At 38.1% G+C, this 72,089-nt stretch overlaps 1 protein-coding gene across 1 annotated transcript; it reads left to right on the top strand.

Moving 5' to 3' along the window:
• The first annotated feature begins 25,270 nt into the window (after positions 1 to 25,270).
• On the top strand, positions 25,271 to 50,986 carry SEC11C (SEC11 homolog C, signal peptidase complex subunit). Its single transcript, XM_043971520.1, has 6 exons — positions 25,271 to 25,506; positions 40,214 to 40,323; positions 44,734 to 44,883; positions 47,841 to 47,960; positions 50,243 to 50,300; positions 50,787 to 50,986. The coding sequence occupies exons 1-6, from the start codon at positions 25,465 to 25,467 to the stop codon at positions 50,838 to 50,840; spliced, it is 534 nt and encodes a 177-aa protein (XP_043827455.1). The 5' UTR covers positions 25,271 to 25,464; the 3' UTR covers positions 50,841 to 50,986.
• Positions 50,987 to 72,089: the final 21,103 nt, after the last annotated feature.

The raw sequence follows: 72,089 nt of genomic DNA, 5'->3' as shown, positions 1-72,089 counted from the left end.
TTCTTTCTTGGCAACAAGGGTTAAGTGACCATTTAAGTTAAGTGACAAGGTCACACAGCTAGTAAGTGTCAAGTGTCTGAGGTCTGATTTGAACTCAGGTCCTCCTGTATGCAGGGCCAGGGCTTTATCCACTGCACCACCTACCTAGCTGTCCCAGGAATTTCCTGTAGATGGTGAATTCTCCCAAATGTTCCTGTTTATAGATGGCATTGTGTTGATTGCATCAAGGCTGGAAAAATAGATACAGAAAATGAAAAAGGTACTCAAATCGCCCACAAGCTCCCCTCAGAGGGAACTGCACTTGACATTATGGTGAGCCCCTCTTTCCCAGAGTCCTACAGAAATTCCTCAAGACTAATCATACTGCCCTGTGGTTGGACACCTACTGGAAGGCAAGCATATTTGGAGGACGCAGGAATAAGTTTTCTTCCCAACAGACTTTTAGTGTTCAAACAACTAGCTCATTGTGCATCTGTCTGTACTAGATATGCACACTGATGGCCAAACTTTACAGAGCATCCATCCAAATGCATGTTGAAATTTGGGCAAGAGACATTCCTGATCCATTTGGTCTTACCTGTTTGGAGAGACAAGCCAAACTCCTTTGGGTGATTATAGATCTTTTCCAGTGGGCTCTGCCTTGTTCTGGGGTTTCAAGCAATCAGTGCAATGTCATGCACCAATAAGAGCATCTGGTGGATGTCACCATTAGTGGGGAATCCCTCTATAACCTGGCCTTTGTACAGGATCTCCTCCCTCAAAATGGCAAATACCTTTGGTGAGTCTACATCTCCCTATTTTATGCCTCACCTGGTGTTGATTTTCAGAAGGTCATTGAACATTTATTTCTGGTATATCTTTCAAGAAATCTTGAATGACTTTGATGCATAGATATTATTATAAAAGAGTCCATAAAAATGTTATTTTGCTCTACTGAATCAAATTATTTTTAAGAAACCCTAAGCACAAGGGGATCTTATATTTCTGGATATCTTCTAGTTATGAAATAATAGACAACAATAATAATAGTAATAACAGCAAGCATTTATTTAGCATTTTAAGGTTTGTGAAGCTCCTTATAAATCTTAATTCATTTTATCCTCAAGAGAACCCTTAAAGGTAGGTACTATTTATTATATCCATTTTACAGATGAGAAAACCAAGGTAGACAGACAAGGTAGACAAGTCTGGAAAGACTTGCTTAGAGCCTTAGCAATCTGAGTCTGGATTTGAATTCAGGTCTTCCTGACTCTAGGTCCAATGCTCTCTCTACTGTGTATCACCTAGCTAACACTAAAGATGTGGCTCATTGTTGAATATTGCTTGTGAAAAACTTGCTTGTTCCTTTCTTATGCTCTTAAAGATGCTCTCTGTTGATACATAGATGACTCATAAAGATTTTGTATAGATGGGAGAATGGGCATAGATGTCAGTATTATTGAAGTTATCTTAGCTGCTATCTTTCCCTAGTATTGAGGTGCCACCATTTTAATCAGGATGATGTGACTTCCATTCCAAAGTGGTTTTCAAGTCTGAATTACTAAGCTAGCAAAGGATCTTGCATATGCTATTGCAGGCAATTAATAAATTTGTTGGACTGGATTGAATAAAATGACTTGTCTAGTTCAAAAAAATAGAATCTTAGGGGCAGCTAGGTGGTGCAGTAGATAAAGCACTGGCCCTGGAATCAGGAGGACCTGAGTTCAAATCCAGCCTCAGACACTTAACACTTACTAGCTGTGTGACCCCTGGCAAGTCACTTAACCCCAATTGTCCCACCAAAAAAAAAAAATAAAAGAAAGAAAGAAAGGAAGGAAGGAAGGAAGGAAGGAAGGAAGGAAGGAAGGAAGGAAGGAAGGAAGGAAGGAAGGAAGGAAGGAAGGAAGGAAGGAAGGAAGGAAGGAAGGAAGGAAGGAAGGAAGGAAGGAAGGAAGAAAGGAAGGAAGGAAGAAAGAAAGAATCTTACACTTGGAAGGGATTTTAGAGATCAGTTAGTTTAATCATTCACCCAGGGCAGAACGTTCTTGACAGACAGTCATCCAATCTCTTATTTACCTGAATACAAACAGTGACAAGGAGTTTACTACTTATCAAAGGAGCGCATTTCACTGTTGGACAGCTTTAGTTTTCAGAAAATTCTTATTTATATTGATCCGAAATATTCCTTCTTGTAACTTTCCACCCCATTCTGCCCTCTGGAACAATGCAGACTGAAGCTGTACAGAAAGAAGACTACTGGTGAGATTTCCCCACTAGTTGTGTGTCAGCCCCAAATTACCCTCACAAAGATTTCCGGTAGTGGAAAGCATTATTATTAGCCTTGGGTCACTATTCAAGGATCTAAGGACTATTTGTTAGTTGTGTTTGAGACAGGAATTATTCCTGTAAATGAAGAGAAAACAGGGAAGCATCTGATAAGTGACTCGAAATATGGTCGCCTGAGGCATAAAAGCCACAGACTAACTTTCAGGAAGGGAATGAGTGAGAACCCAGAGAGTTGAGTCAGAAGTACACTGCTAATGATGGCAGACATGAGCATTCTGAGTCACTCTGTTTTCTTTGTAATTTACATCTGGGGAAGAATATGCTACAAAAAGGCTACACCCTTGTGCCCAGAAATGTAAGTAGACCCTTACAAATTCACATAGCTGCACTAGGCATAGGTAGCTGTTTAGGGGTATGAGAAGCTCCTATAGCTCTGAGCTATCATTCGGGGGCTGCAGAAGCACTTAAATAGAGGGCTCTTTCTCTTCCTGAACAAATGAAGAAGTGAATGAATGAATGAAAAAAAAAGTATTATTAAGAACTTACTATGGACAAAGCACTGTGCTGTGGGCTAGGGATACATTCTCAATACTGGAGAGTCTCTGCTCTCATTGTAATGGGGGAGACAGGGGGCAGCTAGGTGGCACAGTGGATAAGGCACTGGCCCTGGATTCAGGAGTACCTGAGGTCAAATCCAGCCTCAGACACTTGGTACTTACTAGCTATGTGACCCTGGGCAAGTCACTTAACCTCCATTGCCCCACAAAAACAAAAACAAAAACAACTTAATGGAGACAACACATATGGGAGGTTCCAGCTGCAAGTCAGATGGAAGAATACTATTGGAGCAGGAGCAAAACAGATGGTATTATCACTTCTTGAATCATTTCCACTGGGGGAGAAACATATCAATTTATGATGTTGAACTATATGACAGTGCCAAGGTCTTTGGTAGCAAGAACTTTCTTTTCTGAGTCTTCCCTAGCAATGGATATAGCACCTGCAGGAGCAGTTGCTAAGTTGCATCTTCCACAGGGGTTGCTTCCCAGGATGATGGATTCAGGCTATGTCTATTGAGGTCTGAGGGGTGTGGATGGTCATGGTTGTGGTGGAGCTTTAGCTAGATGGATTTTACTGCCATGTGGGTGGCAATTTGTTGGCATCAGGAGAAAATACCACTCCCAAGGCTCCTATGCTCATTTATCCATTGAAGGCATTTAGTTAACAGTTGGTGGTACTAGTCATGAAGAAGGTAAGTCCTTTCTTCACAATGATTTTTCCCCTACATGAGGGACATGGGAGATGAGCTGGAAGCTTGTCTTGGGTTTAGGATCTTGGGTTCTCTCTATTGGAGTCTAAGGGGAGATGGTGATAAAAGTAGTGGTGAAGGTTTGACTTGCCTAGAGCATGCTGCTTCTTGTGTCGTCTTCAGGGTGCCTTATTTCCACTTAGATAAGGCTGAGAAAACATCAGGAAAGCAGAGAAAACTGTCATCTCTATTTCCAACCAGAAAGTGAAGAATGGGGTTAGGGAGGTGGCTTTATAATAATATAGGAGCTATACTGGTGAATCTTTATCTGGTTGCAGAATTTGGTAAGTTGACTATACCTATATAGTTTTTCTACCCAACTAGACTGATTATAGGTCTATAACAGTGAGGCCACTCTTTCTTATTCTACTTAATAATCCTTCATACTTCATTCTGTGTGATAGTTGTTCATATCTTTCCATAAATTCTTCCCTGAAGATCAGTAGGTTCTTAATTCATTGAACCTAGACCTAATCCTGACTGAGACTAGATAAATGAGCAAACAAAAAAGAGAAACTAAATGCTATGAAGAAAAATTATAGTCCCAGAGATACTCAGGAGACAAACCTGGAAGAAGTAATTCCACAAAAACTATAAGCCTAACCTCTGAGGAAAAAAAAATGGTTTAGCCATAAGGACTACAAGATTACCTGGAGGGATGAAGCAAGAGATAAAAATGGAATTATAAATGAAATAAGAACATCGGAAGAAAGAATTATAAAGAGAATAAGTAGCCTAGAGTAGAAAAGAGAAAACCTTACCCAAGAAAGAAACTTCATAAAAATAAGAAAGGACCAAACAGAATTTATGTACCAAGGAACCTCAGTAAGGATCAAAAAAGAATGGGAGGATAAAGGAATAAAAATTATTTTAAAGGAGAAGAAATCTTATAATGTTATGTTCCAAGAGGCAAAGATAAAAGCTTATAACCAATAATAATTTACCCTGCAAAACTGACAATAATCTATGGGGAGAAATCAACCTTTGCTAAAGTACAGTATTTTAATACATCTTTATTTTTAAAAAGAGTTAATAGAAACTTTGAAATGTAAATACCAAAATCTGGAAAAAAATATAGAAAGGTAAATACATTAGAGCATTTGTAAGGTGCCATACAATGATAAAGTGCTACATTAAAAAAGAAGTAGAAAGGTGATTTTTCAAAATTCTAATGGGTACCAGGGGAATTAAATAAACGAATCAGAGGGTTTGTGGGTGGTTTTGTTTTGTCTCGATGGTCTTAAGAGATGAACTTAAAGGGAGAGAAAAATAATACATTAGGGGAGAAATGAGGAAGAAGGGGGTGGAACTTATTATTTCTATAATCAATAGAAGTAGATTATCTTAATTACAGATTACTACTGTTGATTACCCTCTTAGACCAGTTTCTTACTCTTTGTAAAGATGGGATAGAAGACAAAGAAAGGAGGATACAATGGATAGAAATACTCAATTAACAATCATAGCTGAACATAAATGAAATTAACTTAACCACAAACTAGAAGTGGATAGTAAAATGGATTAGAAAGTGGAATCCAATGTATTATTTACAAGAAACACACTTGAAACATAAAGATTGACACAATGAAAAAATGAAGTGGTGGAGGAAGAATTTATTTTTCTTCAGACAAACTCAAAATTCAAAGGTAACATTCATGGATTAGATGAAGCAACCAGTAAAAAAAAATAGACATGATTAAAAGAGATAAACAGGGAGACTAGGTAATACTTAAAAGCAATATAGACAGTAGAGTGATATCAACACTATAGCATCTAAGTATTTAAAGGGAAAAAATAATCTAATTGCAGACAGCAAAACTATAAATATTATCTATTAGCTATACTAGTTGAGAACCTTAACAAACCCCTTTCAAATGTAACAGATCTAAGGAAAAAAAGAAAGAAACAGCAAAGAAATTAAGGAATTGCATAGAATTTTAGAAAAAGTAGTTATAATAGCTCTATGGTGATTGCTGAATAAGAATAGAAAGGAGTGTGCATATTACTCTAATGTTATAGCACCTTTTAAAAAATTGACCATGTGCAGGGGCATAAAATCTTCATAATCAAATGTAGAAAAGCAGAAATATTAAATGGATTACAATATAATAAAACTTATCATCAATAGAAAGTTTCTGAAGGAAGGATTCAAACTTAAGTTAGACCAAACAATTTAATCCTAAAGAATTGTTGAGTCAAAGAAAAAGTCATAGAAAGAGTAGATAATTTTACAAAAGGAAATGGCAACAATGAGACAATATATCAGAAATTTGGAGATGAAGCCAAAGTAGTCTGTAGGGGAAAACTTATATGTCTAAATATTTTAATAATCCAAAGGGGAAAAGAAAGTATTAATAAATTGGCCATACAAATAAAAAACAGTAAAGCAACAATTAAAAATAAAAACTAAATATCAAAATAGAAATTCTAAAAATCAAAAATGAGATTAACAAAATTGAAAGCTAGAAAGTAAATTGAAGTGATAAAACTAGGAATTTAAAAAAAGATAAATCATTAGCTCAACTGATTTTATTTTAGTTTTTTATTTTAAAATTTTGAATAAACATTTTTATTTAGTTGTGAATTCCAAATTCTATCCCTCCTTCCCTCCCTTCCCTCTCCCTTTCTTGAGGCAGTAAGCAATCAGATATAAGTTATACATATGCAATTTTGTAAAAAATTTCCATATTAGTCATTTTGTACAAACATACTTGAATAAAAGGAAAAAAATGAAAGAAAGTGAAAAATAGCATGCTTCAGTCTGTGTTCAATATCAGTCCTTTCTCTGGAAGTAAATAACATGTTTCATCATTAGTCCTTTGGGATCATCTTGAATCATTGTATTGCTGAAAATGGCTAAGTCACTAATAGTTCTTTAATAATATTGCTGTTACTGTGTATAACATTCTCTTGGTTCTGTTCACTTCACTCTACATCAGTTCATGCAAGTCTTTTCAGTTTTTCTGAAATCCACCTGAGCATCGTTTCTTATAGCACAATAATATTTCATTATGTTCATATACTACAGCTTGTTCAGCCATTCCCCAATTGATGGACATTCCCTCAATTTCCAAATCTTTGCCATGACAAGAAGAGCTGCTATCAATCTTTTTGTACATGTGGTTCTTCCCCCTGCCCCCCCTTTTTAATGATTTCTTTGGGATACAGACCTACTGATGGTATTGCTGGAACAAAGTTCCACACAGTTTTATATGCAGTTTTATAGCCCTTTGGGCATAGTTCCAAATTGCTCTTTAGAATTGTAATGATTGGAATGATGCCACCTGCTGGAGACTTACTGTAGAAAAGCTCTGCTATGAGGAGAAGGTCTTTGAGGGCAAGACCATGCATCTTTTCTTTGGTATTAGGAAGTGACGTAGGCTTGTGGGAGGAAGAAGGGGGAGCCTGGCACTCTGACTTGACTTTTTTTCCTGTGGACTCTGGCGGAGAGCGGAGCTTGAAATGAGCTCTCCCTTTAATAGATAGATGAATGTAGGCCTTTCTCTCTCTCTTTACCAAATTCTTATTCTCCTTAATAAATGCTTAAAAGTCTAATTCTTGCTAAAGCTTATAATTTATTGGTGACCACTCATTAGATATTTTAGACAGAGTAGCTAGAATTTTACCCTTAACAGAATGGTTGAATCAGTTCACAACTCCACCAACAGTCGATTAGTCCCAGTTTCCCCATATCTCCTCCAACATCCAACATTTTCTTTTTTTGTCATATTAGCCACTCTGATAGGGGGTACCTCAGAGTTGTTTTAATTTGCATTCCTCTGAACAATAGTGATTTGGAGCCTTTTTTCATTCAACTGATTTTAAAAGACAGAAAAGTCAAATTACCAATCAAGTGTCAAAAATGAAAAAGAATTGGGGCAGCTAGGTGGCACAGTGGATAGAGCACTGGCCCTGGATTCAGGAGGACCTGAGTTCAAATCTGGCATCAGACACTTGACACTTACTAGCTGTGTGACCCCAGGCAAGTCACTTAACTCCAATTGCCTCACCAAAAAAAAAAAAAAAAAAAACAAGAGAGAGAGAGAGAGAGAATTCACAACAAATTTTTTAAAAGATAGAAAATTATTAGGAATGATTTTGCCCAGTTATATGTCAACAATGCTGGTAATTTAAATGAAAGAGATGAATATTAATACAAAAAATAAAATGTCCAGATGAACAGAATGAGAAATAATTTAAATAGCCTAATATTAGGGGAAAAATAAAACAAACAATAAACTTCCAAAGGGAAAAAAATCAGGACTAGATCAATTTCCAAGTGAATATTCTTAAACATTCAAAGAAAAATTAATTCCACTATTACATATATTGTATACAAAAGCATTAAAAGAAATGATAATACCAAGTTGCTTCTATGAGACCATTATGGTTTTGATACCCAAGCAAGGGAGAGACTAAGCTGAGAAAAAATTGTAACTAATATCTCTAATATCAGAGCAAAATTATTCAATAAAAATGAGCAAAAAGATTTTAAACTAGACCAGGTTGGATTTATACCTGGAATGCAGTGTTAGTTCTATATTAGGAAAACTATAAACTTAATAGACAATATTATGAAATCCAAATTGCATGATTATATCAATTAAGAAAAAGCTTTTGACAAAATAGAATACTCATTATTGTTTTTTTAAAAACACTAAAATCATAGGAATAAATAGGCATTTCCTTAATATGGGAAAGAATGTCTCTCCAAAATGACGAGATACGTGAGAGAGAAATGCTAGAGACCTTTACAATAAGATCAGTGGTAAGAACAGATGTCTATTATCATGACTATTATTTGAGATAGTGTCAGAAATGCTAGCTATGCTATGACAATAATACAAGAAAAAAGAAATCAAGGGAATAAGCATAGGCAAAGAAGAATAAACTTTGCTCTTTTTCTGAAGATATGATGTTCTACCTAGAAAATCTGGGAGATTTAACTAAAAAACTGAAACAATAACTTAAGCAAAGTAGCAGAGTAGCAAATAAAATCAGGTGTAAGGAACCCCTCCTCCCCCCCCCCCACACAAGTAGAAAGAGATAGAAATTCTATTCAAAATAACTTCAGAATGTAAAAAAAATATCTGGGAATCCATTTACCCAGCCACACAAAGGAACTATATAAATACAACCACAAAACATGATACAGACACAAAGACAGACCTAAATAAATAGAAAGACAATAATTGCTCGTGATTAGTTCATGCCAATATACCACAAATGAAATACTTTAATTAAATGTTTTCAGTGCTATAACAATCAAACTATAAAAGGGTTTCTATATAGAAATAAAAAAAAAAAACCCAAAGCAAATTATCAACAACTGAAAAGGAAAAAAATAAAGAGGAAGGAGGCTTAGTTACAGTAGCAAGTCTGAAATTATACTACAAAGCAATAATCATCTAAAACAATTTGGTACTGATTAAAAAATAGGAACTGTGATTAATGGGACATATTAGGTACACAAGATCCAGCGGCAAACAAAACAAAACACAGTAGCATAAAGTTTGATAAACTAACAAGCCATAGCTCCTGGAGGAAAGACAAAATATTTGACAAAAATTGATGGGATGTAAAAAGAGATCTAGGATAAATTAGATTTAGACCAATATCTCATATCACATACAATAATAAGCTTAATGGATACATGGCCTAGACATAAAAAGTTATACCATAAAGAAAAAAAGGAAAATTTTGATTATACACAATTTAAAACTTTACATACAAACAAAATGGATACAGCTATAATTAGAAGGGAAACAGTTACCTGGGAGTGTGGAATCTTTGTAGCAAGTTTCCTTTATAAAGGTCTGATATCTAAAAAATATACAGAACTCATTGAAACATATAAGAAAAAGAGTTGTTTCTCAATAGATAGATGGCCAAAGAAAAGAAGACGGCAGTTCTCCAGGGAAGAAATATAGACTATCAATAACCATATGGAAAAATGCTCCAAACACCAATCATAAAAGAAATCCAATGAAAACAACCTTCACACTCATGATTTTGGCAAAGAAGACAAAAAGGAAAAAGGCCGTTATTGGAGGTGCTATGAAAAAAATAGGCACACTGATATGCTATTGGTAGAGATGTAAATTGTCCAATCCATCCAGAAAGAAAATTTTAACTGTGCCTTCAAAATCAATAAACTATGCATATTATACTCTTCCATCCAGCATTACCACTACTAAGTCTAAACCCCAAAGGGATTAAAGAGGAAAAATTCCACGGGCACAAATGCATTTCTAGTAGCACTTTTTTGTTGTTTCAAAGAAATGAAAACTACAGGGTCCCCATCCATTGGGGAATGGCTGAAGAAATGATGCTAGTTTAATATAATGTAATATTATTGCTCCATTATAAATTATTTAAGGAATGAATGCAGAGACTCCTGGGAAGACCTATATGAACTGCTGATGAGTTAATTGAGTAGTACCAGGAGAACAACCCTATTCAATGACTACAATATTGTAAAAAAAAAAAAAAACAACACAAAAAACTTCGAAAGTCTTAAAAATTCTGATCAATGCAATGACCAACCTTAACTCCAAGTGACAAATGATGAAGCAACACCTATCTCCTGAGAGAGAGATGATGGACTGAAGTGAAGATTGAGACATTTTCATGTAAGGTCACTATGTGAGTGTGTTTTACTTGATAATATTTGTTTGCTATAGGTTTTTTTTAATGGTGGGGGGTGATTTGGGAAGTGGAAAAGGTTGTCAGTAATAGTGATTCCCACTGCCCCCCCCAAAAAAAAAAGGAGAAAAGAAAGGAAAGAGTAATTGAAGCATTTTTTTTTTTAATGCAGAGATGAGAACAGAAGAAAGTTCAGAGGGATACACAGGAAAGCAGGTCAGCTTTGAGACTTTCATGTTGCATTTATGACATACTATTTAAAAATACATTTTATTGATTTTTTGGTCTTTTACATAGCCTAAATGCCCCATCTATCTCCCCTCCCTCCCAGAGAGCCATCCCACATAACAAAGAATTTTTAAAATAAATTTTATTACTATCTGTTGTTTTTTATATCATTGGATTATCTCCCAGTATGCCTCATGATTCCCTCTGTCTCAAAAGCCTTTCCATATAAAAATTAAAGTTTTAAAGAAAAATTGAGGAAAAGGAAGAAAAGAAGAAAAATCAATCAATATATTGAAAAAGTCTAAAAATATATAATATTTCATATCCATAGACCTCCCACTTCTGCAAAGAAGTAGGTTAGGGGTGTCTTTTTATATCTCTTCTTCGAGGCCATGCTTTTTCTTTGTAATTTTGAAACATTCATTTATGATTGTTCTATGGTTATTATTTCCATTTATATCAGGATAATCATTGCGTATGCTGTTTTATTGACTCTGCTTACTTCACTCCACATCGGTTTATGTATATCTTTGGATACTTCTTTATATTCATCATTTTGTCATTGCTTATGCCACAGCAATATTCAATTATATTTAATCTGTTTAGATGCCTCAATCTATGGACAGCTACTGTTTCTAGTCCTTTGCTACTAAAAAGTACTGCTATAAATATTTTGGTGTATATGAGGACTTCTTTTTATCAATAACCTCTCTTGGCGTGTATCAATTAGTCAACAAACATTTATTAAGCACCTATTATGTACTGGGCACTGTGCTAAGCACCAGGGATACAAAGAAAGGTGAAAGGCAGTTCCATCTCTCAAGGAACTAATAAGGGAAAACAACACATAAACAGAAGCTGAACAGGCGGGAAAGTGAATAAAGGAGGGTATCTCTCTCAGAGCCATGATTCAACCAGGTAGGAAATCTTAATGTAGGTCCCTTCCTTAAGTGGAGGATCTGAGAGAAGCTCTCTGATGCCCACCCTCTACCCTTTCTAAAAAGAGAAAGGGAGGAGCCCTAGGGGCAGTAGGTAATGAGGTGATATCAGTTTAAGAATTGATGTGATCAGGGCAGCTAGGTGGCACAGTAGATAAAGAACCAGGCCTGGAGTCAGGAGGACCTGAGTTAAAATCCAACCTCAGACACTTAACACGTACTAGCTGTGTGACCCTCGGCAAGTCACTTAACCCCAATTGCCTCACCAAAAAACCCCCAAACAAACAAAAAGAAAAAGAATTGATGTGATCAGTGACAGTAATATTATTCAATGCAGAACTGTGAATGACAACTATTCTCAGCAATACAATGATCCAAGACAATCCCAAAGGACTAATGATGAAGCATACCATCCACCTACAAAGAATTGATATTGATGGAACACGGACTGAAGCACACTACTTTTCACTTTCTTTCATTTTGTCTTTTATTCAAATTTTCTTATATAAAATTACTAATATGGTAATGTTTTACAAAATTGCCCATGTATAACCTATATCTGATTACTTACCACCTCAGGGAGGGAGGGAAGGAGGGATAAAATTTGAAACTCAAAACTTTAAATAAAAATGTTTATTATTATTTTTAAATTTGAGAAAAAGACACCTAAAAATAATAATATGCTATTGTAAAAAAAAAATTGACGTGATCTTAAAGATGATGAGATTCTGGAAAGCATGAGCTTTTGAGGAGTACAGCTAGGTGCAAAATTATGCCCAGCAGTGGAATCTCTGGGTTAATAATGGTTATGAACATTTTAGCCACTTCATTTGCATAATTTTAAATTGCTTTTCCTTTAAAAAATATGTTGTTTGTTTTAAGCAGCCAAGACCTGCTTTCTCATCCCTCCCAACCTTCCTTTTGTTCTTGTGAGAATACAAGAAAAACAATACCCATTAAAAACATACAATCTGAATGAATTCTCACACTGTCCATAATCCAAAAAATTTTTGTCTTATTCTGAATCATTTACCTTTCTATCAAGAGGTAGGTAGCATATTTTGTCCTTAGTTCTCTGGAATCCTGGTTGGTTACTATGCTGAAAAAAGTTCAGCACAATAGTATTCTATTACATTTAAGTACCATAACTTGTTAATCCATTCTCCAATTTATAGGTACCCTCTCAGATTCACATTTTGCCGCATCAAAAATATCTCTAAATGTTTCCGTACATCCTTTGAGTTTGTTTTGCTTAGAGTGAATTCCTTTCTTCAGTTATCTTCCTTCTAATTCCCCTCTCCCCACTTTTTCTCTTTCCTTCCTATTTCCCTGTTGAGTAAAATCTATATATGTACCAAAACATGTGTGTGTGTTTTTCCTTAATTTGATCAGTTTGGATAAGAGTGAAATTTAAGTGTTAGCCACTCTTCCCCTGCCCCCTACTCCCAGTTCGTATAGATAGATGTCTACTTATGCACCCTGATCATGTGAGATAATTTCCCCTATCCTTCCTTTCTTTTCTCCACCTTTCCCAGTGTATTCTTCTTCCCCTCTCTTTGTATTCTTTTCTTAAAATCATCAAAACATAACAGAACCAAGTCTTATCTAATTGGACTCTATGAATCCTGATAATAATAGTGTCATCTCCTCATATCAGAATGCAAACTGTTTGTTACTGTTTAGTCCTTTATCATTGTTCATTCACATTTAACTTCTTATGTTTCTCTTCATTCCTCTATTTGGACTTCAGAGTTTCTCCACAGCTCTGGTCTTTTTGATCAGGAATGCTTGGAAGTCTTCTGTTTCATTAAAGATCCATTTTTTGCCCTAGTAGCCTCACATTCAGTTTTGCTGAATAAGTTGTTCTTGACTAAAAGCGCATACCCTCTGCCCTCTAGAATAATATTATATTCAAAATTCTCTATTCCTTTGTAGTGGTAGTTATTAAATTGTCTGTGGTTGGGCAGCTAGTTGGCACAGTGGATAAAGCACTGGCCCTGGATTCAGGAGTACCTGAGTTCAAATCCGGCCTCAGACACTTACTAGCTGTGTGACCCTGGGCAAGTCACTTAACCCCCATTGCCCTGCTAAAATTAAAAAAAAAATTAAAAAAAATTGTCTGTGGTCCTGATTGTGGTTCCTTGGTACTGAATTTTTTATTTCTGGCTACTTGCAATATTATTTTCTTTGATCTAGAAACTGGATTTTGACTATGATATTCTGGGGAGTTTTCATTTTGGGAATTTCAGGAAAAGACCAATAAGATTCTCTTTATTTCTACTTTGCCCTCTGGTTCTAACAGATCTGAGTAGTTTTCCTTTAAGAATTCTCAAAATAATATCTGGGGTCTATTTGGTTATGATGTTTAGACAATTCAATGATTCTTAATTTTTTCTTCACAATCTGTTTTCCAATTCAGTTGTTTTTATTCTAAGATATTTTATATTTTCTTCTATTTTTTCAGCCTTTTGACTTTGTTTTAATATTTCTTGTTGCTTCACAGAGTCATTGTTTGCTATTTGCTCTATTCTTATTTTGAGGTTATGTGTTGCTTGGGCAAGGTTTTATACTTCTTATGTCAAGCTGTTAGATCCCTTTCCAATTCTTTTTTCCCCATAGTTCTTAGTTTTTTCATTTCCCCCTTAAATCCTCTCATTCCACTTATAAAAACATAAACTTTTCCTTAAAAAAAAAAGACCTTCCTTCATATTTTTCAGGAATTCTAGTTGTTTGTTCCCTAGTTGTGTTTTTCTCTGAGGCACTGCTTGTAGATGTTTTGGGGTCATTTTCTTCTGCATTTGTTTCTTCCCCCTTTTATTGATAATACTTTTAATGTTTTGAGTTTCAAATTCTATCCCTCCTTCTACCCCTTCCCTCCACTGTCGCTGAGGTAGTAAGCAATAAGATAGAGTTTATACATGTGCAATTATGTATATTACCATATTAGTCATTTCATATAAGAAAACTTGAATAAAAGAAAAAAGGAAAAAAGAAAAATAGCATACTTCAGTCTATGTTCAATCAATATCAGTTCTTTCTTTGGAAGTGGATAATATCTGCATTTGTTTCTTGAACATCCCTGTCACCACAATAGCTCATTATGGTAGGCTTTTTTTTTTTTTGTTTGCTATTTTTCCAGCTTACTTCCTATCTTCAGACTTAATGTTGGGTCTGTGCTCTGCCACACTTCTGGAAGGAAGGGCAGGCTACTCATGTAATTATTTTCTTGGGATATTGACTATCATGTTATTTCAGGACCTCAGGGGAAGGCTGGGGAACTGTAAACTTTCAATGCTCCCAAAGTAGTCTAGACAGTCCAGGCCAAAATCATTGCTACCTGCCTCATCTGAGCTCTGCAAGTTCCTGACCTGGCTTTAAGTCTGAGCAAAAGTAGATGCTGTTGGACTCTATCCCATCAGTCAGTTGGAAAGCTTTGTTGGGTCAGAATGACAGAATAGTGGGATCTCCTCTAGACTGAGATTAATGTTTTCATCTGTTTCCTGATACTGGGCTGGGCAAATGACTCACCGTGACATTTCTGGATTTCTCCATCAGAATTTGGTCTGGTACATTTTCTCGATCTGTTTGGAGGAGTTTGTGGAGGGTAGCTCACCATACTGCTTCCTAACAGTCTGACATATTTGTTCCACCTCTTAAATTGCTTTTCAAAATAGTTGTGCCGATTGATAGCTCCACCAACCATGCATTAGCGTACCTATCTTTCTACCACTCTTCCAATATTGATTATTCCCATCTGTTGTCATTTTTACTAATTTCTTGCATCTGAGGTAAAATTTCCTGGTTTTTAATGCAAATTTCTCTTATTATTAGTGATTTAGAGCATTTTTCCATATGGTTGTGAATAGTTTGTAAGTCTTTGGAGAATTCTTTGTTCCTACCACTTATCTATTGGATAAATGACACACTTTTTAAAAAGACAAGTTGTATATAATTTATATTTGTGGTTTCATGGACAATCTTTCAGTCTGTCTTTTTGTGTATAGAGATGTTTATGTTTGCTAGCATCTATCAAACTCAGAATAACAACAACTACAAAAAGAATGTTTTTTTATAAAGGGCCAACAGGGAGGCCTTTTAGACTTCATGGTGACACACTGTCCACTGCTCCATTAATGTGAATGACAACTTAGGTGAAACTACTTTGTACACTATAAAATATTTTATCAATGTAAGGTGTTACTCTTGTTGCTGTTACCATCATATTACTTTCCTTTCAAGTCCCAGCCAGTAATATATGAGTCTTAGGGCCACTCTGAAGATAGTGAGAGAGCTGGGACCCAGTGGGGTGGAGGGGAAACTGCCAGCTATTAGTGTCATACATGTTCCAAAAATGGTATTAAAAAGGCCATAGCCTGGGGCAGCTAGATGGCGCAGTGGATAGAGCACCGGCCCTGGAGTCAGGAGGACCTGAGTTCAAATCCGGCCTCAGACACTTGACACTTAACTAGCTGTGTGACCATGGGCAAGTCACTTAACCTCAATTGCCTCACTAAAAAAAACAAACAAACAAACAAACAAAAGGCCATAGCCTACTGAAGGGTTCTTTAGTTTGCTGCCCATCAGCAAAGTCCAATTCTGTGCAGGAGATAGTATTTTTCCTGAAAGCCTAGGTGTCAACAAGCCAGTGTGGTACAGCTGAAAGACCATATAGGCTGAGGATTAGCAGACCTGGTCCCAGGTCTGTCAAGTATGATCCTTTTTGCTTAGTTTGTTCACCCATAAAATGAATAGTTAGACTAGATCATTTCCAAGTAGATGATGTTCCAGCACCAACATTCTAAGGTTCTGTTATCTTTCCTACATGTATGTATTTCCCTATCAAATCTCTAGGAAGGGTGTCCTGATCATTGTGATAGTGGCAACGGATGATATCCTGTAGTGTAGAAAACAGGGGGTGATGGTGCTAGAGGAGGCTAACAGGAAACTGAGAAGACAAAGATGAATTGTTTTCTTCGGAGACAGTCCCTACTAACCCAGGCGCTTGCCAAAAAGCAGATGTAGAAGGGATTGCTTGTTACAAATTTATTCTCTCAGTCATATGAAAAGATCACAGAATTTTAGAGTTGTTGGGAAATGTGGAGATTCTCCAAGCTAAACCCTTAACTTCACATATGAGGGAACTGAGGTAAAGAGAAAATAAGTGACTAAACTTAAACTCTTAGGATGGTCAAGACATTAAAAATAATAGATACCTCTTTCTATATTATGGAGGTGAGGGAGACTATAGGTATGGAATATTGCACGTACTGACAGACACAGTTGATGTCTTGTTTTTTTTTTTTTAATTCAATTTCATTCTATTTTCAGTTCCAAATTCTCTCTTATATCCTCCCCCTCCCTTTCTTGGGAAAGAAAGAAAAACAAAATCCATTACAAACATGTGTAGTCAAGCAAAACAAATTCCTATATTAGTCATGTCCAAGAAGAAATTTTTAAAAAAGGTCTAAATCTGCACTCAGTCCATCACTTCTGTGTCTGGAAGTGAGTGATGTCTGGTTGGTTTTGTTGAACTGCTTTTTTCCCCTCTCTTTTAAAATCTCTATTATAGGGGCAGCTAAAATCTCTAGTACAGTGGCACAGTGGATAGAACACCTGCCTTGGATTCAGGAGTACCTGAGTTCAAATCTGGCCTCAGATGCTTGACACTTACTAGCTGTGTGACCCTGGGAAAGTCAATCCCAATTGCCTCACAAAACAAAACAAAAACAATAACAACAAAAAACCAACAACAACAAAATCTCTATTACAATGGATGGTTCACTGGGTAAGGGAAGAGGAAGGGATATACCCAGAAATGAGGGTGCCATAAAAATAAACAGCAAAAACAAATTTAACCCCCCCCAAACACGCTAATAGCGAGTATTTTATAGCACTCCACAGTTTACAAAGTCATTTACTTTTTCTTATCTGATCTTCACAAGAGCCCCTGTGAGGAAAGCAGGACAAGATTTATCTCCAGTTTATAGAGGAAGATACTGGGACTTGCAGAGATTAAATGACTTGTCCAAAGTCATTTATTACATATTACATCATTACATGTTACATATATTACAGCTAGTAATAGGCAGAGCTGGGAGCCAAACTCAGGTCTTTTCAAATATAGATTTCTCCTATGTTATAGCTGCCTGGGAGACAGTGGACATGCTATAAGCAACATAAAATTATAATGGCATCACAAAGTGACTGCTGTCTCATCACTATGGTCAAGAAGAAGCATAAAGGGGCAGCTAGGTGGTGCAGTGGATAAAGCACTGGTCCTAGAGTCATGAGGACCTGAGTTCAAATGCGGCCTCAGACACTTGACACTTACTAGTTGTGTGACCCTGGACAAGTCACTTAACCCCAATTGCGTCACCAAAAATAAAGAAATCAAAGAAAAAAGAAGCATAAATATCTCTTTGAATAATGGAAGCAAGTTAGGTTGGTCACCAGGTGAAGAAGATGGGGCAGAGATCACAAGCATTTGGTGTGTCATAGAATAAGAACAGTCACAAGTGAGAGCAAGATGATCAGATTATAGGATTGCCACAGAAACTATAAAGTGGAAGAGATGAACAATGGAGGCCCAGCCTTTGCACCTGTAATTCTGGATTTTCCTGTCTGCTTATTGCATGACAAACATCGAACGGGCTATACAAGTTTGCCTAAAAGAAGTATAGAAAGGGGCAGCTAGGTGGCTCAGTGGATAAGGCATTGGCCCTGGATTCAGGAGGACCTGAGTTCAAATCCGGTCTTCGACACTTGACACTTACTAGCTGTGTGACCCTGGGCAAGTCACTTAACCCGAATTGCCTCACACACACACAAAAAGTATAGAGAACTGACAAGGGATATAGATAAAGGTAAGGGTATTTTGTGAAGCGCAAGAAGTCACTGAAAGTTTAAAATAGTGAGAGGAGATTGCCCAAACCAAAATCCTTCCTTACAGAATGGTAATCCCAGGGCAGATTGGACTTTGTATTTATATACACCTTAAACCCTCTTCTCCTAAGGATTAATCCAAGTGAAATTAGATTAAAAGTAATATAAAAGGTGACCTTTAGAGAGAAAGGAATTCACAGAAATGCCACCTGAGAAGTAGATGCAGAATTAGGAAGAGGATGTCCCCTCTATTCAATAGGAACAGAATAATGTCTGCAGACTAGACTTTCTTACAGTCACCTTCCCAAAACACTGGCATTTCACATTTTATTTAAAACTTTGTGAGGGCCTGACTTGGCAGATTTCTCTAATGTTTGATTTCTGCCAGCTCCCATACTGCCTGCTGTAGTCCTGAAAGCCTCTGCTTTTGGGGACCTAGCCTTTCTTCATGCAGCAGGCCATCTGCAGCCTAGTCATGGCCCCTCTTTTCACTTTGTCCTCTTCTGGTAGTCCCTGTCTCTCTGGAACCTGCTATGCTCAGACCCTTCCAAGCTAGACGTTTTCAGTTTAGTAGCTGTGTGGATCCTCTCTGCCTGTTACCACAGGGGTAAGAAATCAATCATATTCTCAAGAGCAGGAAGCCACTGATCTCTTTTCTTTTCTTTTCACCTCTCTTTATAAAACATCTGAGCTGCCCTGATGTAAAAAGTAAAGGTGGAACCAAGAGTCTCAATGAGAGATGGTGTAACAGTGTGGCAAGTTCTGAGAGCAGCTTTTTTGAAAGACCATAGGACAGTTACCCAGGCTCACAAGCCAGGTGTCATCCTCAACTCCTCACTCTCTCACATCCCATGTCCATTCTTTTGCCAAAGTTTGTCACTTTTACTTTAGTAACACCTCTCCCATCCATCCATCCTTCTTTCTTGTGACACTGCTATTTCTCTGGTGTAGGTCCTCATCTTCTCTCACCTGGACAATTACAATAGCCTGCTGGTTGGTCTCTTCCTGCCACAAGTCTCTTTCCATGTCGTTCTATCTTCCATTCAGCTGTCAAAATGATCTTCTCCAGCAGTTCCCTATCACCTCTAGAAGCAAACCTAAAATCCTTTGGCATTCCTTTTTTGTTGTTGTTGTTTGTTTTATTTGTGCAGGGCAATGAGGGTTAAGTGACTTGCCCAGGGTCACACAGCTGGTAAGTGTCAAGTGTCTGAGGCTGGATTTGAACTCAGGTCCTCCTGAATCTAGGGCCGGTGCTTTATCCACTGCACCACCTAGCTGCCCCTCCTTTGGTGTTCCTAAGCTGCCCTTTTCTCTAGTATCCTCACATCTTAGTCTCTCTCCCCCATCAAGTACTTTGTGATTCAGTGACAGTGACTTCCTTGCGATTCCTTGAACAAGACATTTCATTTCCTGACCGGGCATTTTCTTGAGGTCTTTCCTGTGCCTGGAATGCTCGCCCCCCTCTCCTCTTTGCCCCCTCGATTCCTTCAAGTCCTAGCTAAAATTGTACCTTCTACAGAGTCTTTCCATTTCCTCTTTGACTCTAGTGCCTTCCCTCTATCATTCCCTCAAATTTATCTTGAACATAGCTTTGTTCGTATATAGCTATTTGAATGTTGTCTCCCCCATTAGACTGTGAGCAGCTTGAGATCAGGGGCCACCTTTTACCTTTCTTTACATTCCCAGCCCTTAACACAGTGCTTGGCACATGTTATTTAGTTGTTTCAGTTGAGTCTGACTCTTCATGACCCTGTTTGTAGTTTTTCTTGGCAAAGATACTAGAGTGGTTTGCTATTTCCTTCTCCAGCTCACTTTATAGATGAGGAACAGATGAGGAATTGGGACAAATGGGGTTATGACTTTCCCAGGGTCACACAACTAGTAAGTATCTGGGGTCAGATTTGGACTCAGGTTTTCCTGACTCCAGTTCCACTGTGCCACCTAGCTGTCCTTGGTACACAGTAGGTACTTAATTAATGTTTACTGAACATTCACCTGCCAGAGCTTAAATAAAACTGTGCCCCTGGTCTTCTTGGTTTCTTCCCTAGTTGTATATATCTTTTCTATATACTTTTCCTAATCCTGCTTGGAGGTGTTAGTCACAGTCTCAGTGGGGCCTAAATTGGGGCAGGAAGGGGTAACTTTAGTTTGGAAATGTAAGTTATGGCTCCAGTTTGGGGTGGGGAGAAATGCTACTTTAGAGTATTAGTACCCTTCTCTGGTTGTCCCTGACTCCCATTCTGTGCTCCCTTGGGAGTTTCTAGACAAGCTACATATTTACCTTTAAATATACCAACTACAAGAACCTAGAGTTTTCAGCATTGACTGTCTTATCTGATAATTCTGTAGACCCCCTTTGAATCCCAGCAGCAAAAATCCAACCCTGCAAAAGCACCAATTCAATATAATTCCCATTATACTAGTTCTCCAATTTCAATCAACACTTTAGAAAAGGGATGATCTGTGAATCTGGTTTTTAAATTATTTTGGTTATTGTTTTAAATATATTTATCTTTGTAATCCTATGTATTATTTTCTTTTATGCATTTAAATATTCTGAGTAGTGGCCCACAACTAGTCTGCCAAATGGTCCATGACACACAAAAAATATTAAGAACACTTCTTTTAGATGGAAGCTGTATGCCCATACTACATATTTTATACTACCTTCATTTCATTTCAACCCCATACCATCTTGGTTGCCTTCCTCTGCATATTCTCCAGTTTATTAGCAACTTTCCTAAAATGTGGTGCCCCAAAATAAATATAATACTCTATGTAGTCTGATCATGGCAATGTACTATAGGACTACCACCTCTACAATCTTGCATGCTATGCTTCTGCTGTTGTTCATCCTTCATTCTTTTTTTTTTTTTTGGCAGGACAATGAGGGTTAAGTGACTTGCCCAGGGTCACACAGCTAGTAAGTGTCAAGTGTCTGAGGCCAGATTTGAACTCAGGTCCTCCTGAATCCAGGGCTGGTGCTTTATCCACTGTGCCACCTAGCTGCCCCCTTATCCTTCATTCTTGAAAAGGACCAATGTTTCTATTAACGTAGGTGTAGAGCAAGTTAACTTATTTGGCTTTCTCATCATATTGTTGAATTTCATTAAGTTTGTAGTCTACTAGAATTCCTAAATCTTTTTCAGATGAGTTTCTGTGAAGCTGCCCAGCTTTCCCCAAATCTCAAAGTTGATGACCCTTACTCCATCTGTACTTATCTTGGATATCAATTTCCTAACAGACATTTCTGTTTTGTCCTTTTTGGTTCTCTTTCTTGGCAAAGAAAACATAAGCTAACAAGAATTAAGCAGCACCGTCTTCTCTCTGGTTTGTGTCTTCTTCATTCTGCTCAGCTTTCTTTCCACCATATTCCAGCTGCCTTCATAATTAGGTTGGCCAAAGCAACAGGCCCAGATGACACTTTGGCAGTAGCAATACAAAGGGACAAAAGTCTGGAGATGGGGTGTTTGGTGAAGTTCGGCCTGTATTAACCTAAGTGAGGGATGACAAAGATCTGGTTAAAGGTTGTAGCTGTGAAGGACAGGTAAATATGGAAGACATAAAGAAAGAAGAAATGTTGGTTGGTCAATAGAGTGAAAGGGATGGGGATTTCATTGGAAAAGGAAACTCTACTAATGCAGGTTTCCCTTGGAGAGCTGACTAGAGATGAAATAATTTGCACAGGGTCACACAGTCATATATGTAGCAGCATTGCAAAATTGAACTCAGTTCTTCATTCCCAGGTCAGCTCTCTATCCATTATATCATGAAGCCTTGCTTGGTCAATATCAGGTTGGGAAATATGATGAATAAAGAGAAGTGATAAAAGAGAATTTATTTAGCTAGATAAAGCATTTTTAAGTGCATCCTGTGGCATCTGAAATATTGGGGTGCCTGTCCCTGTTCTATGTAAGGACTAATTTTTAATTAGGGAGTGTTAGCTATGCGGCTTGCCGCAATATTGTGGTAAGAAAGGAGACCGACAGCCTCCCTCAAAAAACAGAACAGGATTTACTAACAAGAATGAACTTAAAAACACAAGCAAGATCAGTATAATTAAGGGAAAGGAAATAAAATGGGGGAAGGGATATGATACAACCTGAATAACACCACTGCCCAGGAATCAGCTGAGAACAGTGTCCTGTCACCTTCCAGCTTCAAGCTAGAATGGCGAATCTCCTCCCTCCTTCTTCACAGCAGGACCCAGGCTGATCACACACAGCCCCAAGCCAATTGGCTGGCAGCCCTGACTGACAGTCACATGACTGCCCTCACTGGGCTTCCAGTCATTATAATTTTGCCAGGCCCATGTAGGTGTGGGAGAATGGTGATAATGTGAGGTGCCAGCCCCATGGCGATGGCTAGTCAGTGGGTGGAGCACCATGCCAGGTTTTGGAGGTGCTGCGCCTGAGCCCCAGGCCGGTGCTCATGCTGGGGTTTTTTAAATTCTAGCCAAAAGATGGGGTCATAAAACCTCAAATAACAATTAATTCTTTACATCTAAGTTATTGGGGAACTTAGCTGGGGTTTCTAATATATTGCTACTTTTAAATTAGAGGCTATTGCCCCAGTTTTTGGCATTAAGCATTTATTAATCATATTAAATGTTAGTAAAGAAAGAGCACATAGCTCCAAATTAGAGTTCAGAAACCCTATATTACCTAGATAGAGAGGAGGCGGGGGTTGGGGGAGGGTGTGTGTGTGTGTGTGTGGGGTGTTTGTGCCTGCCTCCTTCAGCATCCCAGGCCAAGTGAGAGAGAACAAGCTTCCTGTGTACCGGAGGAGAGGTGGACCTTACACACTGTTCCAAGATAATTGGCTAGCATCATTCAGATCTATTGGTTTAGCGGATGTAAGGATGGTCCATATTAAAATGCTGAGGTCAGAGTTCAGAGGACAGACCCTTGGAGGGGAAAAGGCTTTCAGGTAAGTGTGGTTTTAATATCTATTGTCTACTGATTTCCAACATTACTGACTCTGGGCTGGCCTTGAAAGAGATGAGGCAAGGCTCCAGAGCTAAGCCCTCGAGTTGCGGGGGTCTCTTGTGTCCCCCAAAACCCATTATTAATAATTATTTTCTCACAATACCATCTTCTAGGCACTGTACTGAGAGCTGGAGACATAAAAACAAGTAAGGAAGACAATCCTTGCCCTCTAGGAGCTTATATTCTTTTTTTTGGGGGGGGGGTAGGTCTCCCTATCTCACCCATATTATAAGTACATCAGTCACTTCTGGGTCTGACCCCATTATTGATTGACACTGAAGCTTTAACCTACTCTGTTTCTAAGCCTTGACAGTTCACCCCTCCTTAGGTATCCTGGTAGCTTCTCTGTTCCTGGGGGTATGCCCCATATTGGTGCTAAACTTAGCTCAGACACCTGATGGGTTTTAGATCTACTGACGCTGGGAATTACCAAATTGAAGTGATACATAAGCCTCAGCCAGTAGCAGGGACTCCAAGTGTGGGCTTACACCCAGCTTACTTCTTATTTAAAAGTAAATTTGTATTGCTACCTTTTGTTTTAACATTGCTAAGTCTTCTTCACCATAACTCTTCTCCTCCCAGAGAGTCATTTCATAAAACAAAGAATATTTTTAAAGAAAAAAAAGTGTGTGTGTGTGTGTGTGTGGGGGGGGAATAGAAGAGAAAAACCTCCCAGCAAAACAGATCAATACATTGAGAAAGTCTGAAAATTTGCGTAATGTTTCACACTTGTGGAACTCCTACCTCTGGAACAAAGTAGTGGGTGGCAACTGCAAATATCTCTGCTTTACAGCCATGCTTGAGCTTTGTAATTTCGCAATATTCAGTTCTGATAGTTTTGTGGTTTTTTAACAAAACAACAATTTATGTTGAGTTATTGCATATATTGTTTTCTTGGCTCTGCTTATATCACTCTGCAGCAGTGCATATAAATCTTTCCATGCTTCTTTGTATTCATCGAACTGGTCATTTTTTTACACCTCAGTTATTATTCCATTACATTCAGGTGACACAATTAGTTTAATCATTCCCCAATTGATGGGCTTCTAATTGTATCCAGTTATTTGCTTCCACAAAAAAAGTAATGCTTATATATATTTTGGTGCTTTCCTTTTTTATCAATTACCTCCATGGGATATATGCCTAGCAGTGGAATCTCTGGATGAAAATTCCAAGTTGCTTTCCAAAATCACAGCTCATCTCCTATCATGCTACAAGCTCCCAATACCAAATCCTCTTCCTTCTCCTTCTCCTTTTCTTCTTCCTTTTCCTTCTGCTTTTCTTCTATCTTCTCCTCTTCCTTCCTTCACTGGGAGCATTCCCCCCCCCCCCATAAGGTTGTTAAAAGCATAAATTTCTTCTTTGAAGAATTGTTTGTTAATGTCCTTTCCCCTAATCGTTGGGGAACTGATTTTGGTCTTATTTGCTGTCCCTATGGGACGCACATTCTGAATTTCATATTAAAACAAAAAGTTTGCCTAGACGACTTCTTCCAAGTTTAACATTCTGTGGTCCTGAATGTTCTCACACCAACCCTTAAATATTCCCCTGGAGCACCTTCACCATGCCTAAACTACCACCACGTGCTCCGCCCACCAAGGCCACGCCTCCCTATGCCACGCCTCCCCATGCCCTCCACCGCCCAATGGCCAAGGTACACGGCGCGCCCGTCCTGTAGGTTTTTAGTTGTCCTCGGGATGCCTGGCCGGAATGTCAAGAAATCCCACCCAACCGAAGTATACTTTCATTATACTTAATTATCCTGGAGACGTTCGGAACCCATACCCTCCAGTCACGGTCTCCTGGCAGCACCGCTAGTGCCCGCCGGTTGCTTCCCAAAGCCCGCCCCGTCGCCTTCCTCCCACCGGCTCAGGGTCCTAGCTGGAGGATGCTCTCACTCCAGATGCATTTTGGGAGTAGTAGTTTTCTGCTCCCTTCGGTCGGCGCAGGGCCCACGGCAAAGGACTACAACTCCCAGCCGCCTGGGCGGGCCGCCTATCAATGGGGTCCACCTGTCCCACGGACTCGCCGTAGCGCGGTCCGGACAAGGCGGCGAGGAAGCAGGAAGGGAGGGAGAAGGGGGCGCCAGGCAGGTGTGTGGACGTTGCTCGGGTAACAACCCCTTGCCCGGAGCCCGCTTGCCTGCTCGGCCCCCTTCTTCCTCCCTGTGGTACGCGGTGTCCCGGGGGACCGGCTTCGGGAAGCCGCCATGGACATCTTCGGGGACTTAAGGAAGATGAACAAGCGGCAGGTAACCGGAGGCCCGGGGCGGGGCGGGGGCCGAGGCCGGGGGCTTGGGCCGGGCCTGGGGGTGTTGGGGATCCAGGGAGCGCGCGGGTTCCGCGTGAACTGCAGCCTCGGGGATGATGGGCAGAGACCTGGAAGGGAGGGAAAGTGAAGGGCAGCCCACCTTTCGTTACCTGTGGGGGTGAGACTGGCAGACTTGGGGTGGGGGTGGGAGGCATGTAGCTTCTTGGCTAAGTGGGTTCCTCCTTCTGGCACACTCTTCAGTACCCGTTTACTTATCAGACATTTATTAAGCCCCTGCTGTGTGTAAACTCTGAGGTAGATAAGTTTAGATTAGGCATTGCCCCTACCCCAGGCATCTTACAGTTTGTTGTAATATAAGGGGACAGGATCAACTCAGCTAACTTTTGCAGGGGGGCTGATCTGTGTGCCAAGCACCATACTCGGCACTGGGAGGTGGGGAATAAAGGGTGCCTTGATGCTTCTGGCTTCATACCTCTTTCGTCTTGTCTACACCAAATGTAGGTGCTACCCATGTCCCTGTCCTTGATCCTTATCTCTTTATGTAGGTGATTGTGACTCCAAATGTATATCTTAAGCCCTAACCTTCTTCCCAAGCTCTTATTCTCATTTTAAGAAGGACATTGTACTTTCCACCATGAATGAGCATCAGTTACAAAAAAAAAAAAAGTTTAATTTACTAGAGAAGATTTGAGGAAGAACATGATTTCCGAGTCCCTGCATTTGAAGAGTGCCCTGTGGCACTTATTAAACTTATTCTACTGGGCCAAAGGGGAAGAACTAGAAACAGTGGTTGAATTATGTTTTTAATAAATAAATTTTATTTTGTTTTTTAATTAACAAGCATTTTTTTTCTCCCTCCTACTCTCCCCCTACCCACCCACACCTACACACATAGAGGAAACAAGAAAAACAGATTCCTTGCAACAGTACATAATCAAGGAAAACAAATTCCCGTATTGGCCATGTCCATAAATGTCTCATTCTTAATACTGTCAGTCACTCCTCTGTCAGGAGGTGGATTGCATTCATCAACCATTTGGAATCACGATTGATCATTTTGTTGATAATAGTTCTTAAGTCTTTCAAAATTGTTTATTTTTTTCATTGTTGTTAGAGTATAAATTTTTCTACTGATTCTGTTCATTTTACTCTTCATTAGTTCAAACAAGCCTTCCGGTGTTTCTCTTACAGTACAGTAAATTCTGTTTGATTTGTCACAATTCGTTCCTTTACTTTATAGTTCTTTGCCACTATAAAAAGAACAAATGTAAATGTTTTTGTATATATAGGACCTTTTTTTCTTTCTTTAATCTCTGGGGATATAAATTTAGTGTGGTATTGCTGGACCAAAGGGAATGCATAACTTAGTAACTTTTTGGGCATACTTCCAAATTGTTTCCAGAATGGCTGGACCAATTCATTGCTTCAACAACAATAAGTCATTATGTTTGTTTTCCCAAAGGCCTTCCAACATTTGTCATTTTTTTGTTAACTTCCCCAGTCTGATGGATGTGAGCTTAGAGTTGCTTTAATTTTAATTTCTCAAATTATTTTAGTGACTTGAAGCATTTTCTCCTGTGGTGATGTATTGCTAAGATTTCTTCCTTTGAGAACTGCCAGTTCATATTTCTTGATCATTTATCAATTAGGTAATAGTTATTATTCTTGTAAATTTTAATATTTTCTTATATGTCTTGCAAATTAGAGCTTTATCAGAGAAACTTACTACAAAGATTTTTTTCCCCACTTAACTTTACCTTCTAACTTTAGCTGCATTGGATTTGTATGTGCAAAAACTTTTTAATTCCATGTATTCATAATTGTTTGTTTTATTTTTGTGATCCTCTCAATGCCATGCTTGGTCATAAACCCTCCCCTTGTCCATAGATAAAAAGGTCATTTCTTTCTTGTTCCTTTAATGTGTTTATGATTTGACTTTTTATATCTAGGTCACATGCATTTGGAACTCATCTTGATATATGGTATGAAGTGCTGATATACACTGTCCAATTTTCCTAGCTTTTTTTTGTCATAGTGAGTTGTTACTCCAGTAGTTGGAATCTTCGAGGTTTTTGAACACTAGGCTGTTATAGGTCATTTGTGTTCCTAATCTGTTCCACTGATCAAGCACTATTTTTTAACCAGTACCTAATTGTTTCTCTGATTACTTCTCTTTGCTGTTTTTGCTATTCTTAGATATGATACTGTTGGGCCACCTTGTGACTGATCTTTCTGTCAGTATTTCAAACGCACTGTTATGATCTGTGTTAGAGTCTCATCCCATTTCCTCACGATGATGCTTCAAATATTTAAAGACAGAATAGCTGTCAGGTCCCTGCCTTCCCATTCTTCCACCCACCCCCGCACCCCCCATTCAGCCAAGTCTTCAACCTAAATTTCAGGCATGCACCATGTTCGAGTTAAACTTAACTACTCTCACACTTCTGTATCTCATCCCTCCTCCTGCCTGTAATTGGAATGTATTCCATCTTCCTGCCTACTTATTGGAGTATGGTAGTTCATATCCTCTGAAATTTTCTGTCAAACTCCAACTTTCCTCCAAGTCAGAACTGTCCCTTCTTAAATTCTTTTAGAGCATTTTGTCTGGATTTCTCCTTTGCCTTTATTATATTCTACTTCATATCATGTTTCTTTGTACACGTCCAATTTCCCCTTTTAGATTGTAACCATCTTAAAGGCAGACTATAGGGGGTGCCCCACTCCCCATATTTCTATGTCCATTGCCTTGCCTGTGTACCAAGGCTTGCATTATTTATATATTATATATATATAAATATATGTTGTTTAATAAACACCTGTTCATTTAATAGGTTGAATTTAATTGAATCACTTGACTCTTTCTCCCTTTGTACTGCTAGCGACCTAGTTCAGTCTTTCATGGTTTTTAAAATCTGAACTACTTATAGAAGAGATTTCTATATTGAGAGGGAAGTTGTGCTATATAACTTTGAAGGTCCCTCTTACCTTTGAAATTCTCTGATCCTGACTACATCCATGGTGTGAAAATTAATCACCACTTCTGTGAACAGGTCAGGAACAAGAATTGGTCTCCTTCTTACTTGCACGTTGTTCTATAGTTAACTTTGAATTGTAAGGGCCTGGCCCAATGATGAATGATTACTCAAAGGAATCTCTTCAGAATGACTAAGTTTTTAGGCTGAAAACTCATGTCATGAGCTTGTTAAATCATATTCAATTCAACAATCATTTATTAATTGCTTACTCTGTGTACTAGGTTCTGGGGATACAAATACAAAATGAATAACAGGTGGGGGTGGGAAAGGAGGTGGAGTGGGGATGACACAATATTTAAGCAGATAAGTATATACATGGTAATTTGAGAAAGGAACAAGTACAAAAGGGGCTTCAGAAGGCTTTTCATAGAATCTTGGTGGCACATTAAGTAGTATAGGGATTCAAAGAGGTAGAAATGAAGAGGAAGTATTTACATACACATATTTGCATACATACATCCACAGATACACATACATGTACACGTGTACACACACACACACATATATATATATTTTTTAATTTTTATTTATTTTTTAAAATTATTTTTCCAGGCATGAACAAATCAGGAGAAGAGATGCTAAGTTTAGGAAACAAGTAGGCCAGTTTACTTGGGGCATTGAGTGTAATAATGTGAAATCTAAAAAGGTAGACTGGAGCCATTCTGTGAAGTAGCTTAAGTACTAAGCTGAGGAGTTTGTATTTTATCCTGCAGACCATAAGGAGCTACAATAATGAGTCCTCGTTTAGGAGAATGACACGGTCATATTTATTTTTAGGGAAGTTTATTTTGGCAGCTGTTTAGAAGATGGAATTGTATAGGGGAGGGATTGGAAGTCCTGCAACTGACTGTTGAAGTCCACATAAGATGAGACAGTGTCCAGAACTAGTATGGTGGCCATGAAGGATTGATCCAAGAAAGGTTATAGAAGTAGAACTGACAAGATTTGGCAACTGAATGGATATGCGGTATGAGGGAGAAGGAAAAATCAAGGGTGACTCCAAGGTTCTAATCTAGGTGACTGAAAGGATGGTATTGTCTTCACCAGGAATAAGGAAGTTTAGGGAATTCTATTTTAAACATTGATTCTTTAAACATTAAATTATTGCCTTACTTATTCTTGAGTAGTTTTTTACTACTCACTGTTGTAGCATGTTAAAAAAAAATAAGATGGGACCTATTCTTTCTCTCTGTGTAATTTAAGATTCTAAATGTGGATTCTAATCTGTTCCCCCAGTTTTTGGGGGAAACTGACTAAAATCACTGATAAAACGAGTTTAGGTTTTTAAGGGTTTATTGGAAAATAGAAAGAAAAAGATTGAGAACAGAATTCTAACAGCCTGGCATTCCTATCTTTCCTCAAATTTCCTGTGAAGTCCTCTGCCGCCACCACCACCAAGTCAGGAACCCAAAAGCCCAAGAGCTCTCTGCGCAGGCTCCCTTTCCTCCTTCCTGTCTCCTCCCAGAAAATAGGAGGCTTCTCAAGTTGATTGGCTGGTAGCCTTGATAGACAGCACCCATGAGTAAATGTCATTTCCTGACGCCAAGGAAAAGCCACAATGCCTCTGAGGCATTTTCCTCATGGTGGAGCTTTCCCACAGCAAGTCTCCAGTAGGTGGCATCATTCCAATCATTACATCTCTTTGGGTGTAGGCATATTGATAGTGTTGTTAAATTGTGAGTTTTTGGCCATTACCTCCAATAATTCAATTTGACTTAAATGAAAAATAAGTCTGTTTGGATCAAAGAAAAAGGAACAGGAAACTGACATAGAGAAATAAACAATTTATGTATTTTAAAGGCTACCTGGCTGATGTGCTTATTTGTGAAATAGCGGCAACCTCTCAGCCCCTTCCCCCTCCTTCCCAGTTTAGGGCATACTTCCACATATGTAAAGTCTAGCCAGGAGTTGGTGAGTTGTCAGAATTGTAAACAAACCTGAATGACTCTTGAACCACAAATCTTATGCTATTTTATACTCAAGACGACAAATGGAACTGAAACCCATTACAAATGTAGCAATCTAGAGTGAGCAGACATGAGAGCTCTTTGCACACATGGAAAATGAGTAAAATGAGTATGCATAGTTCCTTTGGTGTACTGTGGTTACGCTTAAGAAATCATTAGACATTTCAGCTAATTGTCTGTGTCTGTACCCTTCATCCCCACTCCTTCCCTCCCATACCCCAAGTTGGATAGTCTTGTCAGATTGCTTCCTTCCAGTCCTTAGCTAGTGCAAGCTGAGACTTCTTTCAGCTATGTTACATTGCAACAACCACAAAAATCATAGTAATACAATTTACAAATCCAAATTGAAGTTACAGACTAGAGAGAGGTACTGGTAAAATCATAGTCTTTGTTATATGCCAGGGACAGTGACCACTAAGAAAGAATTTGAAGCTTAGTCATTGATGTACTGTTGCCCATAATGGTTTTTGCTGTGCTAGACCCTCAAGACAGGTGGTGTTGTGGTCTGCCTTGTCAAAGAAGGACCATTTGAAGTTCAGTAGACTTTGAGAGCATGTTCTAGGAGGAGAATACAGCTATTTATGGACCCTTGACTAGAGAATGGCTTACATCTACTCACCCTTGCAGCCCTGTAACTGTATTGCAAATATGAATTGGACTTTTCTATATTGCACTGTGGCAGAATCTAGTGTATAGATAAAAATGATTGTTGATGAATTGTATTACTACTTTCCTAGTCAGGAGACATGTATCAATAGTGCTTTTACTCACATACATTTCTCTGCACTTAGAACCATAATGTCCTTATCTCAAGTTCCTTCAGGAGTTACAGTCTGATAAGCTGCCTCAGTACATCTAAGGCAGGAATGATGAATGATGGAAGAATATGACTTCTTCTTTGGCCACATGTACTACATTTACTTCATTAATTCAAGAATCTGAGTACTCTATACATTAGTTTTGTGTGTAAGCAAATTTATCTGTGTGTTTAGATACTGAATATATATACATAATAGATATATGTGTATATATTTCTGCATATATATGTACATATACATACATACATATATGCCTTAGTAAGTAGTTTAATGAGTTGCTCTGGCCTCCCAAAATTCATTACGTGGTGGACAAATATCCAATGAGTCTCTCAGTGAACCTAATTAGGATGCCCATTGGACAACAGACTAACATTTTCTTGCTGGGCCTATGTTGTAAGCCATTCTAGTTTGGTAGGTCCAGCTAGAAATCACATTTAGCTGGCATAGCATTTAAAGAATTTGGGGGGGGGGGGTCACCAGTATATCTTAATGGTCATCAAAGGACTTCAGTGGAGGTACCACATTTATCTAGGTAGAATTGCATAACATGTCATGGGAAGTGTTGTTATTTATTTTATGAAATATGTTTTGGCACCTGGATGTTTCAAGGTATCTGTGAGCTGCTTGGCTGCCATGACAGCTGTAACTAAATTTAAGAGAGAACATTTTCAAAAAACTGACTGATTCTCCTACTCTTTGATATTATCAACAAAAATCCTTCACGAATTTAGGATTGCATTATTAACTGTCATTATGGTAATCCTGGATAGTTAAAAAAATAAATCCTCTAAAATGAGGTGTTGAGAGTTGCAGCCTGGAAGAGGGCCTGACCTTCTGAAATGCTTTCACCCTAACTAACCCCTGACTTATTTTCCCACTTGTCTGCTAGCTAACTCTGTTGTTTGCTCATTGTGCTTCTTTTCCTCATTAAAAATTGTAAAACATTCATTTCTTCAGAATTTCAGCTTCTGCTGCCAGCTGATGCTTGTTCTTTGGACACATCCTCCTACTTGAGATCCCTTTTTTTCTTTTGCCTTCCAAAATCTACTAAATAGTGCATGCTTAACCTGGAACTACTTTCTCTGCTATAAAGGGACCATTCTTTTCTCATTGTTTCCACTTTGTCTTGGAGGAAAGAAAAAAGTACTTTAGCTGAGGCATCTGAAAAAGTACATTTGGTAATCAGTTGCTGTCATTTTTTTACTCCTCAGTTGACATTAACTGTAGACAGAATTTTTTGTTTAAAATTTTTAGACACTTAACATGTCATCTTTGATATTAAGTTTACTTCTGATATTGAATTCTGTTTTGATCATGGAAGTGTTGTGCACAAAATAAACCAAAGAAATCACCAGCTAAACAGGATGCTAAGTTTCAGGTCAACATCTTACTCTTGGGTTATTTTGCTCAAAGAAAATAATTTTTAGTTGGTTTTATTTTCCCTCAAGATTTCAAGCTGAAGAAAAAATCAGGGAAAAAATAAATTCTTTACATGATGCTTTTGCCAAATAAGAGGCTAAAAATAAGAATTTGCTTCCAAGCTATCCTCTACACAGCTGCCAAATTGATAGGCCTAAAACACAGATCTAAACATGTCATTGCCTTGCTTAAAAATTTCCAGTGGCTTCTTGTTGTGTCTTGGATAAAATAAACAAACTTTGGCCTGGTATTTAAAACTGTAGACAATATGACTACCACCTACATTTCTAGTCTTATTTCATATTATTTTCTCCTCAAGTAGTGTCCACTCCAGTCAAATTGGCTTTGTAGTTGCTCCCCATACATGGCATTCCATCTTCTCCTTCCATGACTTTGAAGCAGTGAATTTCTTTCCTTACCTCTGCCTCATAGAATCTATGGCTTTGCAAGTATCACTCAGGTGTCACTTCCTACCTTTGGCTTTTCCTAATTTTTCTCTCCCTCTTTTCCAGTTATTAGCCTCCTTCCTCTTGACTTTGTATTTCTTGACTTGCATACCTATTTTCCCCCCAGTAGAATGTAAGTTCCTTGAGGGCAGGGACTGTTCCGTTTTTGTTTTTGTATTTCCATTGCTTAGCACAGTGTCTTGCAAGTGACCATCTTAGAAGACATCTGATAAATGTTTGTTGCATTAAATGTTGTTTAATTAAATTAGTATGGGCACAAAGGATTTAGAAAATTTACCTCAGAAATAGCAAACTTCATTTAAAAGTGCCCTGAAGCATTTTCCAATTAAATCTCCTTATCTATGGAAAGGATGGGTATCCCTCCACCACCACAGCTGGCAGTCCATCTGTAGACCCTCCACTAGGGCAGATGGCAATCCATCTATGCCTCCTCATCTCTCTTGTCATACTTGTCCATGTTTTTCCACAAATTTTTCAGAGGATCTGTCGACCAACTCACAGTATGTCTTCCTTTGGAGCTAGCCATCTGTTGTCTCTCATTCTCATTACCTCACCAGGCCACCTCCTTTTCTGGTCATACGTTCAAGTAATTATATTCCATTCATCAACAGTTCCCAGGGAACTTGTATTCTAGTAGGTAAGACTAGATAAATAACTACACAAATAAAATGAGTGAAAACATATTGACTAAACTGTGGGCCAAGCACTGTGCCAAGCTCTAAGGATACATATAGAAAAAGTAAGACAATTCTTCCCAGAGGATTCATTCATTCAAAGACAAAACACATGAAAGGACTGTGGGCTGCAGGGCAGATAGAGAGGTCCAAAAGCCTTCAGAGTGCTGTGGAGGGGCAGGTGGTAAGGCCAAGGGTATTTAGGATTACAAAAGTATGTTGGATCATGATGCTGAGGAATTGCACGGCATAGAAGCAAGGCAGATGATAAGGCACAGAGGACTTGGAGACATTGGCAGAGCAGATGGTACAGCTTGGTGGTCTTCCTTATTCCTGGAAGGAATAGGGTTGACTTATCTCTTCCACGTGGTGTGAGCAGTCCAGAAGCAAGCAGGGAGTGTGCCCTTAATGGTGGTGGATCCCGACAGATGCAGATAGGTCCTTTCATTCATTAATTCGGATGTATGGTGCAAATTATACCATTATAAATGCATAGGAAAGGTCTAAACAGAGTGTTGTTATTTAGTTTTTCAGTTTTGTTTGACTTTTCGTGACCCTTTTTGGTGTTTTCTTGGCAAAGATACTGGAGTGTTTGGTTTGCTCAGCTCATTGTACAGGTGAGGAATTGAGGCAAACAGGGTTAAGTGATTTGTCCAGTGTCATACAGCTAGTAGGTATCTAACAACCAGATTTGAATTCAGGAAAACGAGTCTTCCTGACTTCAGTGCAAGCACTCTATCCACTGCACCACCTAGCTGCTCCCTAAACAGTACTACGAGGAATTTAGGAAGGCAAAAGGACACTTGTAGTTGAGGGGGGCATCAGGGAAGGCTTCATGGAGTAGATTACTTGAATTTGAAGGAAGAGAAGGATTTTGACAGAGATTTGGAAGTAAACCATTCCCTGGCTGGGGTATCATGTACAAAGGCAGAAAAGGGCAGGACGGGTTAAGGAAAGGAGAAGTAGTATGTTTGGGTTGGCTGGAATCTAGAATGAGCAAAGGGGATCTTAATAGTACAACTAGGCAAAGCCATATGGTTGAAAAATGCCTTTGATCTAGGCATTTGGATGGTCAGCTAATAGAATTGATTCATTATTGCATGTATCTTGGATAGTGAGCTAGGCCCAAAATTGAATAAGAAGAATAAAGTAGGCAGGATTGCATTTAGAAAATTGCTCAGTGCTTTCACTGATTAAACAAAAAACCATCATTTTAACACCAAGTATTTTTACAATGATAACATATGACTGATTTATGGAACACATTACACTGAAAAAATCAGAATTGTAGGCTGCTTAAAGGTTAGTAGAAAAATATTCATTGGGCATAAATGGGCTGTAATAGATAGCCAGTGATCCTTTGGAATCAATAAGCACAGTAAAAGATATCTTAGAAAAGGAGGTAGGCCAGTCCTAGCTCAGGGATTATATATGGAAGGGCAGTTCAAGTACTGTACTGGTACTTAAGAAATATTAAAATGCCTTGAGCAAGGGTTTTTCACCTTTCTAGGGTCATAGACCTCTTTGGCAGTCTGGTGAAGCCCAGGGATCCCTTCTCAATGTTTTCAAATGTGTAAAATAAAACATAGAACTACAAAGGAAATCAGTTGCACTAGAAATAGTTATCAAAATATATATTTTTTAAACTTCATATGTGCCAGGTTAAGATCCCATTCCCTATAAAAAGGCTTACAGCACATTTATTGCACCTTTTATGGGAAACTTGTGGGGAGGGGGATTGAAAAGGGAAGGAAGTAGTGAGGAGTAAAAAAGGGTAAAAAAGATGTGGAGATGTGTAAGCCAATTGAAATATCCCTAGTGCCTAATGCAGTGCCTTACACATAGTGGGCACCTAATGTTTGTTCAATTGAATAATTTTGTTTGTTAAATTAAAGTTATACACACACACACACACACACACACACACACACACACACCCTTTATTTATTTATTTATTTATTTTTTAGTGAGGCAATTGGGGTTAAGTGACTTGCCCAGGGTCACACAGCTAGTAAGTGTTAAGTGTTTGAGGCCGGATTTGAACTCAGGTACTCCTGACTTCAGGGCCGGTGCTCTATCCACTGCGCCATCTAGCTGCCCCCACCCTTTATTTTTAAGTAACTAAGGAAACTTGGGTCCCAAAAAACTGTCTTGCCTCACATCTCATAGTTAAGTGATTTTGAGAAAGTTAACTTCTTTGGACTTTATAGCACTTTTCAGTATAGAGTTTGGGTCCAGCTTGTAGGTTATTCAAAGGGGCTTAGTTATTGAATATTGGCCTCGTTATAATATGGGGTAACCCATAACATGTTATTCCTCTCCATTCCCAAGGGCATTATTATTTAGAAGCTTTAGTGTATTTAAAATACTGTGATTCTCTACATTTATGGAGGTATCATAGCCCTAAGCAGAAATACACTAATTACAAGCATGTCATGATCTAAGTTATTCTGCAAACGAAATGAAATCATTTTATCCAAGGCTAAAATGATCGTTATTATTATTAGGATAGGAATTATGATTCATAAATGCTTTAAAAGGAAAGAGCCATGTCAGATCATCACAGTGTACCTTTCATTTTTACCCTATATTTTAAAATTCTTTGGCTTTGCTTGTCCTGAAAGAACTGTTTTCTGCAAATAGTCTTAAGTAAAACAAATTTCATATTTATGTTGCAAGCATAGTGTAAAGACCATTGCATTAGGAGTCAGGTGACCTGAATTCTAATCCTTGTTCTGCTGCTGCTTAGTTGTGGGACCTCTGGCAAGCTCCATAATCTCTCTCTCTCTGAGTCTCTATTTCCTCATATATAAATTGAGGGGTGACCTTTAAGGTCCTTTTTCAGTTCTCAAATTCTGTGACCTATATCCTTCCTATAATCAATTATGGGGAACATTTAAATGAATTAAGTCTAAATTAATGAAAAGCAAAGTTTAGAACAGAGCTTTATATACAGTACATTTGAGGAAACAAAAGTACATACTATTTTCTTTATTTGGATACTCTTTTAATTTTAATTTGTGAGATAATCATATGCTAGGAGAAAGGGCAAAGATGACGCTGGTGTTCATATTTAATTAAGCATTTTTTTCTCCAGTTATTAAAGTGTTGCTTTTTTTTAAACCAAGTCAAACCCTATTGATTGTGACAGTCAAGAGTAGAATGTTGTGTGGAGATTCAAATTTGGATTTTATAAGGAATGTCTTTTCTCTCCTATGCCAACCCTTACAAAAAATCATAAAGATTTGAAAATTATAGTAATCTTATTATAAATTCCACATGGACATTGAGCTGGGCCCAGAATTAACTAGGAGGAAAGCAGGGAAGATCACATTTGGGAAACTGCAAAGTGCTTTGTGTGGCTCCCAAGCCATTCCTTGATGCAGAAACCCATCTTTTTTTTTTTTTTAAAAGTGAGGCAGTTGGGGTCAAGTGACTTGCCCAGGGTCACACAGCTAGTAAGTGTCAAGGGTCTGAGGTCGGATTTGAACTCAGGTCCTCCTGAATCCAGGGCCGGTTCTCTATCCACTGCGCCACCTAGCTGCCCCAAGAAACCCATCTTTTAATACTGGAATTCTTCTGATGTTATTTCTCAGAACTTTTAGGTCTAGCCCTTGATACAAAGAAAAGAAAACTAAAACAGCTCATCTTTGAGAAGCCTATATTCTATGGTTAGGAAGAACATTGACACAGATGATCCACCTTTACACAGATTAGTTGATCCAAAGTAATTTGAGGAGAGGGAAGGAAACTAACAGGTGGGGGTGGGGGTGGGGGAGGAGCAGACATGAATTTGAACGATAAAGATTTTAAGAGACTGAAATAAGGAAGGGAGAACATTCTGATTTGGGGATGTGTGTTTGGGAAGATGAAATGTTGAGTTTAGGAAATAGCTAATAATCCAGTGTGGCCAGGTTGGTTATATAGTAGATAGCATTTAAATCCCACTTTAGACACTCACCAGCTATGAGACCCTGGACAAATTATACTATTATAAATGCACAAGAAAGGTCTGAACAGAGTGTTGTTGTTTAGTCATTTTTCACTTGTGTTCTGGGCCACTCACTTAATACCTCTGTGCTTTAGTTTCCTCAACTGTAAGGTGGGAAGAATACCATAACCTACCCTGAAGGATTGTTGTGAAAATAAAATGAAATAATATATGTAAAGTGCTTAGCACAGTGCCTGACATATAGTAACAATATATTTTATTTATTGTCTTATTCCTCTTCCTCCCACTCTCTCTTCCCCCTACCCCCGAAGTCTGAGAAAGGGAATAATATGAAATAAGTCTAGATAGGTAGATCAGATCAATAACTGGAGGCCTTAAAAGCCCCAAATTTGTATTGTATTCTTGTATCAAGAGGGAATCATTGGAGTAGCTAGGTGGCGCAGTGGATAAAGCACCGGCCCTGGATTCAGGAGGACCTGAGTTCAAATTCGGCCTCAGACACTTGACACTTACTAGCTGCATGACCCTGGGCAAGTCACTTAACCCTCATTGACTCTCCCCCCCACACCCCAAAAAAAGAGGGAATCGCTGAAGAGGAGTCAAGACTTAAGGCATAGCTAGGTCAGACCTATGTCTTAATAAGTTAATTTGTCAGGTGTTTAGAGAATACATTAGAGACATATTAATAAGTTTTAGTAATTTAGTAAGACACTAGAAGGGAACTAATCTGGAGGCTATTAAAATAGTTCAGGGAAGTACTTATGCTATCCTGAGCTGGGATTGTAGAGGTAGACTTAGCAACTCATTAGCTATAGGGGGATGAGGGAAAGGGAAGAGTCTTAGGTAATTGCAGGATTACAGATCTGGGTAGGAGGATAGTGGTATCCTGAACAAAAACACAAAAGTTTGGGGGAGGAGCAGAATATAAGTTCCATTTTGTAAGGTGCTGATGGGACATTAAGAATGAGATGGCCAGAAGGCAACTGATGATGCAAGTAAGGGGTTAAGAAGAAAGATTAGGGCTGGACATATAGGTGAGAACTGAGGAGATCACCATGGAAGAGAAGAAAGAAAGAGAAGGGAAGGGAAGGAATAATAATTTATATAGGACCTACTAAGTGCCAGGCACTGTGCTAGGCACTTTTTATAAATTTCTCATTTGAGCCTCACAATCACCCTGGAAGGTAGGTGCTATTATTACCCCCATTTTACAATTGAGAAAACCGAGAAAAGCAGGTTAAGTGACTTGCTCAGGGGTCTGATAAGTGTCTTAGGCCAGATTTGAACTCAAGTCTTCCTAACTCCAGGCCCAGGGTTCTCTGCATTGTGTCACTTTAGAGAGAGGAGAGATTGAAAGGAGTTTTCAGACAAGTAAGAAAGAATGTCCTGGAGGAAGGAGATGGCCAACATTGCAGTGGGCTGAACCAATCAGATGTGTGCACTGAGTGTGACACCAGTATGGTGAGCCCCAGAAGCAGGATCAGCGAGGGTGCCCAAGCAGGGGTGCACTAGGCCAGGTCAGAATGGAATTGGTGAAAGTTAACAAGCTGATCAGTAGGGAGCTCAGGCTTGTGAATAGCCGCAGCATGACCAGGTTGGGAGAAAATGGGAGACCTAGGCTCCCACCTTCCAAAAAAATCTACAGAGGATTCAAGTGACATGAGGACTAGAGAACAAGCTATCACCTTCAGCAGTCAACTCATTGGTAACCTTTGAAGTGGTGGTATTGAAAGACAAGTCAAAAGACTTTGAAGAATAAGTGGATCATGTGGAAGTGTAGGCAACAAGTGTAGATGCCCTTCTAGAGATTCGATGGGAAATGGGTGGGTAACAGCTTGAGGGAATGGAAGGGTCAAGTAAAGGTTTTTAAGGATGGAGTAAATCTGAGTATGTTTCTAGAGCAAGTAGCCTGTAAACAGGGAGATGTTTGAAAATGAGTGCATGGTCCTGAAGGAGACCAGAGATCAAGGGCATAGAGAAGAGGAGGGAGCTTTGACACAGATTGAAATAGATCTTTTCCTCTAAGATTGAACCAGAGGAGGAGAAAATGAGTAAGATGTGCTCTAAGTGCTTCTGTTTCCCTAAAACATAATGGGAGACTTTGAAGACCTTGGAAGACCTTGTGAGGTAAAGGGGTGAGGATTCTTCACTTAGTGACATCTACTTAGTAATCCACTTCCAGATCCCCTTGTCTCTCTGAGCCCAGTTCTTGGGCCAAGGAAATCCCTTTGGAGAAGTTGTTCAGCTTATTTTTAAATGTATATTCAGAACTAGTTCATTATAAGCATATATGTCTCTTCTGCTTTATTTAGAAAACTCCTCAGAATTCTTTTTGTTTTTATTTTTTTTCCACAGCTGTATTACCAGGTTTTAAACTTTGCCATGATTGTATCTTCTGCTCTGATGATATGGAAAGGCTTGATAGTTGTCACTGGGAGCGAAAGCCCAATTGTGGTGGTTTTGAGGTATGTCTTCCACAATAATTTCTTTACTCATTGTCACATTAATATTATTAATGCTTTTGTGTTTTATGGTAGTCTAAACATAAGTGCTTGAATAAAAAGTTTTCCAAATTATATCAACTTTATGAATTTTGTAACTAATTGAATGAAACAAAGTCCTTTTCAATAGTACTTTTTGGAACCTATTTGGAAAATATTTCATGTTTTCCTATCTAGCTTTCAGTGAAAAGTTTTGTAGTTAAGGGTAGACATGTGTTAATGGTGATCTTACAATGCTTTAAAGTCTTTATTAATAATACACAGATGTAAAGAGAAAGAAGGTCAAAAAGAAATATAAATAGGCACAACAGCTTTTGAAAATAACATTGAATTTGTTATATATTTAAAAGCAGGCTGTATGAAATAGAGATTCTTGGTTTCACTTATAACCCTCTTTCTGTTCTGTTTTGTATATGGAAATTGTCTTTAAAACATTTATGGTGTTCATTAAATTCATATAAAAATTGAAAACCGGGTAATACTTTGTTTTGAACTGGTGATGTTTTTACACAGTAAATAAGGCAACAGTTTTTTGTTTTGGTTTTTGGGGTTTTTTTTGCAGGGTAGTGAGGGTTAAGTGACTTGCCCAGGGTCACACAGCTAGTACGTGCCAAGTGTCTGAGGCCGGATTTGAACTCAGGTCCTCCTAAATCTAGGACCAGTACTTTATCCACTGTGCCACCAAGCTTCCCCTCACATTCAAATTAAAAAAAAAAAATATGGACTTTTAAAAAAGTTCTGATGTTTCCAACTGAATTTCCTCTGCCTTAAGAGAATACATTTCAATAGCATTCTTTCAAATTTCATACACAAATATACTTTTCTTCTATAGCTTTTTTGATGTTTTTTATAAGTATTCTGTGTATTAAAAAGCTTTGCTAATTTAACATTGGACTGTGTTCATCTAACCATAAATTCATACATGATAAAAAGTTCAGTAATCATTGATATTAAAGGAAATCATATATCACCATGTTTCACAACCAAGAATTGTTGTAATATCCCCATTCCAAATACGCTAGTAATGCTGTTGCTTTATCTTAGGCTTTGTGAGCAAGCTTATTCTGACTTTTGGCAGCCATTGAGGGCACATCTCTCTGGAAATGAAAAAGTTATGGGAATTGTGAGATCATGAAAAGAATCTTAGATTAAGAGTTGGAAGGGAATTGTGGATCATCTAGACCAGGAATAAGTCCAGCCCTCCAAACCATATACAAAACTGGCAGAGGCAGAATTTGATCTGCTGACCCATAGGCCATCATTTGCCCGCCCCAGATCTATGCTATCATTTTACAAATAAAGAAACAGGCCTAGTGACTTGCCCAAGGTTACATGGGTACTTAGAGAAGCAAGGTCAAAACTAGAACTCAGGTCTTCTGATGTCCACTCAAGTGAGAAAGGGAAGAATGGAAGAAACTCCTGAAGTTTTGGGGGTAAATGAGATATAACTATTTCTTTTTAAAAATTGTATCATAGTGTTCTAAAGTCACTTTGCTAGTTTAGCAGTATAAACATGTAGTAATTAATAATTACTCACAAATACTTTTAAGATTCAGAAAGCACTTTTCTCACACCAACCGTGTTACATAACTTGTTATATATATAACTTGATTTTCTAATGAAATTAGATTTGTCACATTTTAAAATATTCAGATTGAAGTATTCAAATGATAGTTACTAATTTCCTCATTGAATTCTCTTTTAATATTCTTGGTTTTGGAGCTGTATATGCTTTTTTTTTTTTGACATTTTGAGAAGACAAACTTAAACAGAAGAAACCGACAATAAAGTCAAACACAGGAAAGTTACTGTGGTTTCTGAACTTATTTTCCTACACAGTGTCCAGCAGGTACAGAAAGAACTGATTTTCAAAAAACTGTCTTGGGAAGAAAAGGAAAAAACTTAAAACTTATTGAATTCAGTATCTATCACTTAGTACTTGGTGAAAAATGAGAGAAGTTGACAGTTAATCAGTAATTTGGGCCTACTTCTGTTTCTTGTGAAAATGGCAGAGCCATGAGACAAAAATGCATCTAACATTTGTAAAGGGAAGTTGTACAGAAAGTTTGTCTGCATGGTATAAGAATAGTAATAGTCTCATGTGGTAGATAAGGTTACATAGACACTTTAAATCTAAAGTTTTTAAAATTTGGATTTTTTTTAACCAGGAAAGCCTGTGTAGCAGTGTAAGAACAACTAATAAAATATTCTAAAAGAAACCATAATTTCAATTTAAAAAATTTTTAGGAGGAACTGTTTTCTGAGGCCTTTATAATTTGACCTTTCACTAGCTTAGTTAACTTTAGACATTTCACATTTTTAAATATGGAAATATTGCTGCAGTGAGCATTTCTATTATTATTTAAGAAAAATGATTTGTGAGGGATACCTAGTGATTGCTCAGTTTTTACTGGGTTTCCGTGTGCTGATCCTATTCCCTTCCCTCTTCCTAAGTGAGTCAGGCAGGGAATTCTGCTTTAAAAAAACTTAACTCATGGCTTAAAAGTACAAACTGAATAGAGTGGTGATCAAAGCTACCTACTATTCCAACTTAGGTAGATTTTTTTCCAGCCTTTTTTCCTTTTGTTCCCCTTCACAAATGGCTTATTTCTACCAATTACTCACAGCCTCCCAGGAGAATCTTGTTCATTTTTACCTTTGTGACTTTGTTTCCTCTGTTTCCTAACTTGACTTGGCATGGTCTCTTTGTTTCTGACCTGGTTTGAGTTCTAATTCTGCCATTTAGTAACTACTATATGACCTTTGGTAAGTCACTTAAACTTTCTGAGCCTCCATTTCCACTTCTGCAAAATTAGAATAATATTTACACTGGTTTATTGTGAGGAACACACTTTGTTAGTATTAGAACATAAAAGTGTGAGTTGTTGTCTGGTAGCCAGCTACCTATTCATCAGGACCTGGCTCAGGTGTCATCTCCTGCCCTGATGCCTCCCCCTTTTGACTGTCAATTGTACTCACTGTCCTTGTAACCCATTTGTCATTTTAATAATACAGTGCACTATAATGCTGTCTTGTTATGTCTATCTCCCAGCTAGATTATAAATTCTTTAATGAGAGGGAGTTTGCATTCATTATATGGCCAATAAATATTTGAAGGGAATGTGCTAGAGAGAGGAGTAAGGCATAATAAAAAAGAGGCTTTGGCAGTCCTCAAAACAGAAGAGTTTGCTGTTGCATAAATCAGTTTTCATTGTCACCACCTGGGCATCTCTGCTACAGAATCACAGCCTTCCTTTAGAATTCTACCCTATATTGCTCCCCTTCCCCCCACCCTCCCCACCCAGTACCTGTTCTACTTCAGTCCAGCCAGTCAGCAAGCATTTTTTAAGCACGTACTATGTTCTAGGCATTGTGCTAGGTGGTGAGAATACACAGAAAAAAATGAAACAGGACCTGTCCTCAAGAAGCTTACATTCCACTGAGGGGAGACAATATGTACACAAATAAGTATATATAGAATACATATTAAATATATGCAAGGTAGTTTTGGGAAGGAGGATACCAGGAATAGGAAAGGATCAAGAAATTTGATGAGTTATTCTAACCCAACCAACACTGGGATTTAATAGAGAGTGTCACATAGTAGATTTAACTTTCACTTTCAAAATTAGAAAATCTGGCCCTTTTGGGCTTGGTGTTAGCAAGAATTCTAGAATTGGGAGTCAGGCAAGTTGGGTTCTAGTTTCAGCTCTGCCACTATTTGACCTTGAATAAGTCTCTGGGCTCTCTGAGGGGGAAGAACTGTTCTCATTTTTGGTCTCTGTAACCCCATCATCTAATATAATGCCTGGCACATAGTAGATATTTAATGTTCATTAATTTATTGGGGTCTACTTTCTCATCAGTTAAATGGAGGGAATACTCCCATCCAATTAAAACATTCTGATTCTAAATGAAATAGAATCAGCCGGAAAAAGACTGAGTTATTAAAGCTGAAAATGAGAGGCTCTACCATAAAGATTCAGAAGTATGTATTCTTGAACTTGATCTGCCACAGGGCTTCTATCTTCCTAGGAATCAAGGAGGAGCTACTATCTAAAGCAAGACTTATCTTCAGTTCATCATAGCAGGAAGTACCCATGATCTTTTCTATACTCGAGTTTGAGAATTCTTTTTTATGTTTAACTTTATACTGGGATTATCACTTTGGGGGAGGGGGAGGGAAAGAGTTATAACTTTTAATGAACAGGAACATGTACTTGGTAGCATTATTGATTTATAGATTATACATGGCTTTGTTTGAAAGTAATTTCTACCTAAATTGGCATGTCTATATTATTTTGTGTAAATTGAAATGTTGTTCATTTTGATAGCATAATGTAAAACCTGTGTTTATTTTGTGTTTCTTTTTAGTGGCAGTATGGAGCCAGCATTTCATAGAGGAGACCTTCTGTTTTTAACAAATTTCCGGGAAGATCCCATTAGAGCTGGTGAAATAGTTGTTTTTAAAGTTGAAGGAAGAGATATTCCTATAGTTCACAGAGTCATCAAAGTTCATGAAAAGTAATGACAATTTTAATTCTTTTTTTGTGTTTCCTTATTTCTTGGTTCATAATTGGAGAGTCAGCCAAGTGCAGTGGAAAGACTGCTAGACTGGGAATCAAAAGACCTGGTTTGTGACCCTGCTCCTGCTGCCAGATCCTGACTCCTTGACTGTGGGCAAGTCACTCACTGTAGCCTTTGTGAACCTGAGATGACAATAATACACAGTATTGTTGGGAGAACCAAATGAGATTATTCACGAGGAAGCACTTTGAAAACTTAAATGATGTGCAAATGTAAAGTCTTTTGAATAAATATATACACATAATCATATGTGATATGAATATATATATATTAGACATCTCAATGTCTTTTTAAAATGTTTAGAATTGGTCCCATTTGTAAAACTTCGCTCCTAACATACTGGTTTTATGCCACTAGTTGTTACCTCTTTCTCAACAGCCTTGGTTTTACTCTACTGTGTTCTGTGATGAGGGAAGCAGCACATTAATGCAATAATAATGCAATGCGCGCGTGCACACATACACACTTCTTAAGGGAACATTCTATCCCTTTGCAAAACAAATCTTGTTTTGATGTCAGAAGTTATTTCTTAAACACTCAAATGATCACCTCAAACAGAAGACTTATTCTTTTAATATTTCATAGCGAAATAATCAACTTATTTTGCTCAGGAACTGTTTCATTTGTGTCTTTGTATCCCTAGTACCAAACACAGTGCCTGCACATAGTAGATGATTAATAAATGCTTACTGAATGATTGATAGATTATGAAGTATCCCCCAAATAAAATACTTCTTCTCATACCTAATTCATTCCCTTGCTTTGAGTCCCTGTTTGGTCATATAATTGGAGTTGCCTCATTTTGAAATTCTGATGTCCTTCAACAAATAGACCTGTTTTCCCTTTAAATATTCTTATAATATATAGAAATGGTTTTTGAGAATTAGAAGCATTGATTTCCAGTTCACATGTTCATTTCGAATTAGAGATCTCATTTCTGATTAACAATGATACCTTACCGATATTGGTTATTGATTTTTTCTGAAGCAAAATGGATAATTTTAATTTGCTTTTTAAGGCCTATGTGATGAAGTATAAATCCAACATATTGTTAAAATAATGGAGTAAAACTTTATTTCATATTTTAGGGTTCCAGTCTATCAGTTGCTTCCAAAAATCTTGATGCTTCTATCCTGAGTGACTTCCTTAAAATGACTAATATATTCTAAGCCTACATTTGTAGTTAAAATATACTCTGGGAGGTGTTTGCTAAATACTTTTTAATTTGCTAAAGGAAGAAATTTGCTCAGTCTTTATATAGCTAATGGTCTTGATTACTTTTTATTGTAATTTTGTTTTTTAATTACTAGCAGGTGAAAATTGTTCACAGTTGGAAGTAATAATTTCCAGTAATTTATATTCATGTGCTCAATTACTATGCTTTTTTTTCTTTTGGTTTCTTTTTCCAATGTAGGCTCCAGTAGTCCAAATCAATTTTTTGCTGTTTGATATAGTTTCAAATTCTTATGGGGATTTTAATGTTATCTAATAGTGGTTGTACATTTTTTCATTTGTTTTATTTTTTAAAAGACTTTATAGCTATTTAATTTGGCAGTTTTGTACTTCTAGTGTCTAGACTATCTCAGTGTCTTTTTAGAATGTTCAGAATTGATCCCATTTGTAGAGCCTCTGTCTAAACATGCTGGCTTTATGCCATTAGTGTTCTTTTCCAGCATCCTGAGTTTTACACCGTTGTATTCTGTGATGAGGGAAGTAGCACATTGTACAATGTCAAGTAAAAGAGGAGAATTGAGAAGAACTCAGTGCTCAGATCTGTTTGATTTGTCACACTATATGCCCAGAGTTTGGCAGATTATATTCCATAATAATGTGATACGTAAAATGTCATAATTTTCTTGTTCTTTATTTGCTTAGAGACTTTCTTCTGAACCACACCAAACTGTCAACTGGTTTCTACTTCAACTTAAGCCTTCTGTAATTACTTGTTACTTGTCAGTGGAATAAATAAGTATATATGTAGGGGTGTGTGGAAGGCAGGTGAAGTGCTCAAAGGCCTACACGTAATGTTAAATCAGTGTCTAATGCTGACTGATTTGAATTTTAAGTTGTTAGTGTAGGGATCACTAACCATTTGCTGGGATTTAAGCATGCAGTGAGCCTAATCTAGTTCTCTTACACTGCTCAATTTCATAAGACTCTGTGTGTATATATATATATATATATATATATATATATATATATATATATATATATAAACACACACACACACATATGTTTGAATAATAGCATAAGGAATTCATAGAACTTTTTTAAAAGAGCATATTTGGTACCATTATTTTCCTTATTGCAGAATATAATATCAGTGAGTTTTAACCAGTAGTAATTCTTGATTGCTTGGTATGCAGACAGTTCATTGTTTCTTTAAGAGACTTTCCCCCCCCCCCCCCGAATTGTAATATTCTTTGGTTGTTAAAGATTCATGAAGTATTTCAGAATTTGATCATACCATGTTTTCAGTTGAATCTTGCCTGAGAGGTGGCTTGAGTGCAGTGGAGTCAGATGACCTGAGTTTGAGTCTTGGGTGATTTTGGGCAAGTCACAACCTCCTGAGACTCAGTTTTACTCACCTGTACAATAAAAATACTAATATTTGCATCATTTCAAAGGGCTGTGGAGAAAGTGCTTTATAAACTATTAAACACTCTTTTGGGAGTAAGTAGTATTTATGACTTAGGTTAATTTTTTAAAGTTTTGCATACAATCAGGGTACCATCAAATAGGTATGTCTCTTGTGGACCACTCAAAATTTTCCTCATGACCACTCTACCAATGCTTCTGGATCTCATCCTATGGAATGACTTTAGTGTACATCTAAATTCATTTTTTAATCATACTGAAACTTATTTACGAGTTGATGTCCTTTTGCCTTTCAGAGACAATGGAAATGTTAAATTTCTGACCAAAGGAGATAATAATGAAGTTGATGATAGAGGTTTGTACAAAGAAGGTCAAAACTGGCTAGAAAAGAAGGATGTTGTAGGAAGAGCAAGAGGGTAAGGAATTTGTTTTTATACTTAGTGGTTTCAGTGACGCAGAAAATGATTTGGCCACAGTGAGATTGAATTTTTGAGTATAACAGATGATCCAGTTTTGTGCCATAATAACAAAATAAAACTTATCAGAACTTCCCAGGGACTGATGCTAAACCAAACCCAAATCGATTTTCTGTGCTCCAGGTTGAATTCTTTTTCAGAGATATACTTGCACTCCAGAGGTTATTTATCTTGGTATTTACAGTGATTTGTTATTATTTTAGGGGGAAATTTCAACAGCTTACTTTGGAGGAAAAGGAACTAGGCAGTATTCTTTTACCTGAAGTCAGATTAATGAAATTTTTTGAAATTCTAATTTTGAGAGAGGTAGTGTGGTAAAGTGGATAGAGACTTCAGAGTCAGAGAGATCTAGGTTTAATGCTACCCTGACATGTTGATTGGATGACCCTGGGCAAGTCACTTAACCCACTCAGTGCCCCAGGCAGTCTCTCCAAGAGTCTAAGCTGAACAAGTGCCAGTCTACATTGGCAGAGGAATTGCCTCACCAAAAATTTTCTCTGCCAGTGAAATCACAGATCCAGTCCAAAATATTTTTCCCCAAGCATTTTTCACTTTATTAGGAAAGAAGACAAACTAATTTAAAGGTAGGTGTAGAGACTCAGATGGACATGAATGTCATCTACTTGATCCCTTTGCTATCAAGCAAGACCACATCTTAGCCATCTCAACCAGAAGAGAATATATCTTAGGCTAAAAGATTTCCAGGGAAAACTTTTCCATTGCCTCCTTTGGCAGGCTTTCTGTGTTTAAGTCTCACTGTCAGAAAATTCTTACTCAGTTGTGTATTAAAATTCTTCCTTGTATAGATTATGACCAATTTTATTCAGTTGAATACAGCAAGTGATGTTTTCTGTGTAAGAAAAATTTTAGACTTCATCCATAATCTGTTTCCCCTCACTCAGTTGTCAGACTCTTGCTTTTTTCTAGAGATTGATTATTCAGTTGGTGCTTATTTTTCCCTTTGATTTTTTTTTTTGACTGCTTTACTATCTACTAACATTTCTCCTCGAAGACACACAGGGAGAGTATGTGGGACTCTCTTCTGCATATTTTTAGAAGCTACATTGACACATCTGAATGTAAAGAGAAGTGTTGTTCCCATGGGGTTAAGGGAAAACTGTAGTCAGAGCCCACAGAGCAGTCTGTCTATAAGAAACATCAGGATAAGCTGGTGTTCCTAGAATCCAAGGCAACAAACAAGGGTAAGATGTTGTACACAAAAGGCATCTCACAGAACAGTTGCTGCTGACTGAGGGCTTCTAGCCCTATGATTTTAACAGCCTTTGCAGAGCCATGGCAGGCACCTCCCCCTGTGCTGGCACCTACAATTGGAGCTGCTAGCTTCAACGAAACCTGAACATTACCCATTAGTTTCTCTTAATCCTGTTCCCCGTTTGTCCAGGTGATTGAAAGTTGGGTGATTTCTCAGAAATATTAATGATTTGCTAGTTCCTTCTCCCTCTCTCTCCCAAACTATTTTATATTTACTTGTATATTTTCTATTTATCCCTCTTACCTCCATTCCCAGATGTTTTTGTCATAGTATTTTCAGTACCTAGCAGAGGCCTAGGCAAAGAGGCACTTAAATGCTTTCTGAATAAATAAAAGAAAAATTTCATGGAAACATGACTTTTCAATTCCTTTTTAAATTGCCAGCATTGTCATTGGTTAGTTTGATTTCAAACTTTCTCTCAGATCTTATATTGGCAATTCTTAATCTGTGAACTTTATAGCATCATCTGAAAAGCACATCTAAAGAGACAAGGTTGTTTGTCAGTTAAACCAATAAAGTGCTTTTTTTTTCCAATCCTAATTTTTTGTCTGCCTCAGATGCTTTAGTGATAGCAGTATGTCTGTAGAATAGTTAACTTTAATTCTCTATTAAAGATATTTCAAATAGAATTTGTAAAAACTTCCTTCTTAATTTGTGCAGCAAGTAAATTATGTGTATCCATTTTGTGGTAGTAAATGTAGCCAATGAAGATGAGAAGATTGTTAGTTTGAGTTTACATACTCATTTAAAAATTGGCTTTGGTTTTTGAAACAAGATTTTTTTTAACCCAATAAACTCCCTTCAGAGACTTGTTTCTTTATTTACACCTGTGCAGTCTTTGTCATCTTTGAACATTCAGTAATATTCTCTAAGAAATATTTAACTCCTAAATCTGAACCTAGAGCTCACGTTCTGTGAGTAATTTTATTGTTTTTATTTCTCAACTTAGGTTTTTGCCATATGTGGGGATGGTTACCATAATCATGAATGATTATCCAAAATTCAAGGTAGGAACACTTTTTAGGTGTAAACGTAGTCAATTGTATAATTTATATGACCAAAAGAGACAACTTTAGAGAAATGAATACCTAACAGTTAACTTCATGTGCAAACTATTTGATAGTAATGGAGGGAAATCATCTGGAATTTTTTCCTTTTTGTCTTCTTTCTTTTTTGGTTCAGAGTATATTATGAAATGATTTGTTAAAAAGCAAACGGACACTCATTCAGGAACAAAGGGTTTATTTACAGCTAGTCTTTAAGTACTGGTTATTTAGATTCTTATTCCTGCTACATGTTTATAGTTCTTTTACCTTAACGTGCATGACATCTAGTGCCTAATTTGGGGGATAAAAACACGGGGGAAGAGATGGTCATTTACTCCCTTTCTTAGACCATTAATGAACAGAGTTTTTCAGAATATATTCATAGGCTCGAAATTTATTTCCAGACTGTGAAGCAAGCACTATAATTTCCACTGTGTTTCTTTACAGTATGCTCTTTTGGCTGTAATGGGTGCATATGTGTTACTGAAACGTGAATCCTAAAATGAGAAGCAATTCCTGGGACTGGACCGAAATGAATTCTATTGAAAAAAGAAAAACTAATATATTTGAAATGTTTCACTTTCTATATAAAAGAAAACAGTGTGCAGACTTTTTTGTCTCGTCCAAATAAATGGTTCATCAGTAAATGTTTTCTTGTGTTGATTCTCAGATTTGAATGTATTCAATTTATATGCTTGTGTCACGGCAATCACTATAAGCAGAAAATAAGAGTCTACATCACTCAAAGTATCAAGTGGGTCATTTATGAGACTGGAACATTGGTGGGGGGAAATATTGTCTCCATCTGGTATTTGTTTGAAATAAGTATATCTTGAAGGAAAACAAAATTTTGATCTTAATGAAAAACAGCACTTGAGAGGAAAAAAGACAAGCATAAACCTGTAAAAAATATAGGTTGTTAAATATATATTCTGTAATTGACAACTTAAAATGGTGGACAATGACCTCTGACAATCTCTTTCTGGCAAGAAAGGATGCAATCTGTTCCATTGTTTCTGTCATATGGTGTGACTTTAAAGAGGACATAGACATTTTCCTAAGGTCTACCTTACCCTTCCTATAATATGTAATCTGTCCTCCACATCAAAGTTAAACCAGTGGCATATTGCACACCTGTGAGGTTACTTTCCTTGAGTCAGTTCCCAATTTGATAAAGACCAGCAGGAGTGATCCATGGGAGTCAACTTGTTCTTTAATCCTTTATCTCCCCTGAAATAGGCTATTGCAATAATAATGGACCTCATCCTGTTGAAATCAGCAAAACTGAAAGAAAAAATGTACTGAGTACTTTTTAAAAGCATGATTATTCTTCTGTGCCCTTTAATAAATTGTTTTCCCAACAAACTAAGAAAAATCCATTTTTCTTTCCCTAGCAGTTAAAATTGCAGGTAGCATGTTGGATCATAATTTTAGATTTTGTCCAATCTTCCTGTGGTTCTGTGATTGGTTAAGATAATTTTTTTGAAGAAGAAAACCCACAGAAATGTCTATGAGCAAGGCCTAGCTGGTAGCACTTCTAACCTGGATCAAGTGTGTGACATATACTCATCCATCTGGAGGATGGAGCCCTTCTCTTCCACTGTAAGTTAGGAGCCATAAGTTTCTGTTGACTAGGTTGTTAATAGTGTAACACGTTTCTCATGATCACATAAAATAGTTCATTATGTATTATTTAGTCATGACTGGTTAGAAATTGTGGCCTTTTTTGGCTTCTTGAAATTCATTTACCTTTTGTGGGGAGGCAGTGGTAATTAAAACACATAGGAACATGACTTTTTGGAACATCATTTAGCCAGCAACTTAGTTATCCAGGACACTGGCAAAAAAATAAGAAAACAAAAAGCCTCTCAAGAGCCAAAATAGGTGTCATAAAATTCATGCTCTAGAGCTTGTGGGCTTCACACACCTCAAAACGAAGGCATCAGGATTCTCCTCTTTGCTTTTACTTTGTATGCAATTTCAATAAACTTCCATACCTTGTTTCCCAGCAAGGTCATCTGAGGTAGTGTGGTGCCTGCAAAAAGCGTTTTTTATTCCCCCTGAGTGCCAAGAAGTGATGACAGCCTGACCTGGGAGATAGAAAAATGAAGATAGAAAAAACCAAAAACAGTATCTGAGGGGAATAAAGTATGCAGACTCAATAGCTGCATATATTTCGATATCCATGAGAGAATCACTGCACTGCAACACAATATAGTGATAACATACTCAAGACCCAAAGTCAAGAAGAATTTATATTCAGTACCCTTTAAGGAGATGGGGAAATAAGTGGTGCGCTTTAATTTTTTTCTTTTTCTTTTTTTGGTATTTAAATTTTTTCACATCACCCGTATTTTGCCTTGTATGCCTCTCTCCTTTGTCTTCTTAATCTATCTTTAGCACCCCTCGTTGAACAAATGTTTTAAAAACACTGAAAAATAAAACTTATTGATCGACTTTCAGTTATTTTGCACTATAACATTGTACACATTGTTCTAATTCTGCTCAGTAGACTGTCAATTCAGAGTTTCTAGGTTTCCTTTGAATCTGACCATTTCATCATTTCTTATTGCACAATAATATTCTATTATATTAATATGCCACAATTTGTTTAGCTGTTTTCCCACAGAAGGATACTCCTTTAGGTTCTGATTTCTGGCTACCATGAAAAGATTTATAGTAAATATTTTTGTATTAGAAGTCCTTTCTCCCTTTTTTTTTTTTAAATGTCTTTGGGGAATATAAGTTAGGCCAAAAGATATATACAGTTTAGTGACTTTTGGGGCATAGTTGCAAATTTCCAGAGTGGCTAGACCAATTCGTAGCTGCACCAACAGTGAATTCATTTATGTAAGTGTTTTCTTAAAGCCTCGCCAACATTTGTCATTTTCCTCTTTGTTAGTCTTTTCTTGTTAATCCAATGTGTATGGAACCTCGGTTCTGTTTTGTATTTCTCTTAGTTATTAGTGATTGAACATTTTTTCCATGATTGTTGATAACTCAGATTTTTTCTTTTAAAACTGACTGTCTTTGTCCTTCAATTATTCATCCATTGGGGAATGCTTCTTAATCTTTTAAATTTGATTCAGTAGAGAAATACAAATTAAGACAACTCTGAGGTACCACCTTATACCTATTAGGTTGGCTAATATGACAAAAAAAGGAAAATGATAAATGTTGGGGAGGATATAGGAAAAATGGGACACTTGCACTTTTGGTGGAGTTGTGAACTGATCCAATCATTCTGGAGAACAATTTAGAACTAGGCCCAAAGAGCAATCAAACTGTATACCCTTTGACCCAGAAATACCACTACTAGGTCTGTACACCAAAGAGATCAAAGAAAAGGGAAAAGGACCTACATGTACAAAAATATAGCAACTTTTTTTTGGTGGTGGCAAAGAATTGGAAATTGAGGGGATGCCCATCAATTGGGGAATTGCTGAACAAGTTGTATATGAATGCAATACTATTTTACTGTAAGAAATGAGCCAGGTGGATTTTGGAAAAATCCTGGAAAGATTTACATGAACTGATGCAAGGTGAAATGAGCAGAATCGGGAGAACATTGTATACAGTAACAGCAACATTGTGCGATGATCAATCATGATTGACTTAGCTCTTTTCAGCAATACAATGATCTAAGACAACTCCAAAAATCGCATGATGAAAATTGTCATCCTCATCCAGAGGTGGAGTCTGAATGCAGATCGAAGTGTACTATTTTCACTTTAATTTTTTTCCCTTTGTTCTGTTTCTTCCTTCACAACATGACTGCAATTGAAATATGTTTTACATGATTGCACATATATAACCTATATCAAATTGTTTACCTCTTAGGGTGGGGGGAGGGGAGGGAGGGAGGGAGAAGATTTGAGATTCAAAATTTTATAAAAAATGAATGTTAAAAATTGTCTTTACATGTAATTGGAAAAAAATGAAATACTATTTAAAAGAAAAAAGTTTATCATAAATGTTTCTATAATAAAATATTTATTGATTTAAAAAGTTGAGTCAGTTACTTATGTTGGTTATGACCTTTGTTACAAAAACTTGCTACTTTTCCCATTTAACTTTTCCTTCTAATTTTAGCTTCATTAGATTTGTTTGTTAAAAAACTTTAAATGGGGCAGCTAGGTGGCGCAGTGGATAGAACACCGGCCCTGGAGTCAGGAGGACCTGAGTTCAGATTTGGCCTCAGACACTTAACACTTACTAGCTGTGTGACCCTGGGCAAGTCACTTAACCCCAATTGCCTCACTAAAAAAAACCAACCAAACAAAAAAAACCAAACTTTAAATTTTGTAAAATGAAAATTATCTATTTTGTGTGATCCTCTCTATCATTTAGTTTTGAATTCTTTCCATAAATCTTAAATGTAATTTCTTCCTTGCTCCTCAAATTTGCCTATGATTTGACCTTTTATATTTAGGTCATATATCTATTAGGAGCTTATCTTGCTGTATGGTATGAGGTGTTGGTCTAAACTTCCACCAGACTGTCGTCTATTTATCCCTGCACTTTTTTGTTAAATGAGTACTTTTCCCAGTAACCTGGGAGTCTTTTCATCTATCAAATACTATGCTGCTATGTCTACTTCTATATATTGTGTATCTAATCTATTTCAGTGATAAACTCATTTTTTAAGTAGTTTAAAAAATAATTACTGCTTTATGGTACAGTTTGAGGTCTACTTCTGATAGACCCCTTTCCCATTTCTTTTTTCATTATTACCCTTGTGAGCCTTGACCTTTTGTTCCTTCCTGTGAATTCCATTGCCTCCCCCACCCCCCTTCCCCCAGCCCTCTAAAATAGTCCTTTGGTGGTTTGGTACAGTACTGAATAAATTAATTTAAGTAGTATTGACATTTTTATTATATTGGGTCAACCTATCCATGAGCAATGACTGTTTCTCCAATTATTTAGGTCTGTTTCTTCAGATGGAACATTTTAGTACATATACATATCAATGTGTTAAAATAGGCTTTGATAATTACAAGAAAAAGCTTCATATATCTGGGAAGGTCCACTTAGGTGAATCCTGATCACAGAATAAATGAAGCATTAGTATTTAGGAGGAAGTTCTCATTTAAAGCGAAGGTAATATGAAAAACTTCCAGATTCTCAGAGTTGAAAAGGGGTCTTGAGTGATTTCATCTAACCTATACTTAATAAGGAATCCCCTCTACATTATCCCCAGCCTCTAGTTAACCTCTACTAAGAAGGTACTCATTACTTCTTGAAGTCATCCATTCCACATTTGGATAAGTTGGTGTTAGGAAGATTTTTCTTCTATCCTTTAAACTTTAGGAAGCAAACCAAATCTATGGGATGATTTGGCCTCTTCTGCCTTCTCTTCCTTGTATGCATAATCATTTTCATTTACCTCATAGTAATAGATTATCATTAACTCTCCACTGGAGAAGAAAAACCTTTTGGAATTGAATGTATCTAGCTCCTGCCTGATAATTTAGAATAGGAGATTAGAGATATCTTAGATTGCAAATGCAAAGGGACCTTTGTGAATTTATTCTTTTTTTTTTTTTAAGTGAGGCAATTGGGGTTAAGCGACTTGACCAGGGTCACACAGCTAGTAAGTGTTAAGTGTCTGAGGCCGGATTTGAACTCAGGTACTCCTGACTCCAGGGCCGGTGCTGTATCCACTGCGCCACCTAGCTGCCCCTGTGAATTTATTCTTAAACCTCAAAAGCATTCTGAAATCTTGCTTTGTCATTTGAGTTCTGACAAACATGACTATGAAATATTACTATATACTCTATGCATAACAATTCAAGATATGGAGGAAAAAGAAAATTAAAAACCAGTGGTGTCAGAAACAGGGGACACTAAACTGTACAAAAGGGTACTTGAAGGCTGTATATTAGAAAACCACATATTTACATATAGAACTATATATTAATACTTCACATTCATATCAGGAACTACATTTTATTCTTATTTGGGCCTCATTGGGAAGTGTTGTGAACTACATATGGCCCACAGGCTGTGTTTAACTCCTCTCTTTTACATAATGGGCAGCTAGGTGGCACAGTCCTGGAGTCAGGAAGACAAGTGCAGATCTGGCCTTAGACACTTACTTGCTGTGTGACCCTGGGCAAGTCACTTCAACCTGTTTGCTTCAGTTTTCTTCATCTGTAAAATGAACTGGAGAAAGAAATGGCAAACCACTCCAGTGTCTTTGCCAAGAAACCCCAAATGGGCTCAGAGAGTCAGACATGACTGAAACAACTAAACAACAAAATTACATAATCGGTAAGACTGATACCTGCTGTTGAATTGCTTAGGAAACATGCAAGGCATTCATAAAGTTTTCCATACACTGTTAAACTGGCCTTTACTGAGGCATTTTGAAAGTGGAAATGATACTGTATCATCATTCCGGCAGAATACTTTTTACATCATTTTAGAATGCAACTGCTATCCAGATCATAGTTTTGCTAGAAAATGAAGCTGAGCTCGGCAGCCTTAGATAGTTTTAGAATCATAGAATTTCAGGTTTGGAAGAGGCCTTAGAGAGCTTGTATTCCGGCTCCTTCAAGACCCACATTAGGAAAAGACTTGCCAAAGACCACCCAAGTGTTAAATTAATGGCAGTGCCAGGATGATTTCTCAGGGGAAGTAATGATTTGCTAGTGTCCTCCCCACAAAATGACTTTGCATCTATCTATGTTGTATCCCCACACTTCTCCCCAAAACAATACCCTCTGTGAGGATGTGGGACATTTGTTTTTGTCTTAATGCAATGCTGGGGCATAGTGGTTGCCACAGGGATTTGTAAAGAGCTTTACAAATATCTCATTTTATTCTCACAACCACCCGGAAAGGTGTGTCTGAATACTATCCTTATTTGGTAGATGAGGAAACTGAGGCCCAGAGAGGTTAACTGACTTCAGGGTCACATAACTAGTAAATGTCTTTGCAGGATATGAACTCAGGACATCCTGACTCCAATCAGCACTCCACTGTCCGCTGCCTGAATAAATGCTTATTGGCTGGGTTCAAATCCTGGCCTTCTCGTTCCTACTTCAGTCATCTCTTCACTATGCCACACTAACTCCTGATAGATTAACTAACTGGAGGCTTTAATTGGCAGTAACTGGAAACAAAGTGGGTGCCCATCAGTTGAGCAATGGAATGAGTGGACAGATTGTAGACTATGGATATAAGGAAATGTAAAAAATGATGAATATGAAAGTTTCAGAGAAGCTTGGGAAGACTTGTAAAAAGTGGTACAGACTGGGGACAGCTAGGTGGCGCGGAGGATAAAACACTGGTCCTGGATTCAGGAGGACCCCGGTCCTGGATTCAGGAGGACCTGAGTTCAAATCCAGCCTCAGAAACTTGACACTTACTAACTAGTGTGACACTTACTAGTCACTTAACCCTCATTGCCCCACCAAAAAAAAAAAAAAGTGATCCAGAACGGAGTAAGCGGAAGTAATAGAAAGCCTTTCACAAACTGGCTCCCTCCTACCTTTTTTTTTTTTTTTTTTTTTTTTTGCGCAGGGCAATGAGGGTTAAGTGACTTGCCCATGGTCACACAGCTGGTAAGTGTCAAGTGTATGAGGCCAGATTTGATCTCAGGACCTCCTGAATCCAGGTCCAGTGCTCTCTCCACTGTGCCACCTAGCTGCCCCTGCATTTGTCCTATTTGTACCCAGTTGTTTGCATGTTGTCACCCCCATTACACTATGAGCTCCTTGAGCCCAGAGATGGTTTTTTGCCTTTCTTTACATCTACAATGCTCAGCACAGTGCCTGGCACACAGTAAGCACCTAATAAATGTCTATTGACTGACAGACTGACTGAGATGGGTTGTTGGAAGTGATAGCAATATTTTTAAAGCATCAATAAAACTTTTTTTAAAAATCACACACAAGTATAACCTATGGAAAAGCCCTAGTATGTGAGACAGCATGATAGAAAGGGAAGAGCTCCAGAATTGGAGTCAGGAGGCCCGTCCACCTTTGACACTAGCATTGAAATCCTGGGCAAGACACTTTATCTCTCTGAAACTCTGAAATTTGACCTTTACCTGTAAAATTAAAATCGTAATACTTGTACTGGGGCAGCTAGGTCATACAGTGGAAGGAGTGCTGGGACTGGAGTCGGGAAGGCCTGAGGTCAAATGTGGCCTCACTCATTTGACCCTGGGCAAGTCACCTAACCCTGTTTGCCTCAGTTACCTCATCTGTAAAAAGGAGGTGGAGAAGGAAATGGCAAACCACTCCAGTATCTTTGCCAAGAAAATCCCATACAGGGTTACAAAACGTCGTATGCAACTAAACTTACTGAACAACAACCCTTGCACTGTCTACTTCACACCATTGTAAGAAAAGTATTTTGTAAATCTTATGTACTATAGAAATTAAACTCTTATTAAATAACCAGGCCTTTGAACCAACTTTGATGATTGTAAGTGAATTCTCATGGTGGGTTTGTTTAAAAAAAAAAAAAAGCAACTCTAATTTGTGTCTCAGTAGGAAGCAACCAAGATAGGCAGATCAAGTTCCTAGAATTGCTATATAAGTGAAGATTGATGCTTTGGAAAGGCTCCACCTTCCAACAATAGAAACTGTTACCTTCCTCACCCTTCCCCATGCAAACACTGCATTTATTACATTTAATTAAATACTAAAATAATAACCACACTTGCCCCCAACAAAGAGCTCTGAGAAAGCATCCCCTTCTGTGTCAAGGTGAGAGAGTACACATGTGTTAGTGTTGTTGAACTGGATTTTTTTTTTCCCCTTTAAAAAATTCTTTGTTTTAAGAGATGTCTTTTTGGGAAGGAGAGGAAGAAGAGATACATTAGGAAATATAGGTGATATAAAGACAGAAAATATCAATAAATGAATCCTCTAAACACATATTTTTTTTTTCAAGGAGGCCAGAGCATTGGATAAATAAATGCATTGGAGAAATGAATCTTGGTTCCTTTTGGATGAAAGAAATAGGGAACATAAGAAAAAAAGAAAACAGCTTTGTGGAATAAATATTTATTGAATAATATCTACAGCTGACTTCAGTCTTTTCTACCATTGTAAAATGGATTTGGGAAGCCTATTTCTCTGATCCCTAGCATCCAACCCAAACATACTGTCCTGGATCTTTACCTTTTGCCTTGGTCATTGCAATAACTCATTTATTGGTGTCCCTACTTCTAGTCTCCTTCTAGACCTTTTTGCCTTCACAGTATCTCTCTATGCCCTCTCCTCTCCAGTCCTGCATCCACAAACCTAGTTCAGGCTCTCAACAATTCTTGGTACTATTGCATTAGCCTTCTAATTGGTCTCCTTGCCTCAAGTCTCTCCCTACTTCATTCTGTCCGGTACATAGCTGCCAAAGTCATCTTCTAAGGTATTGGTTTAACCATGTCAGCCCACTATCCCATAAACTCCAGTGGCTCCCTATCATGTCCACTATCAAATATAAAGTACTCTATTTGGCAGTAAGAGCTCTTTGTCATCTTTTCCCTCCTCAGATTTCCAATGGTTTTACATTTTGCTCCCCTCCACATATTCTGGACTCAGCTATATTGCTGGAAAGGAAGGGAGAGAGGAGGGAGGGAGTGAAGAAGGGAGGGAGGGAAGGAAGGAAAGAAGGAAGGAAGGAAGGAGGGAAGAAAGGAAGAAAAAAGGAAGGAAGGAGGGAAGGAAGAAAGGAAGGAAGACTTGGGAATATTGGATCAGTTGTCATACTTAAATTAGATGATTAACTATGACTTGATTAATTGCTTAACCATTCTAAGATTGAGTTCACTCATTTGTAAGATGGACATAATAATATTTGATTTATCTACCTACCAGGATTGTTATAAGGATGGAATGAGATGATACATACATATACCTACACATATACATATGTGTGTTATTTATGCATATATAAACACTTATGTTTTGAAAATCAAAAATGACAAAATTGTAATGCATCGTATCACTAATCATTGAGATTACAAATTACATTTATATGGTACTTCTTTAAGGTCTGCAAAACATTTTATATATTTTTATTTTTCTTGATCCTCACAACAACTCTGTGAGGTAGATACTCCAGATATCATTATTCCCATTTTATAGATGAAGGAAACTGAGGTGCTTCTTATGTTCTTTTGTCCAATCAAGCCTGTCTATTTGCTGTTCCTTATACATCTAGGTAGTTCAGAGTCTGGAGTCAAGAAGACCTGAGTTCAAATTTGATCTCAGACATTTACAAGCTGTGTAACCCATGACAAGTAATATAACCTTTGTCTGCCTTAGTTTCCTCAGCTGTGAAATGGGGATGATAATGGGAGACGGATGATAACATCTGTCTCCCAGAATTGTTGGGAAAATTAAATGAGATAATATTTTTAAATGCCTGGCACATAGTAAGCACTTAATAAGTGCAGTGCTTGTTTCCATCATTCCTTTCTAGATAACTTTTTATATTCTGCTCCAGTGCCTTCACACAAGTTGACTTCTCTGGAATGCAGTAACTCCTAGCCTTTGACTTAAAAAATTCCTAGATTTCTTCAATGCACAGCTCAGGTACCACTGGGACCTGACCTATTCCCTGTCTCTTCTCTGTGTCTCTGTGTTTCCATATTTCTCTCCCTCAATGACTTTGTAGAACTTCACATATACTTTGTATCTACTTACTTGTATCCATTATATCCCCCATATAGAAAATAAGCTTACTGAGGGAAAGGGCTGCTTGGTTTTTGTCTCTGTATCTCTAGAACCTAGAACAGTGCCTTGTACCTAGCAAGCACTTAATAAATGTCCAGTTGATGGAATTGAATTTTACAGATGAGAAAACTACAGGTAGGTCAGAGGTAGGATTCAAACCTATTGGCAAGTCACTTAAGCTCTGTGAGTGACTGAGAGGCAAAGTTATAGACAGTTATTAGTTGGAAGTTCATTTGTCCTGTTTTGCTTCTCTTAAACACAGTTCCACAAATTCAAAAGAAAGGTGAAAGATTCCCTGCAGTCCCCAATGGTTTTTAGTGTAATGGACCACCTCATCTCCAAAGCAGATCGAAGATGGAACACTTCTGAAATTGGACAATATGGAAGCAGCATGATCCTGTTCGTTGCGGCTGCCGTCCCCTTTGAGGGTGATGGGATGAAGCTTTCATCCCATTGCTTTCAATGCAATGAGATGGGAGCAAGGATGGAAGCAGGCAATGTCCTCAAAGAGGGAGGAGAGATTTTAGAGCCAGGAACAAGTGGATGTTTGAAAATGAACTTCAACAGACTGTCCTGGTTCTCCTGTGCTTCTAGAAGATAAGTAGGTCATTGGTTTGGATTTGAGTTATTCAGAACTTGAGTTATTCAGAAATTTTTGTAGGGAAGGCAATGTGGTTACTATAGATAATATTGGACAACTGCGCCCCATTTTCCCCCCTGAGATCAGAACAAGAGGTGTTTTGTTTGTCATATTATAAAAGAACAGGATTTAGACTCGGTGTTTGGAAGAACTTCCTGATAACATAGATGCAGAGACACTGTTCAAGGAGTTCCTGGAATATCTGTCACTGGTTAAATTAAAAAAAAAAAAAGATGGGTCATAATCTTTCTGGGATGCCCCGGGTGTGGCCATGCCTGGAAATCAGTGGGGAATAGATGGGCAGGAGGAGGGGAGACGCCTGCTCAGCAAAAGATGAGCCTTCCTTGTGGTCCATCCACCATGCCATCACATGCAGTAAGTAGTGGGCGTTGGAGATGGAAGAGTTGTGATCTATCTCTCACAGTTTGTGATCACCCCAGGAGCGGAAAGAAGAGAAGTGATTTGTAATGAGGCTAATTAAATAGGCTGCTTGTGTTGTTACTGCCTGGGAGTCTGTCTTCTCCTCCATCTGGTGAATGTCAGCCCAGCCAAGCTTCTAATGAAAGTAGATGGGGGGGGGGGAATTCCTTTAGGGAGGCCTATAGGTTCTCAGTCTTCATATTCTTTTAGTCTCTGTCCTGCACCAAAACTGGGAAGAGAATTTTTTTCTTCCCCCTTCTCTATTATCAACTTCTTTCTTCCTTTCAAAGCCCCATTCTTAGCACCTGATTTCAGGAGTCCAGGCTGGCCTGGACTATCTCTTCGTGGTGCCTATCGTGGTTCATCTTTGGACATAACCATTCATTCTCTTTGCCCAGCCACTCAATAAAATATAACTGTCCCAAATCCCATTTCCCCAGGACTCTACTTTTTGCTAATGAAATAAAGTAAAGCTTACTGGTGAATGACTGGGTTTTCCCATTCTCCCCCACCCAATCTTGCCTCTTTCCATCTCTAAGCCTTTGTTCATGTTGCTCTTTCCACTTAGTTGAGACATGCTTTTGTGTTTCTTACATGCCTACCCAAACAGAATCTTAAAATCTTTATTCAAATGCCAGCTTCGTGAAGCCCTCCTTTAATATGTCCAGTCTACAGGGATGTCTCCTTCCTTGAAATTGTACCTTGTGTAGTTCCTAGCACACAGAAGTCATTTAATAAATACTTGTCTATTGATTGAACTTTGGACAAAAATAGCACCAGGAACATCTGTCCTGCTTTATATGGTTAACTATATTTTTACACATGTCTCCTGAACTTGAAGTTCAGATCTTTGAGGACAGGGACTGAGGCAGTGTCATGAGGAAAAAACCCCACAAGGTCAGAAGGTCATGGGTTTTAGTCCTAGTTTTGTCACTAATGGTTGTGACCTTGGGAAAGTTATTTTTTTTTACTTCAGTGAACATAGGCTCCACATCTACAAAAATGAAGGGTTGTTCTTGTATGTTTTTTTTGCAGTTCCTTTCAGCTCTAAAATCCTATGGTCCCTGTGATCTTTGTATTTCTTTTTATCCTCTGCCTCGTCTAGAGGGAATCATTCCAGTTGGTTATTGAATGACTCTTAGTGGGTACCGGTGGGTTCAGGCATTAGCAAGCCTACGTTTGCATTTTAACTCCTGAAAATTATGCTTTAACCCAAAGATGGTTTAAGCAGTAGCTGATACAGATAGCTGTAATCCCTGTGGGCTTCCTGTGCAGAAGGGCCCAGTAAGAGCCTTGTTCTTTATAGTTACCAAAGATCAGAGACCTTCTATTCTTCAGTTCTCCCTATCTCTATAGAACAGTCATTGTCCAGGGCTGTGTGGATCTGTGGATCAACAAACCTATCATCAAACATTTATTCAGTTCCTGCTATTGGTCATTACTAAGCTGGGCACTACAGATACAAATATAAAGGTGAGATATTTCCAACCCCCAAGTAGCTGGCATTCTATTGAGGGGATATGGCATCCTTAGAGATAAGGAAATACAATGAATGCATTTTGGTAATGGAGCACTAAAAAGTCTTCTCAGAAAAGGCTTAGTAAGTAAAGTGCTACTACAACTGAGCCCTGAAGGGATTCCAAGAGACAGAGGTCATGCTGGGCATGGGAGAGAGCCAGTAGAAAGCTGGGGAGACAGGGAAGAGAATGCTTGTATATGCAAAATAACAAATAATTCAGTATGGCAGAAGCATAGAGTGTATAAGATTGGGGATGGGTGGGTTATGTGTAATCAGTCTGTAAAGATAGGCTGACAATGAAAGGATTTAAATACTGAAAAGAGATCAAAGAAAGCTGCTGAATCTTATTAAGGAGGAGCATGACATCCTCATCACACCTGTTCCTGAGGAATACCACTTAGGAAGCCATGTGGAAGATGGAGTAGAGGGAGGAGAAACTTGAGATGAGGAGAATAATTGGGAGGCTATTAAAATAGTCCAAGGATAATGACATGAATTAGGGTGGTGGTCATGTGAGTGGAGGGAAGAGGTTGGAAATGAAACATAGTGTAAAGAGATTATTGATAACTTTGAAAAGAGCAGTTTTAGTCGAGTAGCAGGGACAGAAGCCAGATTTCAAGGGGTTGAGAAGTGAGTGGGAGGTGAGAAAGTGGAAACAAGGAATGTGAATGCTTTTTCTTGGAGTTTGGCTGTGAAAAGGAAGAGAGATATAGGGTGTTAGCTTGAGAGATGGTTGGGTCAAGTGAGAGTTTTTTAAGGATAGGGGAAATCAAAGCATGTTTGAAGGCAGCAGGCGAGGAGCCAGAGGATAGAAGCAAATTGAAAATGAGCAAGGGGAGATGTTTCTCAAAAGCACAATTTCATAAAGGGAATGGGAGGGATTGGGAACAAGGGTACAGGTACAGAGGTTGCCTTGGGCATCTGAAACAAGGAATAAGAGTATAGGCATAGAATCTGAAGTAATTTGAAGTATGGAATTGGGAAGGAAAGGAAGTTTGTAACTTAATGATGTCAATTTTTGCTGAAGTATGAGGTGGTGTTGTTGTTCGGTAATTTCAGTCGTGTCCAATTCTTTGTGACCCCATCTGGGGTTTTCTTGGCAAAGATACTGGAGTGGTTTGCCATTCCTTTCTTCTTCTTCTTCTTCTTCTTCTTCTTCTTCTTCTTCTTCTTCTTCTTCTTCTTCTTCTTCTTCTTCTCCTCCTTCTTCTTCTCCTTCTCCTTCTCCTTCTCCTCCTCTTCCTCCTCCTCCTCCTCCTCCTCCTCCTCCTCCTCCTCCTCCTCCTCCTCCTCCTCCTCCTCCTCCTCCTCCTCCTTCTTTGTGGGGCAATGAGGGTTAAGTGACTTGCCCAGGGTCACACAGCTAGTGTCAAGTATCTGAGGCTGGATTTGTCCACTGCACCACCTAGCTGCCCCCAGGATGATGACTCTTCTGATTTTAGGTCCTAGGCTCTATCCATTACGACACCTAGCTGCCCTCCTAGTGTATATTTATAAAGAAATGAGTAGAGTATAAGCAAGAAAATCATGGAGTAATATACAAAGTAAAGCAGAGTTCTGAACTGAAGTGGGTGAATTTGACCACATTGAAATTTGGAAAGATATAACTTGTGATGGAGAATTTGACACTGGAAGATTATAGCTTGTAATAAAGGAAGTAAAACAGAGAAAAAATCCAGGGAAAAGACCATATTGGATAGCAAGAAGATAGACTCATGAAGAGGTCCCATAACTGGTTAGGGTTAAGGTCAAAAGGTAGATTGTAAATTACTGATAATCAATAAACATTTATTAAAGTCTTAGTATGTGTCAAACACTGTGGTAAGCACTGGGGATACAAAAAGAGGCAAAAGACAGTCCCTGCCCTCAGAGAGCTTACAATCTAATGGGAGAGACAACATGCAAGAACATATATACAAAGCAAATTGTATGCATGATAAATAGGAAATAATTTAAAAAAGGGAAGATATTAGAATTAAGAGGAGATGGGGAAGTCTTCCTGTAGAAAGTAGGATTTTATTTGGGACTTTAAAAAAGCCAGGGAGGTCAGTAGTGAAGGAGTGAAGGAGAGAGAGCATTCCAGGCATGGGGGTGGGGGGCAGCCAAAAATGCTCCTAACTGAGAGATGGAGCGTCTTGTTCACAGAACAGCCATAAGGCACCATCACTAGATCAAAGAGTACATGTTGGGGAGTAAAAGAAGAAAAGTTTGATAAATACCAAAACATTTATAGTGGTATTTTTTTTTGGTGGTGGCAAAGCAATGGAAAGAAAGTAGGGGAATGGCTAAGTGAATTGGGACACACGAATGTAATGGAATTTTACTGTATTGTAAGAACTACGGGATACAATAAATACCAAGAAGTATGGGAAAACTTACATGATCTCATTCAAGGAGAAGTAGAGCCAAAGAAACAGTATACAGAGTGCCTACAACAAAGTAAATGGAAAGACTAACACAAAAAAGTTTTTAAAGTGAATATTGTAAAATTATAAAGAATAAGCTCTGCCACAGAGGAAAGGTATGAGAAGGCACCTACCATTTCTTTGCTGAGGTGGGGGACCATGGGTGTGGAACATAGCATACAGCACCAGAATTTTAGCTGCATTGACATGTTCTGATAAATTTTTTCCTCTTCTTCCTCTTTTTCTTTTCTCCTGAAAAATACTTTGTTAGTATAATTCAGGGCAGCTAAGTGGTACAGTGAATAAAGCACTGGCCCTGAAGTCAGGAAGACCTGTAGTTCAAATCTCATCTCAGCCACTTATTAACTGTGTAACCTTGGTCAAGTCATTTAACCTAGATTGCCTAAAAAAATAAAAATAAAAAGCATAGCTCTCAGAAAGGGGAGGGATGTAGGAGGGAATCTAGGCAATATAAAAACAAAATATATCAATAAATATATTTTAATTAAAGAAGAAACAGCCAAGTACTTGCCTAAGCCAGCACAGGTTGATCACCACTGCTATTGCTTTTTAGGCAAGTCACCATTAAAGGTGAGGTGGAGAGAGAAATCTCTCTTTCTCCCCTTCCCACCTCCACTGGAAATCCAGAGAAAACACTTGATGAGAGTTCCCAAAAGGGCAGTTATTTACCCTTGATCTTCTTATAGACCACAGTAGAGTGTAACTCTGGTTCTGGAGTAAGGGGCTTCTCTTAACACATAGTCAAACAACATCTTCAGTCACTTCCCAATCACTGGGAACCAATCAGGCATTGCTTTGTGATCCCTGAAGAGGAAATTTCCAACACCAAGGGGCCAGAGTGCATGGGAGGCCATAGGAGGTGTCTCCATCCAGCAAATGAAGGCTTCCCCTCAGTTACACCACAAATTATTGCTATTCAAAAGTGGACTAGGCTGTCTCAAGGCATAGTGTGTTCTTCCTCACTCAAGGTATGCTAGCGAAGACTAGATGTCTATTTGTCAGGTAAGTTGTAGAGGGATTTTGTTCAGGCATGGGTTGCCTCTATCATCCTTTGGAATTCTGTGATTCTGTAATCTTCACTCTGCCATTCTGTAACTTTCTTTCTTCCTTCCTTTCTTCCTTCCTTTCTTCCTTCCTTTCTTCCTTTCTTTCTTTCTTTCTTTCTTTCTTTCTTTCTTTCTTTCTTTCTTTCTTTCTTTCTTTCTTTCTTTCTTTCTTCCTTCCTTCCTTCCTTCCTTCCTTCCTTCCTTCCTTCCTTCCTTCCTTCCTTCCTTCCTTCCTTCCTTTCTTTCTTTCTTTCTTTCTTTCTTTCTTTCTTTCTTTCTTTCTTTCTTTCATGAGGCAATTGGGGTTAAGTGACTTGCCCAGGGTCATGTAGCTAGTAATTGTTAAGTGTCTGAGATTGGATTTGAACTCAGGTCCTCCTGAATCCTGTGCCGGTGCTCTATCCACTGTACCACCTAGCTGTCCCCATTCTGTAATTTTCACTACAAATTCTGATTTCACCTGCAGCCTCACTGTTGTTGGTAGTGCATACTCTGTTTCTCTCATCATACATTTTCTTCTTCTTTTTTATTTCATGGAGATCTTTCCAGATTTCTTTATATGCCTCATACTTTCTTACCTCTCATACTATTTACTTCAGTGAATTCCAGCAGGTTGAGATGCTGTAAAACAAAAGAAAAATACAATTGAGTGTGATTATATCTGAAAGAAGGTATTGTTATTGTTGTTCAGTCATTCAGTCACATCTGACTCTCCCTGACCCTGTGGAACACAACATGTCAGTAGTGTTCATGGGCTTTCTTGACAAAGATACTTGGAGTGGTTTGTCATTTCTTTCTCTAGTGGATTAAGGCAAACAGAAGTTAAGTGACTTGCCCAGTGTCACACAGTTAGGAAAGTGTCTGATGCCAATTTGAACTCATATCCTCCTGATTCCAGGCCCAAGGCTCTATCCACTAAGCCACCTAGCTGCCCTTAAAAGGGGGTAAAGGGTATTGCATTTCTGCATATGATTTTAACCAATCAGGAAGAACTGGTCAAAAGAGGAGAAAGGACAGAGACCATGCTATCTTAGAGCCTGAAACAGACAAGGAGGAGAATGTCAGGGTAGTCTGACATAGGTAGTAGACTTTAGCAAAGGAGATTTCAAAGAGTTCTGAGAAAGAACATGTAGGATCCCATGGCCTGAGACTCTAAAAAGAAAATCAGATGAAGAGAAATGAGTGACTTTTAAGAACAATATTCTGGTGATGCATAATAGATTGCATTGAGATGCAAAAGGAGAATAAAGAAGTCAATGTGGCAGAAGAGGGCCCTCATCAATGAAGTCAGTAATGAAAAGGACAGATCCAGGAGATGGAAGAGTCAGTAGATGCTGATGGTGAAATTTAGGGAGAACAAAAGTAGCTGTTTTCAGCACTTTGAAGGATTGTCGTGTAAGTGAGGGACTCGACCTTTTCTGTTTGGCTTTGTCAGGAAACCAAGGACAACCTCTCTTATATACCCCTTTTCTCCACTGACATGGCTACCACCCTGGTGCAAGTCTTCATCACCTCACACCTGGACTATTGTAATAGCCTTCTGATGGGTCTCCCTGACTCAAGTCTCTTCCCCACTCTAGTCTGTCCTTCACTCAGCTGTCAAATTGATTTTCCTTTAGGTCTGACTATGTCAGTCCTCTACTCAGTAAATTCCAGTGGCTCCCTATCACCTCAAGGATCAAACATAAAATCCTGTTTGGCATCCAAAGCCCTTCATATTCTGGCCCCTTAGTAGATTTCCAGTCTTTATATATTTTACTCCCCTCCACATGCTACATAGTGACATGGGTCTCCTTGCTATTCCTCAAACAAAACACTCAATGTCAGGGCAGCTAGGTGGCACAGTGGATAGAGCTCTGGCTCTGGATTCAGGAGGACCTGAGTTCAAATCCAGCCTCAGACACTTTACACTTACTAGCTGTGTGACCCTGGGCAAGTCACTTAAACCCCATTGCTCTGCCCCACCAAAAAACACCCCCAAAACCAAAAACAACAAACAACAACAACAAAAAACACTCTGTGTCCCCACTTCAGGCACTTTCACTGGATGTCCCCCCAATACCTGGAATTCTCTCCCTTCTCATCTCTGCCTCCTAACTTCCCTGGCTTCCTTCCAGTCCTGGCTAAATCCCCATCTTCTATAGGAAGTGTCTCCCAATTCCTCTAGTGCCTTCTCTCTGTTGATTATCTCCAACTTATATATATGTTTGTGTGTATGTGTGTGATATGCTAAACATATCACATAGAATATATTAATATATAACATACTACACATTATACAACACAATATATGTTCATCGTGTATGCATATGTAGACATATGCTCAATATATATTATAATATAACTGTGTATGTATGACATATACAAAACATATAGAATATATTAATGTTACATATTATGCAACAACATAATATATACTCATTACATATGTATGTATATATGCTTGATATATCATGTATCATGTTAATATATAATATATATGAGAAATTCGAGATAATGAATTACATAAACACATACATATATATGTATATGTATATAGAGTTATCTGAAAGTGGAATGGGTAGTGTGTCTTCCCTAACAGTATCTTTCTGTTGTTGTTGTTGTTGTTGTTTGTCCTTCATTCTTTTTTTTTAATTATGGAAGTATTTTATTATTTTCCAGTTACATGTAGAGATAGTTTTCAACATTTGTTTTTATAAGATTTCTAGTTTCAAAAATTTTTTTACCTCCCTTAAGAGTCCTTTAAATAGAAGCTGGGTGACCACTTTTCAGGAATATAGACACAACCACCCTGGTGACCATACTATATGGGGGCTCTTCACCCAAAGTAGCCTCCCATTACATGAGGTGTTTGCCTAGAGAAGTCATACCAGAATGTCTACCCCAATAGAAGAATGTCCCAGGGTTTCTCCCCATTCTCCAACTGAATTTGTCTCAAATAATTTATGTATATTTTGTGCTACTTGTCCCCATAATATTTTGTGTTTCTTTCCCTAGTTCTCAAAATGTCTAGTTTCAGCTCACCTCATTCCTTCGGCTCACTGCTCGTATCTAGGGGGAATCAAGAAACCAGAATATGGTCCTATCGTAAGGCTAGCCACAAGCTCCCCTTATAAGCACATAGGCTCATTAGACTTCCAAACATAGAAGTTTTGTTTCCATGACAGAGGATGTAGAAAGCATTTGCCTCTGAACCCACAGAGAATCTAGAGGCTCTTTACTCTAATAAACCTCATTTCCCACCTTTTGTTGTTCAGTTGTGTCCGACTCTTTGTGACCCCATGGACCATAGCACAGCAGGCTCTTCCATCTTCTACCATCTCCCAAAGTCTGTCCAACACAGCTCATGTTAGTTGCTTCCATGTCCATTTCATTCTCTGCTGTCCCCTCTTCTTTTACATTCAATCTTTCCCAACATCAGAGTCTTTTCCAATGAGCCCTATCTTCTCACTCTGTGGTCAAAATATTTAAGCTTCAACTTCAGTTTTTCCAACAAATAGTTTGAATTAATTTTCCACTTGGGATCTGTCCATTCATGGAACTTTCAGCACTACCACAGATGTATCCCCACAAAGGGAAAGGCCCAAGTTCTCTTCTTCATGTTAGTGGTCTGTGTCTCATTGCTCCTCTTCTGGTGGCTATCTCCCTGTCAGTGCTCTATTGTTCTGTTACAACAGGGATCATGGGTCCTGCTCACAAATGAGACTGTTGACTGCTTACTGATATTTGGCTCATTTATAGCTTTTAGTGCATTGGAGGTTCAAGGGCTCACCTCTTCAATTGTTCTGCCCACTGCTCAATGTAATGACATTATCTGGTGTGAGGGCCAAAATTTGATATACTGAGTCTTATTTGGGTGACTCGCCTTAATATTGGGGTCCTGGAAATATGAGGGACCTTTAAGGTTTTATTCTCCTCTCCGAACTGCCCTTTTTAGATATTTCTTTTTTAAATTAATTAATTAATTTAAGTTTTCAACCTTTGCTTAGATAAGATTTCCAATTTCAAATTTTTCTCCCTCCCTCCCCTCCTTCCCCCCTCCCCTAGACAGCAGGTAATCTGATATATAACATTAAACATATTTCTGCATTAGTCATGTTATACAAGAAGAATCAGAGCAAGAAGGAAAAACCTCAAAAAAGAAAAACAGCACCAAAAACATAGTATAGTCCAATCAGCATTCATATTCTACAGTTTCTTTTTTTTTCTGGATTTGGAGAGCCTTTTCCATCATGAGTCCTTTGGAACTTTCTTGTACCATTGGATTGGTGAGAAGAATCTAGTCTATCACAGTTGATCAACAAACAATGTTGATGATACTGTGTACAATGTTCTCCTGGTTCTGCTCATCTCACTCATCTCACATCATCATGCTGATGCCCATGCAAGAGCCTCCAGGTTTCTCTGAACTCCTCCTGCTCATTGTTTCTTACAGCACAATAGTATTCCATTAAATTCATATACCACAAATTTTCCAGCCATTCCCCAATTGATGGGCATCCCCTCAACTTCCAATTCCTTGCCATCACAAAAAGAGCAGCTATAAATATTTTTGCACATGTGGGTCCTTTTCCCTTTTCCATGATCTCTTTGGGGAAAAGACCCAAAAGTGGTATTGCTGGGTCAAAGGGTATGCACAGCTTTATAGCCCTTTGGGCATAATTCCAAATTGCTCTCCAGAATGGTTGGATCGGTTCACAGCTCCACCAACAATGCATTAGTGTTCCAATTTTCCCACAGCTTCTCCAACATTTATTATTTCCTTTTTTGTCATTTTAGTTAATCTGATAGGTGTCAGGTGGTACCTCAGAGTTGTTTTAATTTGCATCTTTCTAATCAATAGTGATTTAGAGCGTTTTTTCATATGGGAATAGATAGCTTTGATTTCTTCATCAGAAAACTGCCTGTTCAAATCTTTTGACCATTTCTCAATTGGGGAATGACTTGGATTCTTGTAAATTTGACTTAGTTCCCTATATATTTTAGAAATGAGGCCTTTATCAGAAGT

Source organism: Dromiciops gliroides, chromosome 1, assembly GCF_019393635.1.
Source record: "Dromiciops gliroides isolate mDroGli1 chromosome 1, mDroGli1.pri, whole genome shotgun sequence".
Lineage (NCBI taxonomy): Eukaryota > Metazoa > Chordata > Mammalia > Microbiotheria > Microbiotheriidae > Dromiciops > Dromiciops gliroides.
The sequence above is the reverse complement of the archived record's forward strand: the minus strand, read 5'-3'. Positions and strand labels throughout refer to the sequence as shown.

Coding starts and splice junctions, on each gene's coding strand:
- SEC11C (XM_043971520.1), top strand. CDS start 25,465: ATGGACATCTTCGGGGACTTAAGGAAGATGAACAAGCGGCAG. Junction 25,507..40,213: donor GGAAGATGAACAAGCGGCAG/GTAACCGGAGGC, acceptor TTTTTTCCACAG/CTGTATTACCAGGTTTTAAA. Junction 40,324..44,733: donor CCAATTGTGGTGGTTTTGAG/GTATGTCTTCCA, acceptor GTTTCTTTTTAG/TGGCAGTATGGAGCCAGCAT.